Raw genomic sequence first — 72,089 nt, forward strand, 5'->3', positions numbered from 1 at the left:
GAAAACCAAAACCTATCTTTCCCCAATCAAATTGTACCTTCTAACAATGGGGGTTTCCTTATCTTCTAAGACTTCAAGCTTGAAATCTTCACCAAATTCCTCTACAACAAATCAACTAGAAAAAACCTCAGTAATTTCTTTACCATATTCGCCATAGAATAGTAGTGAAAAAACAAAGGGTAACATCATGCCTAGAGGTGTTCATAGGCCGGGTTCAGGCTGGGCTCAACTAAAAAATATACCCATTTATTGAGCTCGGGCAGGGCCAGGCCCAAAAAAATGGGCCTAAAGTTTTGCTCAAGCTCGACCCGGATAAAAATATTAAAACCCAGGCCCAGCCCGGCCCGTCCGTATTAATTTTTATATTATTTTTAAATATATATAATACATCACAAATACTAAAAACATCAAAATAAATATTTCCCAACAAATTGAAAATAAATTTTAAAAAATATGTAGACTTAAATAACACTAAGATAGATACAACTTAACAAGTAAATGCCTCTAAAATAATAACAAAATTAACAAGAAAATAAGTTTTATACAATATCCAAACAATAACAACAAAATAGTAGCAACATAATAGTAAAATGGTAGCAAAATAGGGAGAAAACAACAAGAAAATAACATTCAAAAATAAAAAAAATGTAGATTTTTTTTGTCATTTAGTGAATTCGGGTCGGGCCTGGGCTAAAAATACCTTAGTCGAGGCCCGGCCCATTTTTTAAACGGGCCTTATTTTTTTGTCCAAGCTCATTTTTCGGGCCTATATTTTTGTCCAAACCCTCCCATATTTCAGGCGGGCCTTCGGGCCGGGCCGGGTAGCTCGGCCCTTGAACACCTCTAATCATGCCCAAGCCTTGTATTACATGAAGAAATAAAATTTTATTCAATTTCTTTGGAATCATTACAATTAATGTCATTATGCCTTTTTTATAGTGGCTAAAAATAAGGTGAAAGAAATCAAATCATGTACAAATTTAACCAAAATCAAAAGGGAAACATTGAAAAAAGAACAATAAGAAGAAGATAATTTATCTCAAGTCAATGACAGTTTATGGGTTTTCGATTGTCACTTTGTAAATCCTAACTGTGAAGAAATAGCCACCATCAATAAGAGTAACATATCTTAAAATTGGGCCGATCTAACGACTAATGAAATAGATCTAGGTTTAAGAAGCTCAAAAGTCTCTTAGGATATTTGGAAATTTCCAATGATTTTTTAAGAAAATCATTTAAAGAAAGGAAGAGAAAGGGTTTTGGGCTTTTCTTTGGGTGGTTTTAGACGATGTTTCATCATTAGAGTGAAGCATTGATGACACAATAAGAAGCTAAGGCTAGGGCTAAGGCTAGGGCTAGGGTTAAAAGAAAAGGAGAAAAAAGTTCAATGTGACAAAATTGATTAGATTCTTATCGCTGGTAGAGAGAATCTTGGAAAAGGAGTTTTAGGATATTGAATAGAAAGGTAAATTTGTTGTTGCTAGTCCAATTGTGTTTGTCAAAGCTTCAAGTAGTAATGTTGGAAAGTAACGGAATATCACATCTTACATTCGAGTTCATTGACCAAGTTGGGTGTGGGATGCCACAGTGTTTTTGAGTGAGCACCACTAAACGTGATAGAATCTGTGGCATTTATAAGCAAAATGTCATTAAATTTGCGGCATTTATAAGTGAAAAGTTGCTAAAAGTGATAGAATTTACGACATTCAAAAACAAAATGCTGCTAAAATAAATGAATAATATTAAAAACATTTTGATTTTTTAATTATAATATTTATGGTGATTAAATTATAACCACCATCATATGTTTGGATCAATAGCGACATTTTTAGAATAAATGTCGTTATATATATGTTGTTAATGAATTTCACACAAATATTCATATTTCCACCTTCTAAAATCATTAATTAGCAATGTTTCTTTAAGGATTGCCACTAAATGTGGCACATCTGACGACACTTTTTGGGAAAAATGCCACTATAAATTTAATGGAACACCTTAAACTTGACTCGTCCACCGAATCCGGGGGAGCGTAAAAAATGGACCTATACTTAATAAATTTCAACTTAGCTATTAGTGAACAAACTAAATTAAAGTTTATCTAATAATATTAAAAAATATTCTTATAGCTAATGCCTTAAGCCGCTGAATGTTTAATCATTCAATTCATTTCTATCTTTAATCAATCTGTTGTTTACAATACAACTCTAAAAATCTAGCTAAGGACTATCTGTTAAAGTATGCCCAAAGACCAATTATGATATGATTGTACTCACATACTCATTTTGATGTGTTTGTTAATATAAGGCATTGCCATTGCTATTTCAGTTTCTTTTTCTGTGTGTGTAAATAAACTGATTAATAAATAAAGTATTGAGAATAATATGATTATTCTTAAAATTTCTTTAGTCAAGCATTATTGTGGGCTTAGAAAATAATAATGCATTAAGACTAATGTGTAGTCGATTGATGACAAAATGTTGTCATTGACATAGGGATGCAAAAATCAATACATGGGTATATGTTAGAAAGCAACATTCTGGGCTAACTCACTATGAACATGTTTCTTGGATTTTTATGTAATAGTCACAACATTACTCATAGTGATAACTATGTATACGATCCTTAAACTTGAGATCATCATTGTCCCAACATCGTGAGTCATATATTTTGGTATAGTCAAACGTCTACTATAACAGATTGTACTATAAAGACTGATGTTGGGTATGTCACAATCTATGTAGTGAGATATGATTAATCAATATAGGATTTGTCCCTCCTACATAATGGGAGCAAGGGTAAGACTAGAAATGCTTAACCATGCTCAAGTAAGTTGATATAAGATATCACACTTATTTGTTTATTGTAGTCTGCTCAGAATATCAAGAAATATGTGTCGAGACCATTTTTAAATCGAGTTTTAGGAAAATGGGAATCGACTTAAAAAAAACGAAAACGGGAGTCGCCACCAATCTTTTTAGGTGTGATTGGATCACCTTTAAAACATTTTTGTTTTAAAATCATTTGTTTTGGTCTACAAAATCAAAAGAAACGGGTTCGGGAGCCGATTACGTACGAGGAAGGATTAGCACCCTCGTAACGCCCAAAAATTGGTACCTAGTTGATTATCAAGTGTCTTTAATGTCGGGAATTTTAAAATTTTAAGATGTAATCCTCTTTAAAACATTTTGATTTTGAAAATTTGGGCTCACTCGTATCAAAGTATTGACACTAAGTTACCTTTTTGGAAATCTCTATCTCAAAACAACAAAACGCTATATCTAGTGAGTTAGGACATACTGCTTTGAAATTCCAAGACAGTTGCTCGCATTTTGAAAAATTTTAAAAAACTTAGAAGGGTACTTGATTATTCGAACTCAACGAGAAAAGTCGCAACCCAATAAGTTAGGGCACTACTTTTCTCGAAATTTCCGAACACTAAGCATTGCCTTTATATTTTTTGAAAACTTTGGAATTTTGTTTTTAATTAATGTGTGAGGAATCACATTATCATTATGGAATGGAATATTGCAATAATAAGTGAACAAAACATGCATTTAAACGATACAATGGCAAGAGTACAAAAATCATACACTAGATACATACATAAAATTACACAACATCATATATACAAAGATACACATAGCTTATATTGAAAATGGATAAGCAAAATATACATACAAAGTAATAATTAAAAAATAATGCATGGTATACAATTTAAAAGAAATATAATATCGATGTACATGTTCACAAAATATAACATCAAATAATAAATATAAAAATAACATTTAACACACATGGTACGTACAATATAAAGATACATAAAAGAATTAATATATATATAAATATAATATAAAGTGAATAATTGTTAGCAAAATATACATATAATACAAATAAAAATATGATATTTAATAATAATTCTAAAATAGTATTTAATATACAATATATATAAAAAAATATTTATAAAAGAATAATAATTATATATATAAATTATATTGGTTTAAAAGTATGTAAAAGAATTCATAATATAAAAATATCAGTTTAAAATGAAATAATACATAATAAATAATTAATTAATAATTAAATATGAGTTAAAAATATAATTTAATTTACAAAATTTAAAAATTATAAATAATATAATGAATAACATAAACATAAATAATATAATAGATAATATATGATATACATAACATATAAAAAAAAGAATAAAATAAAAATATAATAAATGTTATATAATAAAATATAATATAGATATATAGGAAAATAATATATGATAAAAATATAAGTAGTATTTTTAATAATAATATATGTATGGTTCTTTAAAATAAATTAATTATATATATAATAGAATAACAAAATTTTTAAAAAAAATAATATAAAACAAGGGTTAAAATTGAATTTTAATAGAATTATAAGGCTAATTTGCAAAATAATATAAGTTCTGGGCCTGATTTGCAAGAATTAAAACGACAAAGGACTCATTGGGCAATTTGCCCTAATCCTAAACGACGCCGTTTCTAGAATGTAATAATCGTTGGGACTAAATTGAAACAATTATAAAATATTAGGGCCAAATTAAAAATAAAAATAAATGAAACTACACGATTTAATAAACCGGAAGGATCAATTGGGCAATTTGCCCATTTATCAAAAACACGCGGATCCTTCCCGGGTAATCGGGTCAACGCGCGGATCCTGAGGCCTTTATACGACGTCGTTTTTAGGCTTATTGACTTAAGCCAAAACGGTGCCGTTCTATTAAGGCTATATAAGCCAATTTTAGTTTTTTGAATCATTTGAAACCTGTTCTGAAAAAAAAAGGAAAAAAAAACTCTCTGAAAGGTTCCCCGGCCCTCTGAGCTTCGGCCCTAGGCCGATCTGCTCTGTTCATCGGACCTCCGCGTTCAGAGTCACGCGCCGTCACCGACTCCGCCACACACGACGGTCGGAACCTGAAAAGCTTCGCTTTTCAGGGCGATTCTCAAGGTATTTTCTTCCTCTGTCTGTTAATATATTATATATCGAATGCTTGCGATAAAAATGAAATAAAAACAGAAAAAGGGTAATGAGTCACCTTCGTTTCTTGTGAAATCTTTCTGGTATATTATTCAAGATGTTTGATATATCGTTGAACGAATCTCTGTAAGTATCTTTCTATTCTGTAAAAAAAAAGGCCCCTTTACACTGTTTTGATTCGGGCTTTTATAGCCACTGTTGCTATTACAAAAACTGGGAAAGAAATCTTTTTATTTCTTTCCATCTTTGTTTTTTTTGCTTGCTGTTGTGGTTCTTTCCTTTCTTTGCAGGTGCTCGCAAAAAATCCGGTGATGGAAGGGTCGCTGGCGTTGATGGAGGCCTGAAGTCTGGTGGTGGTGTCGGTGAGGCGCTGATTACGGAGGCAGAGCCTTGAGTGATGGCCTCGATTGGGGAGCTGAACAGACGCTCCTCGAACCTTCCAGAACCTGTTGCGGCGCTAGGGGAAAGAGCTAGGGTTGGAAACCCTAGCTGGTAATTTTAGGTTTTGGGCCTCTGTTGTTTGGGTCTAGTTTAGGTCTGGGCTTCGAGTGTATTTGGGCTAAGGTTGTAAGTGGGTCCACTGGGTAGCTTTAGGTCTGCTGGGTAGTAACCGGGTTAATGGGTCTGAAATATTTGATTTTGGGCCCACTGTTTGGGCTTTGTAACATGGACTTGGACTGTTAAATAAACAATTGTTTATTTATTTATCCCTTTTTATTTGGTTTTTAGCCCGGTCAAATTTGGGCTCTTACAAAATGAGATTGGATTATACAAGTGTGACTATACCATGACTTGTGTACAATCTAGATATAAATGATAAAATGATATAATACATGAAAAATTTATCACAGAAAGGTTATATCGAATCATGACTTCTCTCACCACTCTGGCGAATCCATTCTCATTCCACTCCATTATTCGCAGTGTGAGATTAATTCCAATAATCTATCCCTCGCACCAGCCCTGACTTGAGGACTCTCTTATCTCATAAGCAAAGACCGCTCTATCTAGCTAAACTAGCAGGTCATCATCCTTATGACTATACGAGCTTGCCATCCCCTTCGCTCTTTTCCTCCCTACGAGTTATCATCACGGTGGTGTACTGGCATCAGATTTTCCTCAAAAAGGAATAGTCTTGACAAAATCCTATCTCTTTGGCAGAACCCTTTATCCTGGGAGTACATCCCTCAATCTTTCTATAAGATACGCTTCTCGCATACAACTTCATTAAGCTCTCCCTGGTGGCTCTTCATTTCAGATCATTGTTTGTGATGTTTGGATAATTTCTCCTCTTGCATTTCCATGATCAAGCTAGCTCAATGTCAAATAGAAGAAGAGTAGTTCTATATGGATTCTACTTATGAGGCATGGTCTATACACAAATCTCCTTGTTTTATCACTGTATTTTATTTTTTAACAAGAATTTGGGTCACACAACTTTAACAAAAAAAATGAAAGTGTTCTAAGAAATTAAGTAATTTGTAATAGATGAAAAAAAATACTTAAAACAATAAAATGGTTTCTTAGAAATTAGGTAATTTGTAATACTTGAAATAATCACTTAAAATATGTAAGAACTACATAAAACAAGAAAGGGTTTCTTAAAATTTTAGTGTTGGAACCTACGATAGAAACTTACAAAGAAAATAGCTAGTGATAACATAAGTGCTACTTGCAATGCCATTAAAGGTGAAATTGCGATAAGAACAGAAAAAGCAAGAGCGCAACAAGTTACTTACACAGTTCAGTTTTCCTAAGTTTGCAAAATCTAGCTTAGTGAGTAAATCCACTATCTTAAGTTTTCCCCTGAAAACTTAGGCTATAAATCTAATACTAAGTGATTTAAGCCTGATCACACGCCGATATACTAATCTCAGTTTTGCAGCTAACGATCTAGATCATTCACCTCTAAGTTTCCCCTTGAAAACTTAGATTATAATCCAAGTAATAAACTTGTTTACATTCTCAAAGCACTCTCAATTAGGAGCTCGTCAATGAATAGATCAGTGCTAATTCACTTGATACAAAATCTATACAAGTCTCTCAAAATATATAAGAGTTTGAGACTTGCTAACGTACTAGATCAATTACAATCAATTCCCCCTATAAAACAACAACTAAAATAAAATACACAATATTTTAATCCTCAGGATATGTTGCTTAAAATAGATCGTTCTTCGTAGATGGGTTGTCATACTACTACAATATCAACAAGATTTTCAGTCCAAGGATTTTTGTTCTAAAAGACTGTCAACTCCAAATATGGCAAGTTATGTTGTTTGTTACAGAGCTAACTGTAGTGACCACTATCGTTGGCACTACGTGAGCCACTGCTCACATACTTGCCTCAACAATAAAAACTCTATCAAGGTTGAAAAAGCACTCCATCCTTAAAGCACAAATTTAGATGCACCAAGCAAACTTCAATCCATCATGATCTGTTCGAATTTCATCAAATCAATTACCCTTTATATAAGGATACAAAGGATTGAGATAAATCTTCATAAAGCCAACCCATATAATCTTGGATTGCTTATCTTGGTAATATAAGGTAAGTAGATCACATAAGAATCCTTGAAAAATAATCTTGTTTGATTTAATCTCTTCTCTAATAATAAACACAAGATTATTTACACAACATTCTTGAAAAGATGCAAGCAAATAACCAAAACGTTTAGCTTAAACATGCCAACAAATAAGATAAGTTATAAAACTATGCCTTGCTAAGTGCAGTGGTCATTACTCAAGTAGCCTCAACATTAAATATTACTTAATAGAATTATTCAAAATATAAAAATGTTTTGAAAAGATTAAGTAATTTAACATGTAAGTGGAGAAAGAGGATTCACCTCACCAGAATAGCATATTAAGGTGCTGATGGTAAAACTCCGTAACTAAAAACAAGTGTGTAGTGAAATAATTATTATAATTTTAATAATAATTAATAGTGATAATAATATATTTGTGTCGGCAAGGAGCAGGAGATTTTAGTTTAATGGCAAACTGCATGACATGAATGATAGCAAAAAGGGTAAGAGTGTTGTGTGATTGCATAACAAGCTAGTAGAAACGTTTGCTGTAGTTTCAAGGATGGATTTTTTATTTTATTTTTCATTTTCTAACTACTGTACAATGATGGAGTTGGAGTAGGTCTGTATAATGTAAACCAGAAGAAACATGAAAAAAAGAAATTTAAACAGGAAAAGCATTTAATATAAATTGGTAACTCAATTTATTAAGAAAAAAGCAATGCTTTTTTGTTTTCTTTTATTTGCATGAATTTGTTCATCCAAAGGTAAAATCCAAACTTCATTAATATGTTTTAGTTAAAAGGGACCACTCTGCTATTAATGTTTGATTGTTTGGGAAGTACGTCATCGGTGATTCCCGTCAGAAGAATAAAGCAAGTATCTCGATAATTTGAGTCTGTTAAATTCCAGTTTATGAAAAAGGAAGGAAACTTTATTGTTGATTGGTAGACCAGAACATGTCCATCTACTGATGTTAATCTATGTATTCTTAATGTTCCTATATTTGATGTTTTAGAATATAAATTTGGTTCTCCTTATGTAAGAATAAATTGATATAAATCAATATGATGCATTCTATTATTTATCCAAAAAAAAAAAGAAAAGGAACCACTCTCCTTATTAACTTCTTTTAAACTAAAGTAAATAAAAAGTATAGGGAAAGTAATATAGAATAGATTTTATCACACCCACACCCATGATGTAGGTAAATAAAAATACTTTATATTAAAAAAATATTTACATAATTATTTCAATAAATTATTATTGGTAGGGTGGTAAAAGATTTTTATATAAATTTGTTGGTCTTGTGTTTAATTCTTGATAATGATTTTCAGTTGTTTTATTTGAATTTGATATAAAAGTATTACAAGACAAATATCATTATAAGAATATTAATTATCCTTTAAAGTAAGGGTATTGTTAATATTTTTACAATTAAATTGATATCGAGTTAATTCATAACACCAACTCAATCAGTCATTTTGTATATAGTATATATTTTTAATATATATGATGAACTTGACCCTTTTAGATGAATGAAGATGAAAGGTATTTTGGTCAAACTAAAAAAAAATGTATCGCTAAAATTACAAAGTGAATGGAGAGATGTAATATTAATTAACTAGTTTATATTTCTATGTGATACACAAATCAGTTGTGATGTAATATTAATTAACTAGTTTATATTTCTATGTGATACACAAATCAGTTGTGTATATTAAATTTATAATTTTTTTAAAAATTAGTTCTTGTTTAAATTTTTTAATGAAAATTTTCATAAAAATCATTAATAAACTGAAACAATAATGTAATTACAAAATACTTTTAAAAATGTTTAACTAATTTAGAATCACTTATATTAATTTTATTTAATATTAAAAATATTTAACATTAAAATAATATAAAAGTTCATCATGGTTTGTTTATTAATATTAATTTATTATAATTTAAATAATATTATTAATAAATTCTTACAAGTTAGTTATTTTATTTATTGTTAAATTAATTTATTTGAATGTTAAAATTATTAATATTCGATTTTTTTGTAGTTCTATACTTATCTTTGCTCCACTTTAATCAATGAACCTATTATTATTATATTTGTAAAAAAAATATAAATTTAATTTGATAAATGTTATATATGTATTTTTTTAAAATTATATTTTAAACTTAAAAATGTACTATTTATTAGTTCTAATATGATAACATTAAAACTTAATTAAATTAAATAAAATCTTAAAATAAAGAGATAATTTATTTAAAATTAAATTTATATTTAACATATAAAAATTTTTAAACAAAAGATATGAAATAATTAAAAAGCAACCATTAAAAAAATAATTTACTCAAATTATAAATAAATGCTTTAAATGAAAAATATATGTCAAAAAATTATAATTTGAACATGATTAATTCTTTCCTTTTATTTTATAACCTTTCCTTTTAAATTCTATATCTAAAATCGAAATGTAATTTATTAACATGTTACAAAAATTGGTTAATTTTGTCCCTATGATAATTATATACAGATTTCAGTTTTAAGGCAGAGATATGAACAATTATGATGATCTTACCAGAAAAGCACACAGATTGAGAAATTGCATAGGGACAGGTGTTCCCTCCCCCCACTCAACCAGCATATAAAAACCACCTACTATTGTCATCCATGGCAGCCAAGCCAAGCTCACATACCTGAAAACAAATATCCCGTCACTGAGAATTAGAAACTAAGAAACCAAGCCTACACCCTAATGGCAGAGATGAATAACATCGTTTCTGGTGCAAATATTCACATAAGCGACCAGAGGAAGATTGTGAGTATCAGCAATGATAGTAATTGTGAGACTCTGACTAGTGGAGGTGATGAAAACATGGTGGACAATATTAAAGAAGCTGGTGGATGGTTTGCTGAGCATTGTCCAATATGGCCAGGTGATGAATGCCCACTACTGCTATACATTTTCTTACTTTTATATCATATTTTCTCATCTTTATAAACCTAGCTAACTTGTTTTTTGCCTTCTTTATATAACATCAACTTCATCAAACTCACCCTACATATCATTTTCCTTTTGGTTATATCCTATACTATATATATATATGTATGCATAGTATTCTTCATTTCTTTTTGGTTCTAAGGTTTCTCCTTCGTTACACAAATCTAGGTTAAAGACCTATGGAGGGACTCTATGTTGATAAAAGAGTAAATTAGTCATTTTGTTAAAATTTACATTTATTTCTACTATTAAAAATTAATCTTTATACGTTAGCATGAGGCACACGTGGAATGACATGTGTCATTTTTTGATTATTTCATCAATCACGTCAATTTTTAATAGTACAAGTTGATTAAATTTTTAGTTAAAAAGATCAATTTACTCTTTGATCTAATGTTAAATTGATCTAATGTATAGAGACTAGTTTATTATTTTTTAAATAGAGAAGACAAAATGCAATCTCAGAAACTTTTATGATACTTTTACCCACAAATCTAACTCTAACTAGATACCATTTCATATCTTTGGATATTGTTTATATACGTTTAAAACCCTTTTCCCCACTTTAATCACAGATTCATTCTCTCAACCATTAATAAAATATGCATGGATAGAGGAATTCTATTCATTTGGCAAGTGAAACCCTTGTGGTTTTGTGATGTCAAATTTTCAAACTTTTTTCTAAACCAAAATATTATTAAATAATTTACAAAAGTAGCCCTAAAAGCAATCATATCTAAGCTGTAAAAGCAAGGACATTTTGATGTGGATTTAGATTTTAGATTTTGTAGTTCCACTGATGTTGCCGAATGTTGATAAGGTTTGTGGATGTTTGTTCATAATGTATCTTGAAGGACAAGCACACTACATAAAGGTCGAGAAAGTTTTATTCGAGGGGAAGTCAAAGTACCAAAGAATGATGGTGTTTCTGGTAATATTAATTTAATTTAATTTAATTATATTAGGGTAAACTACATTTAAGGTCATTAAATTATTAATAAATTTACGCTTTAGTCATTCAATTTTAAAAAATTACAAAATGACTACTGAACTATTCAAAAATTTTTATTTAAGTCACTGGGCTATTAATTTTTTTCTTTAAAAAGGTTTGGCTAACGAGCCCCAAGTGACAATCCGACAATTGGTATGGTTGATCAATACCTATCGACAAATAAAAGAACATACCTTAAATCCAAGTTGATCTGAAATTAATGTCAGTGATCAGAGAAGAAGTTGTTTGAATTTTGGTTCACAAATTCATGATGTTTAAAGATGTTTCATGAAAAAAAAACTAAATTGTAGAAGAGAAAAAGAAGGAAAGCTTTCGATTGAAGTAGGTGATGCGAACAAAGAAAGCCATAAAATATCTATTTTAACGGTCCAATTACTAAAATGAAAACTTTTGAATGGTTAAATGACCATTTCGTACCTTTTGAAAGTCAAATGACCAAAGTATAAACTTTCAAATAGTTTAATGACCTTGAACGTAGTTTACCCCGAATATATTCTTAAAATCCAACTTTCATAATTAAATTTATAAATGGTGGCCTGGCTGGCACATGTTAATTTGTAGTCATCAGGATATGGAAAGGTGTTTGTGTTAGACGGGGCACTCCAACTGACCGAGAAGGATGAATGTTCATATCAAGAAATGATGACCCACCTTCCTCTTTGCTCCATCCCAGCCCCCAACAAGGTTCTTATATATTTATTATTCTATACATCATCACTTGTCTATATATATATAGTCCAATGTCTACCATTTTTTGTGCAATAATAAGATTTCATGATGAACCCAGATTTGTTTAATCATTTTTATTTGGTAGCAGCAGCAAAATTTTGAGGTTCGGTAACTGTCATTTCCATCCATTTTAGGTGTTGCTGATTGGTGGAGGAGATGGTGGCATCCTCCGGGAAATATCTCGACACAATTCTGTCCACCACATTGATATATGCGAGATAGACACTGTGCTGATTGATGTGAGTAGAGCAACAACCCTACAACTAAATGTCCTTCACTTAATTGGGTTTAACTTTATGTTTTGATTTTTAAAGGTGTATAAGGAATTCTTCCCTGATATTGCCATTGGTTATGATGATCCTCGCGTAACACTTCATGTTCAAGATGGTATGCATGCATGCATGCTTTTCTTTCTTTTCTTTCTTTTTCAGGTAAATGATAAAAGTATCGTAAAAGTCTTTGTACTAAAAATTGAATTGCATTTTGCTTGTTCTATTTAAAATATGGGCAAATTAGCCCTTAAATAGCATATCAAAGAGTAAATAAATTATTTTGTTAAAAATTTCATCCATTTTTATGGTTAATAATTGATTCATCTAACTCAGTATGAGGTATACATGACATCCACGTATAATTATTTGGTTATTTCATTAAGTATGCCAATTTTTAAAAGTAGAATTAGATGAAATTTTTAACAAAAAAATCTAATTTACTCATCTTTTAAATAAAGATAACAAAACACAATCTAATTTATAGTAGAGAAGCTTCCATTATATTTTTAGCTCATCTATAATAATTTGAATGCTTCTCAACAATAATTTCGCCTGCAGGAACTGCATTCTTGAAATCTGTTCCAAATGGTACCTATGATGCAATAATAGTGGATGCATTTGACCCCATAAGTATATCCCTCCTCCATCTATGCATGTTAATAGTCATTTTAAGTTGTTGTTACATTACATTGACTATATATGTATATATGATGCAGGACCAGAACATGAACTTTTGGACAGTCCATTCTTTAAGTTGGCAGCAAAAGCTCTCCGTCCAGGAGGAGTGATGTGCATCCAGGCAGAAAGCTTATGGTATCAGCCATTCGACATTGAACAACTCATTTCAAGTTTTCGTCATATTTTCAAAGGATCTATCAGCTATGCCTGGACTATTGTTCCCACTTATCCAAGGCATGTCTCAACTCCCTTTTTGTGTGTTGTTTTTTGGGGAACAATAAGAAGCTATAATTGTGTCTAACATAAAAACAAATTTTATTATGACAGTGGAGTGATTGGTTTCTTGCTTTGTTCAACCGAAGGGCCATATGTTGACTTCAAAGTGCCTGTCAACCCCATCGATCCCGACCAGATTTCGGGTGTAGCCAAACAACCCTTGAAATTTTACAACTCAGAGGTAATAATTAATACACATTCTTTGGAATGTTACCAAGATTCCAGAATATTGGATAATGATCTTTTACAAAAAATTTTATCAAGTTAACCCTTATTCTTTTAACTAAATTTGGCTCTCAACCTTTTAAAAAGAATAAATTTGATCATTAACTTTTCAGAAAGAGTCAAATTGTTGTTTTCTTAATGGAAATCTTGGCTACAACTTTAAATTCTTAAACATGATAGTTTGCATGGCAATACAAGTATATTTTATGTTATTTTTTTTATTTTTAAATTATTAATTGGTATGGCATATATAACAAATAGTGTCATTTCACAATGAAGTACACATCAACTATTAAGTGGATTGTTACGCCAATATCATTCAGAATTTGATATTTTAGTCAGTATTTCTATTATATTAAAAGTTTTGTATTAAAAGAATGCATTAATTTTATTTTTTTTCCTTTAAGAAAAAAATAATACAAACCATTTCTGAATAAAGAAAGATATGGTGCATGTGTTAGTGACGAGAAGAAGAAAAGTGAGGATGTGTAATTATATTGAAAGTTGTGTAATTGGAATTTCAGGTACACTCAGCTGCGTTTTGTTTGCCAACTTTTGCGAAAAAGACAATGGACCTCAATGTTTGAGTAGATTGTTTAATGTTTCACAATGTGCGCAATGCAAGTTTCCAATAAAACTATATGCAAATACCAACACATGATTTTTTTCCCTTGTATCACATTTTCAAATGTCAGCTTTCTCATCAATCTAATACTAATATAGTTTATGGTTTCCATTTATAAAAGCTATACACTCTTTTCAATTTTTATTATAAAAAGGATGTAGAGTTGCTATTATCAAGAAAAATCGAGTTTGTAATGATATGATTTCATAATTATTCAAGTTTTAAAAATTTTAAGTCTAAAAAAATTTAAAACTTGAGAAAGTTTAAATCCAATAAAATTCAAAGGTGTAATGATTCTAGCTCGAGATAATAATAAAAAATGACAATTATTTAATTTATGAAAATATATTTATAAATATTATATAATTAGTTTTCATACACATAGATGTATAAATTTATTGTATTTATCTTTTAAAGCATGTTAAATTACTTTTTCAAAATATATTTAGAAAGGGTAAGGTCATTTGATATTAAAAAAATGGGTAGTTTTTTTTTGTTTTAAATGATGAAAACGTTAGTTTAATTAAGAATTTTCTTAATTTTGATTTTTTTATACTTTTAACATTTTTTTTATTTTACCTAGTTTATTACATGACGTGTGTTGCACATCTATTTAATTATTTTAATTATTTAATTATATATTTTAATTTATTTAATTTATATAAGTAATTATTTGATAAATTTGAAAACGAGTTAGGTTCGAGGAACAAGTCAAATGGGCAAGCTTCGATTTTAGTTACTAGAGGAAGACAACAGTCTAAAGATTTGGGTCAAAGAAGATCTAGGGTGAGATCAAAATCAAGAAGCCACTACAAACAATGTGGCTACTGCAAAAAAAAAAAGGTCACATCAAAACAAAATGCTATAAACTTCAAAAAAAAAAGAAGAGCTTTAGCGAAAACAATGAGAAAGGGAAGTAGAAAGCTAATGTAGGAGAGGACAGAGGTGATGATTTTCTAGTGTCAACAACCAAAAGGTCTAAGTTTACATCCGAGTGGATCTTGGACTCAGAGTGTTCCTACCATATGTGTCCCAACAAGGGTTGGTTCTCCACATACCGTTCGGTTAAAGGTGGAGTTGTGCTTATTGGAGATAACCCACTTGCAAAATCGGCATCGGTACCATTCAAATTAGGATGCATGACAGGATAATCAGAACATTATCAGATGTTAGGCATGTGTCTAATTTAAAGAAGAATTTCATCTCTTTGGGTATTCTAGACTCGAATGGTTGTAGGATCGTCATCGAGTTAAACGGTTTAAAAATATATTGTGGAGCTCTTGTTTTAATGAGAGGTCAGAAGATCAAAAGTCTATACATTCTATAGGGATCAACTATTACTAGTGCAACAACGATTTCGTCTGAAATCGAGCCAAAACAGTCGCCACATTGCAATGAGGAGACTCGGGACATCGCAACGACGCAACAAATGTCAATAGATCCAGAGTCAAATACAACAAGATCATGACATATGCGGCTAGGCCATATAAGCAAAAAAAGAATGACCATTTTGAACAAAAGAGGTTTTCTTCTGGAAACAATAGTTGGGAAATTAAATTTTTGCGAACATTACATTTATGGGAAACAAACTTGAGTTAATTTTAGTTTCGTAAAACACAGAATGAAGAACGCTCTCTACTACATTCACTCCGACTTATGGGGTCTAACTCCGATCATCTCAAAAGGAGACAGCAGAAACCTCCTAACCTTTATTGATGACAACTCCAAAAAGGTATGGTTCTAATTCCTAAAAAGTGATAATGAAGTTTTTGGGACTTTCAAGTAGTGGAAGACTTTACTAGAGAAACAAGCTAAGAAATCTGTAAAGAGCTTAAGGACGAACAATGGCCTCAAGTTCTATTCAGCCAAATTCAGCGACTACTGTAAGTAGAAAGGTATTGAGGGACACTACACAATTGCTACTACTCCACAACAGAGTGGGGTTAAAGAACGAAAGAATAGAACCCTACTTGAGAAAGCTCGATGCATACTTTTCAACACAGGCCTCGAAAAGGAGTTTTGTATTGAAGCCATAAATTTGGCAAGCTATTTGGTGAACCGGTCTTCACATCGATCTTTGGATGGAAAGGTTCTTAAAGAGATATGGTTAGGCAATACTCCAAACTATTTTAACCTTAAAGTATTCAGTTGTCCTGCTTATATAAGAGTAAGTCAAGGAAAGCTTGAACCAAGGGCCTAAGATGCATATTTCTGGGTTTTGCTACTTGGTTTTTAAGCGGTTAAATAAGATTAACCTCTCTTTCCTAGGTCCCTACCTGGTGCACGATTCACATTCATTTCTTTGATTTTTCCTTAAAAGAGAAACTATGGAAAATTAAAATTGTTTGTTTTATGATTGATTGATTCTTGTAAATAAATTAAAATAAATATTATAAAATTGCCATAGTATGTCATGCATATATTGGAAGCATGTCATATAGATTAGGTAAAAATGTCACTAGGACTATTGTATGATCATTCTTGAAATCCAGGATAAAAACCTTGTATGTTTTTAAAATATTGAGTGGAAGAAGGTCTTTGAACAAGATTTATGGCCTCTATTGATGGTCCTTAAGTGATAGCATGATAAAGTTTCGAGTTAGTTCCTAACCTAGCCACACCCCAAAGTAAACTTTATCATATGGGTTCACTGGATGAGATTTCCTTTTAAGGATAGCTAGTCATGCATGACTCTCAGTGAGGTTGTCCCAAAATGACTCACAAATGAAAACATGTTCATGACGGGTGTTAAGTCAATGGTTAGACACTCAAGATCGTGTTTTATTAAATTTTTTCCCAAGACATGATATTTAAGCTAGAGATGATGGTCAAATGTTAGACGATCGTTGGTTCATGTAGAGTTTTGATAATTAAGATTCACGAACTAATTGGATGTAATCTATGTTCTTGCTAGTTAATCATGGGACCCCAACACGACATGATTGATAGGTGTGAGAATGATCGTAGCAATAGAAAAATGTTTTCCAAGATTTTAATACAACGCATCATACTACATTCTTGATATGTTGTTGAAATGAAAATATTTGCTTAATAAAAATATAGTAATTAGTGAATCTTTATTGTTTTTCAGTTCAAATATGTCTCATACTCCTCTTGTTAGTATTCTTACTGAGAATAAATTGAATGTGGATAACTTTCGAGAGTGGAAAAATAACTTGCTGATAGTTCTTAACTGTGAGAAACACAAACTCAACCTAGATGAACCTTGCCCAGCTAAAGCTCAACCCAAAGCAAGAAATCACTAGAGACATTCTGGCTTGATTGCTCAATGTTATATGTTAGTGAGCATGAGTAGTGTGCTGCAAAAGCAACACGAGAATTTTCGTATTACCAAAGAGATCATGAAAAATTTGGAGGATTTGCTCGTAGGCCAAGTTGCATTGGCTCGACAATCTGCTATTACAAATTTTATGAACTCTCAACAAAAACCTAACACTCCGATCAAAGATCATATGCTGAAGCTTATGGGATTCTTTGCTTAAGTAGAGGACATCGAGGATAAACAAGACATGAATACTCAAATTGAAATAGTGTTCAAATCCTTGAACAATAAGTTCACTGGCTTTAGGTCCGTTTACAACTTGGGGAATAAGGCGCTTACCTTGACTCAAATCATGAAGGAATTACAATCCTATGAGTTGATACTAAATGGTGGTAAGCCAATTCAAGAGAAACTTGAGGAAAACTTAGTTGTGGACTTCTTACCCTTTAAGAAGAAGTAGAAAGCTAAGAGAAATAAGAAACCAACTAAATCTTCGATTCCATCTTGTGTGGATAGGAAGAAGACTAAGAAGTCAAAAGATCCTAAAAAGATCAAATGTTTCTTTTACAATAGGAAATAGCACTTCAAATCAAACTACAAGGAGTATAAGGATTACTTAGTTGAAAATGAAAAAGGTGTGGAACTCTTTGTGGTTGAATCTTGTTTAGTGGAAGAATCAATTGACAGCTGGATTATTTATTCTAGAGCCACTAACCATGTATGCGTTTTTTTATAGAGGTTCGGTGAAACAAGAAGTCTGCATGACAAGAGCCTCTCATTGCCAATCGGATATAAGAGCTATGTTTTAGTCGAAGTAGTGGGAGAATTTATTTTACATTTTGATAATTTTAGGAAGATTGTTTTAAAGGATGTGTTTTATGTACCTCATTTAAAAGGAACTTAATTTCTGTAGCATGTTTATTTAATGACAGTTATTCCGTAACATTCAATAAAGGGATTGCTATTCACAAAAATCGTTCTTTGATTTTTAATTGATGGATAGAAAACAATCTTTATTTTATCAAAACAAATAACTACTCGATGCTTCAAACTGAAATGGTGAATAAGAAGCTTAAAACTTCTTATTCTAATGAGGGGTACGTATGACATTTAAGACTTGGTCATATTAACCAAGAAAAAATCACTAAACTTATAGAAAATGGTCCCTTAAGTATGCTTAAGGAAGTTAGTCTTCCAAAATGTGAATATTACTTGGAAGGTAAAATGACTAAGAGGAATTTTAATGCAAAAGGTACAAATGCCAACCAACCTTTAGAACTTGTGCACACTGATGTGTTTGGTCTCATAAGCATCAGTGCCTGAAAAGGTTATGATTATTACGTGACTTTCATCGATGACTATTCTTGATATGGATATGTTTATCTAATGCACTGCAAAAGTGAAACATTTGATAAATTTTGAGAGTTTCGTGCAGAAATGGAAAAGAAATTAAGTATATCTCAACAACTGTTTTGATCTAACATTTGGTATTAGAGCCTACCACTTAATGTAGCTAGTGGAGGTCCTTAGTGTTTCTAGGTTCTAGCTATGGAAGGTTCCTCTCCTTCATGTAGCAATTATTTATATTGGAAAGTCCGTATGAAGACTTATATAAAATCCATTAATGAGAAGGCATAAAGAGCAATTCTTACATGATAGGAGTCACCTATGATTGATTCTAAGAATAGTAGAGTGGCAAAGCCTAAAGCTTAATGAACTACCAAGGAAGAAAAGCTCGCTAATGCCAACTTTAAAGCCTTGTATGCCATCTTCTGTGGAGTTGAGTTGTAGAAATTAAAAAGGATTGCCAAATGCACTATTGTTAAATTTGTCTAGTATATCTTAGAGACTGCTCATGAAGGAACATGTACTATCAAGCAATCAAAGATGCAAGTGCTGACCTAAAGGTTTAAAAGCATAAAGATGCAAGAATAAGAGACTATTTGAGAGTTTTATGCAAAGGTGTGTGATCTGTCAAACTAGACTTTTGCTCTAGGAGAGGAAAACACAAAATACCAAGTTGGTCTAGAAGGTGTTGAGATCTCTTCCTGATAGATTCTCTATTAAGGTTATTGCTATTGAAGAGGCTAAAGATCTCGAAAGGTTGGCTATTGATGAATTCACTGGTTCTTTACAAACCCTTGAGATGAATTTTGATGAGGCTAAACACAACAGAGCAAAGGGTGTGACACCTTGCATTTGACCCGATCATTGGATCCGAATATGTGACGTCACATTACATTGCCAGAATAACTCTGACTATCTCAACATATTCATAATGATTATACATGCATATTAGGATTAATTATATAATTGACATTATACTGTTGAACAAATATATAAATTCACTGCCAAATGGGCCCATACATCATTAAATATCATAGCCTGAGATTTGGTTCCCTAATTAAAAAAATAATTTATATTATTATTATAGTTAAAATATAAATATGATAATATTTGTTGAAAAATATGACAAGTATAAAGGATTTCTTGAGGGAGTGCCCACTCCCTGAATAATTGTGGTAGCTTATGCAGTTTTTATATTCATGTTGTTGGGAATTTATTTAATTAAAATTTTGAGCTATGTTGACTGTGTGGGTTATATCTAGCCCATCAATGAAGATCATATAGATTGGATCGGATTAGATCACCATTATCTAATCCATTGGATCGTGGATATTGGATTGTGATAGTAAAACCTATTGTGTTGTGGTTTTACTTGTTGAATTCGCAAGGGTGAATTTATTAGTGAGAGTATCAGTCTTCAAGGTGCAAAATCAAATAAATTGTCACGGGTGTGTGATAAATTTAGGTTCATTTGTTCTAAGTGTTGACAATAGTGAATATTTCTCACAGAGCTAGACTCTGTAAACGTAGGGAAACCGAATTGCGTAAACAATCTTTGTGTCATTTGTTTTGTTTCTGTTTATCCTACCCATTTCCTTAGTCACTCCTTTCAAGCACATAGTTAATATCTCAACAACTGTTTTGATATAACAATATTATCTTATCATCGATTAAAATATTCTTTCATCTCTCCTTAGTGCCATTGTTATTCAAATATTATTCAATATTTCCTCTTTCTTGAACCATTATTTTAATACTCTTCTTTTTTATATAGATATGTGTAACTTATCAATGTTAACAATCTCCTTTCAATCTACATTGATATAAATAATTATTAATTAATAGGCATAATATTTCAAGAAAACGATGAAAATATTCGCAATAATATTAAGTAAGCATTATTAATTACCACATAATAATATGGTCAAATATCAAATAATAGAAAAAGCTAAACATTTAAATAATAATGAGAATAGATTTTTTGTGAGGAAAGCAAAACCTATTTTTTAAAGATGATTTTCTTTAGATGCTATTTGAATAAAAATGTGTAAATATTTGATGCTAATGTATTTATTTACAGTGTTAAATCTTAATTTGATAATTAATCTAAAATAATTAATGTAAACTAAAATAAATACAAAATCTATTTCATTATATCTATGATTTAATTTAATTTAATTTAATTATTTGTAATTAAATATTATTTTTTATTATCCTATAATAATAATTAGTAATATATTAAAATATCATTTTCTATCATCAACTTAGTAACACAATTAATAATAACAATATTTTCATCAGTTAAAAACTTTCTTCTCAACTGATATATAAATATATATATATATATATTTAATATTTAATGACACATGCGTTGAATGTAATTTTAAGTATTTAGTTTTTAATTAATTTTAAAATAATTATTTTTAATTAATTTTTTAAAATTTTAATTCATTATTTGAATTATTAAATATAATAAAAATATATTAACTTATTTAACAATTCAAATATAATAAAAAAATTCAAATATCATATTAAAATATTGATATTTTATAGATCAATAATTTTTTTAATAATATTTTTAAAAAATAAAATAATAATTAAAAATTTTATACTATTTTCAACATACAATAAACGCTATTAAAATATATTAATTATTTTGATAATTCAAATATAGTAATAATAATAATAATCTTATTATTAAAGAATTTGTACAAACAATAAATATATTAAAGAATTTGTAAAATAAATTCTTCACGATTCAATTTTTATTTTTATTTTCTTAATAGTCAATAAATTGACTATAATAATTTGTAAATAATATATAATTAATATGTAGAAAAGATAATAGAGAATATAAAATAAGAAAAGAAAAGATAAATAGAAAGAAATAATGTAAAATAAAATAAAGATATTAAAAATTATTTTTAAAGTTTGTATGACGTGGCAATTTATTATTAGCTGGAAATTTTTTAACAGATATTACATTTTGGTGTAAAAGTGGTAACGAAAGAATAGTTTAAGTATCATTTGTGACAAAAAAAAAGTTTAGGTACCAACTTGAGAAAAAGAGTATTGTTTAGGTACTATTTATGGGTTAAGCTCTTTTATTAAAAAATAGATTTAATAGTTTGATTAACAAGGGTACTAAATTGAGAGAAAAAAAGTAGTTTAGGTATCACGTGAAAAAAATTTATGTACCAAGATGAAAAAAATAAAAGTGTAAGTACTAATTTGTGGGTTAAGCAAAATATAATTATCATAAATGTTAATTTACTCAAATTTTTTTATTTAATAATTTTAAATTAAATATTATAATTATTTTTAAATGTCAATTTACTAATATGATATAAAATAAATGATATTCTTGTCAGTTAAATTTTTTTTTCAAACACATGCTTTTATAATATATATATATATTATAAATAGATAAAAATATATGTTGATTGAATCTTAACTCGATTTGCATGAGTATTGTTGTCAATACAGGAGGATGTAAGTTGACGTGTGCTATCCTCTTATCTATAGGTTGATGAGAGATTATGAATAATTTTAGATATTGTGTAAAAAAAATGAGATATAATATGTATTTATATAATTATTTGGGAAAGGGGTGGGGCAAAGTATTTATAAAGATTAGAAGGGAATATTTGGGATGATGAAAAGGAATAAGAAAGTTACAAAGCCATATCAAATCTAAAACTCTCTCTCACTATGGAATTATGAAAGCAAACAAAGAAACCTTTAGACTAAAGGGGCTCTATCTCCCACATTTTCAGGTCAATGGGTCCATCTATTTAATCAACATCCCCCATTTATTATTTGCGAGAGATACTACCACAACCTACCCTTTCTTTTACTATTTCCATCACAACCAAGTTGTGGACACCAATGCCTCTTATTCATCTCTCTTTTATCTTTACATTATTTTTTTCTACTCAATTAAGCGTATTAAATTAAATATTAAAATCAATTTTGAGTATTTAAATGGAACAGAAAATTTTAAGTATTAAATTAAATATTAAAATTAAAATCAAATATTAAATTAAAAAAAATTAGCTACCAATTATAACATTGAAACTAAACTTAGAGATCAAATAATATATTTAATATATTTCTAAACTTAGTCATTCTTATGTGAATTTGACTTTTCTGGGCCTTAGCTTAGAGGAGGCTCATAATTTTGCTGTACACTTCTAGTTTAGCTCTTCTAATCATATGTTAATCGTTCAGTGCAGTAAAGTGGCTCGTAGATTCGGCCGCTTGGGCCTCATAAATTCTTTTGATTTTTCTTTTGGACTGGATTACAACAAGGATATTCATGAGGTTGTATTGGCATAAAATAAAATAAAATAAAAAATCAAATCTATATGAACCTAGAGCTTACGTTCTAATTTACCTAACTGTAAGTTACAACTAAAAGAAAGAAGCATGTGATTGTAGGAAAGATGAAAAGAGATTTTGCCAAGGAGAAATTCACAAATTTTGGGAAGAGAAGAGCAATATGCATGTAAAAATATCATGGAGGTCTTTGTACTAAAAGTCGGATTGTATTTTATTTTTTCTACTAAAAAAGTAGACAAATTAGTCCCTATATGTTAGATCAAATAGCAAATTGATCCTTCTATTAAAAAGTTTATCCATTTCTGCTGTTAAAATTTGGTTCCTATATGTCAGTATGGGGTATACATGACATGTCATGTGTAACTGTTTGGTTATTCTATTAGCCACGTCAGTTTTGAACAATAGAAATGAAAAGAATTTTTAACAGAAATGACAAATTTGCTCTTTGATTTAATGTACAAAAACCAACGTGCCTATTTTTTTAGCAAAGGAGACAAAATGCAATATGATTTATAGTATAAGTGCCTCCATGGAAGCCGCTATACTAGAAATCAGATTGCATTTTGCCCCTTCTACTAAAAAAATTGGAAAATTAGTTCATGTACGTTAGATCAAAAAGCAGATTAGTCCTTTTGTTAAAAATTTCATCCTTTTTTTTCTGTTGAAAATTGGTCTCTGTATGTCAATATAAAATACACATGGCATGTCACATCTCACTGTTTGGTTTTTCATCTAGTTTTTAATAGTACAAATGAATAAAATTTTTAACAAAAATACAAATTTACTCTTTAATATGATGTATAGTGATTAATTAGCTTATTTTTAATAAAGAGAATAAAATACAATTTAACTCTTAATATAATGACCTCCATGGTATTTCTACCATACAGCAATTGTAGTTTCTCCGTCTCTTATGTAAAATTTAACCCAACCCCTCGTGTTTGTAGGAGAAAATAAGCGAGGAATTTGTTTGTTAAGTGGGTACAAAAATGATGCTGCGTTTACATTGTGTTGCGTTTCAGTGTATTGACTATTGAGAAAAGGAGAGAAAAGAGAGGGCTTTGTTGAAGTGTCATTTTCCTATATATATTCTCGAGGTAGCAGCAGAAGCAACAAAATAAAAGAAAAACGCAGTCTCTCCCAACACCCCCCCCCCCAATCTATCTTTTTCTTCTCCCTTCCTCATCTGTTTCTCATATATATTTATAATAATAATAATACCAATAATTCCATTATCATTTGCAAAAAGAAAAAAAGTCTTCTTTTGCTTTTCCACTGCTTTTTCCTTAGCTAGTACTTAAATATGTCTGATAAAGGAGATTTCACTTCTTTGAATCGGATTCCTGATCTTTCCCTGCACATTAGCCCTCCCAACAGTGCTCCTTCCTCTATTTGTGCTGCTGGGGATTCTTCCTTTGATATTTGGCGCAAGGACGATGGTGTAAACCCCAAATCACACAGTGATAGTTCCATAAAACCTGCCTCCCAAGCTGACACCCAGCTTTCCTTAGCAAACCCAACCACCAGTGCCTTAGAAGCTGAAAGTGAAAGCCCTTGGGAGAAGAAAAGCTTTGCCCCACTTGCAAGAACCGATGATGATAATATATACCATGGGATTTCATTACTTGATGTTTCAGGACTGAAGCCCATCAAAGGGATTCCAGTATATAGTAACTATGCCTGGTCTTATTCATCGTATAATTGTTCATCTTCCTCGGCTTTGCACTCACCACTTAGGTTTAATGGGATTTCAATGGAGACATTGAGACCCCATTTTTATCCTCATCAGTTGGGAGGTTCAGACTTTTGTAACAGCATGGTTAGATCGAGATTTATCCCTAAATTACAAAGCAAAAGAAACATGAGAGCACCCAGAATGCGTTGGACCAGTTCTCTTCATGCTCGTTTTGTTCATGCCGTGGAGCTTCTCGGCGGTCATGAAAGTAATTCAATCTTTTTCTTTGAAAATTCTTTTTGGGATTTGATTTTGTTTTTTTGTTTTTTTTTGGGGGGGGGGGGGGGGCAAGGACTAACTTGATGTTGTGTACTTGAACACAGGAGCGACTCCTAAATCAGTTTTAGAGCTAATGGATGTCAAAGATCTAACCCTCGCCCATGTCAAAAGCCATTTACAGGTACTTGAAAACCCTAATTATATAACCTTTTTTTTTTTCCATTTCATCTCTCTCACCAGTGTGACAGTGGGTGGCACAGGAGCCTATGAATGAACAGTTTAGTCTGATTTGTGATACAGAACAAATTCAACTTTTAGAGAAAAAGGTTAAAAAAGAAGCCATCATTTCTCAATAATGCAAAGCAATTACTGACCTTACCAAACATCAATCTCGTGGTTATTAAACAAACCAACAAAAAACCCACAAAGAGAAGCATCTGATTTGATTTATCTTTTTGACTCTCATATATAATATAGCTTTGGTTTTTAAATTTATTATCATCTTTGTGTCCTTTTTTCATTGCAGATGTACAGAACGATTAAGAGCACTGACAAACCTGCATCTTCCTCAGGCAATTCATATTCTTCACTACACTTTTTATATTAAGAATTTTGTTAATCATTATAAACAACATGATGCAATGTAGTGATTATTTATTTCGTTCCCTACTTATAAAAATAGAACATAGATAAATTATTTATCTTTTTAGAAAATAACCACAATCAAAAGATTAAACACTCATGGTAGTGTAATTTCATTATTTAGTGAATTAAGTAAAAAAAAATGGGTTAATTAATTGTGGCAGATGGATCTAAATCAGAAGAAGATTATTGGGCAGCTGCTGCTCCCCGGCAGAGATCAGGAAGTCCAGATTCCTCCTTAAATCATGATAATAATAATAATGCTGCTAATAGTAATCTTTGGAGTAACTCTTCTAGGTATGTCTCTCTCTCTCTACCTCATTTTATTTTTCAAAAAATATTTTATCCATTTAAATTTTAAAACACAGAATGACAGAATTTTTTTTTTAAATTCTGTAATTAATTAAAGTTGGATTGGATTAAGGAATATATAGTATGCTGGCAGGGTTGGTTTAGATTTATAGATGTGTGTTGTTAATGCATAAGTAGTACGGAAGATTATATATAACTCCAAAAAGTTAATGGTAAAAGATACTAAAAATGCCTTTGTTTTAAAAAATCATAAGATGCTTACATTAACATAAACCTCATTTTTCAACAAATGCCAATTTCTTTAATGTAGAAAGTAGAGGCACTGAAACTCGTATATATATATATAGCTTTAGCAGCCCTAGCACTAGCAGGTGTAGAAAGTAGTGTATATTTAACTTTTTAATTTTTTTTTTCTTCCATATACTAAATTTGGATTGTATTTTATTTTCTCTATTTAAAAATTAGATATATTAATATATATACATTATATTAAAGAGAAAATTAATCATTCTGTTAAAAATTTTATCTATTTTTTTTGTTAAAAATTGGTTCATATACGTTAACATAATGTACACATACTTGTCTGGTTTATTTCGTTAGCTAAACTAGTTTTTAATAGTGAAATGGGTGAAATTTTTAATTAAAAGAATCAATTTATTTTTTTATCTAACATATAATACTTTTACCCAAGGTATTCAGTACATACTAGTGGACATACTGCTTTTCTACTCGTAACTTTGGTTGAAATGGTAAAGAAAATATTTTAAAAGAGTTGGTGGCATGTTCAAATCTCACCCATATAAATTTTAAGATAAAAAAAAAAGAATATTGATTGATTATATAAAATAATTTTCAATAGTCTTCCTAAATACAATCCATCATTAAACAAACTCAAGATAAACAACAACAAAAAAAAAATCCACAAATTAAACAATAAGATTATTCTGCATATAACAATTCATAATTCACCAAATCCAAAATAAATAATAAAAAATTAAAATATATTTTAAACTTATTTTTCTATATAAGTAAAAAATAAAAATTTAAATTTTTTCTACTGGTTGGTACACCATAGTTGTATTGGTATGAGCAAAATCAATCTATATTAATCAAAATTTGTACCAAAATTATATCTAAAGTTAGTTGTTCCGGTTCACTACCAAATAAAACGTTGCAACCAACATGTACAATACCGGAAAGATACGGACCACCATGCTTTTACTTCTTAAGGACTTGAGTGAGTCATCCAATTAAATAAACCTTTTCTTTTTCAAGTTTTTTTTTTAAAGAAAAAGAAAGAGTTTTATAAATTTGTATAAGCATTTAGCTTTATAGATGGAAGCAGGAAGGCTATTTTTCCATTTATAATATAATAAGCGAGTTCTCGACGTTCAAATTTTGTCAGCAGTCTGTTTGTCTCTCTGTGTGTATGTCAGTTGCTGTTTCGTTCAGTCTCTTTTTCTTCGTTTCTGGATGGGTAAATTGCAATAACAATCCTTACAATTTCAATAGCAAACTAACAAGTAATGCAATTAGGAGTGAGTAAAACTCAATTCGATTCGAAAATGTTTTAAAAAAATTAATTTTTGATTTATTCGAATCAACTCGAATAAGTAATTCGAGTTTTGAGTTCAAATCGAGTTGAACTTTACAATTCGTATAATAAATTGGTGTAAATACCTTTTTGGTGCCTATCAATTTTGAAAATGAGCAAATTGGTCTCTCCCAATAAAAATTACAAAATAATTCAAAATAATTTTTAAAATTTAAAATATTTATAAAAATTCTAAAAATTATATTTTTTTAGAAATTTCTAAAAAAAAATTCTAAAGATATATATAAAAAAAGTAAAAAAAATTAAAAATTTTCTAGAATAATAATTGCAGGGACCTAAAATATTTTTTTTTATTTTGCTTTGGAAAATTTTCCAAATATATATGATTTCAAATTTATGTGCTCTAATATGGAATTAGTTATACTGTAACAAGATTTTAATTTGACATATTTAATTTTTTAATTTAACTTGAATAATTTTACTCGATTTGACTTAACTCAAATTTCATTTTACTCGACTTGATTTAAAAAAATTTCAGACTAAATTAAAATGATAAAATATGACTCAACTCATCAACTCGATTAACTAAAAAAAATTTCACTCAATTCTACTCAATTTGATCAACCTTTAACGACGCTACTTTATTGCAATGGTTTTTGTTATTAGGATTTAATAAGCTACATTTTTTTTTATATATTTGTTTCTGGTTGGGTGTTAATGAACTTTGAACCACTCGGAAAGAAATTACAATGCCATTAATAGTGGAGTTTGGATCCACTTTTTTTAATTTTTATGCATTTTTCATAAATTGATAATTATCCAAAAAAGAAACTTAAAGTTAGAGTGATGTTAATTAGTTGAATCGATTTTTAAAATTTTTGAATCGTTGATCATTTTATTTTGGTTCGGTTAATTCGGTTTTAAATTTTGGTTTTAAATTATTAGATTTATTTTGATAAAATAATTTTTTTTATGATTTTTGTATATTATTTGATAAAATCTCAAAGTACTTTCACAAATATTTTTTAAAAATAATAACTTTTCAATAACTTCTAAATTATTATAACTATTTTACATAAAACACAAATTTTTTTATTCACCAAAATATTTTTTTTTTGAATGTGTGAAACACCAAATTGCCATTTCAAATGGGATTTCAGGATTATATATTTTAGTTAACATCAAATAAAAACTTAGTGAGTATATCAAAACGGAAATTATTATTTTCTTTTTTTAAAAATTTTGGTAAATATTTAATAAACAGTCAAACATATTGATGATACATATCAATAAAAAATTTGGTAAATATTAATGTGTGTGAAATATGTTTACTTTTTATCAAAAAATTTATTTACCAAAATTTATAATAATAAAAAAAGTGATAATTTTCATGTATTTGATTTTGATATTCACTAATCTTTTTTATTGGTATAATGATTTATTTGTCCCTTTAATTTTCCAAAAAAAAAATTTAGCTCTCTATATTTTTGCCTATTTTAATTATTGAACTTCCGTTGTTTGTCAAATCTTCCCAAAATGGATGAAAAAGTTATTGTCTGCTAACTTTGCTGATGTGGTATACAATTGGATTTCATTTCAGCAATTAATTATTTTTAATAAATTTTAAAATTAGAAAATTATAAAAACATAAAAATATAAAAGAATATATTTTAATTTTTTAAAAATTAAGTAATTGAGGACTTGACATATACGTAAACTGCCATGTAGATGCCACATCGGCGACGTTAGCAATTGTTAACTTTTTCACTCATTTTGAAGTGATTTTACAAATAACAAAAATTTAATAACCAAAAGAGACAAAAAAATTAAATGAAAGCAAAAAAATCATTTATTTTAAAATGAGTTCCAACCTGATACATGCTTTGTCCAATTAATATATTAATCGGTATAAACTTGGACTAGATTTTAGTACACATATGATGTGGGTTACAAGGTCTGTGTCGCTGACCCGTGTGACCCTAATACACAAACAGTGACTTACACGGTCTGTCACACGGTTGACACACGGCCGTGTGGCATCGACAACTATATTTTTCGACGTTCACAAATTGTAGAAAAATAAGTTTTCATTACACATCTAATGTAGTTTCAATGTCGGAACAACGTAGAAAAATCCATAACCTAAAAACCACCATCCAATATCCATCTTAACAAATTAATCTAACTAAAACGCTAAACTAGCAGTCGAATTGAACTATGTCAAAAACTTCGACGCAAAATCCCGAAACAAAGTTTTATTCACTTACCAACGATCGTACAGCTACTAATCGGAACTAACTCGCTGGAGGAACACTCCTCTCAAGATCTTCACCTAAACGAAAGCGATTCGAATAGTTAACAACGAGTTTGGAACCACTAATAGTAGCATTTAATCTCACAAAGTAAAGATGAAATCAAACGAAACCTAAGAAAACCAACGTTGAAACTTACGTAGAAACCTTTCAATTGAAGCAATGAATAATGCATTACCCTCGATTTAATCCGGTAGCAAAGTTGCAAAAGCAATCGAACGAAAGAGGAAAAAAATAAAAGAACGGAAAAAAAAAGAAAAGGAGAGAAGGGAAGAAACCAAAAAAAAATTATTTAACTAGACTAAAATATTTGACCAGATAGCATAAAAAAAACTTCCTTACTGCATGCACAGAGATTTGAATACAGAATCATAAGGTATACCGAAACTTAATCATCAAAACAGCAGGCTCACTCTTGACCCAAATTAACACAAAAATAAACTTAAGTCAAACATTTATAAGAGTTGAACCAAAAGGGTAATAAAATCTCTAAAAGTGAGCCTTGAACCCTTAACCTTAGCCACACAACAAAATGTTTAATCACTGAAGCAAATTCATAATTATAAATAAAAACTAACAACAATAGTTCAAAATTCGGGGCATTATAAAATGATTTTTTTGGTAATTCCCTAACTAAATTGGGACCCGATTGATGGACACCAACTCAATAAAATGTTTAATAAATAAGTATAGATATAGATCAAACTCATCATTTAATTTTAGGTTATGACAGACTCAAAATGAGAATGAGAATATTTATTTAATAAATTTATTTAAAAATTTGACAAAACAATTAAATGTGATTTTAGTTGAAATGATAAAATTAAGATGGTAAAGACTAAGATGTTTTGATTTCAAATCTCATCATACTCATTATGTGGTTGCTTATTTTTATTTATCAAAATATTAAAAAATACCCTCGAAATAATGATAATAATAATTTATTTGTAAAAGAAATGACTTTTTGAAAATCTCATATTGAGTTGAGACCCTATTAATGGGTGGCATTAACTCAAGTGGAATGTAAATAAAATAGGATTAATTCCAATTAATAAATCTTAAAACACAACATGGAAACACAACAAACAAACGAAACTAGACAATCTAATCAAACTGAATTGTTGTTTTGACTAAACAAACATTTGCGAATGACTTGACAATGAATTCTAGGTCGAAGCGACTAAACCAATCTATTTTTCACATTCATAGGAGTTCGTCTATGTTTTTGCTTTACAAATATGATATTTTTTGGGCATTTCTAATAATATCAATTGCTATTCCTGTTTTGGCATTTCTAATTTCTGGAGTTTTAGCCTCGATTAGAAAGGGTCCAGAAAAAAATTCTAGTTATGAATCGGGTATAGAACCAATGGGCTATGCTTGGTTACAATTTTGAATCCGTTATTATATGTTTGCTCTAGTTTTTGTTATTTTTTATGTCAGACAAAATCTTATATATAATATAGATAACATTTTAAATCTATATTAGTCTTAAATTTAAAATTGAATTAAGTTGATATTACAAGTTAATTGGACACCAACTTAATTATAATAAAAAAAAATTCAGTTTTTTCCTATGTTTAATAAAAAAACTATATAAAACTAATATACAAGTTATCATGTTTTACATTATTTTGCATAATTTTATCATGCATGTGTGCCATACTTTTTAGTGTATATATATATATTAATTTGGCTTTTATGTAATATCTTTTACTGAATTGATATCTCTTAACTTATGAATCTTAAATTTTATTTAAACTCGTTTACATTTAAAATCATTAATTCAAGCTTGCTTTATACTGTCATATGCTTATTTTCTAAAAAAACATCTTTTTAAAATTATATTTTTTTATTTTAATATAATAGCTACTTGCTTTTGTAAGGGATATTAAAGTCTCTTATTTAAAAGCTAATAACCATTGATGAGAAATAGAAGTACCTCCATTTGAGGTTGAAATCCCAAACTTCTACCTTACCTCATTCTCCATATTATCTTTTTTATTAGGCTTGACCTCTCGCAAAATATTAACCACCCTTATAGAAGTAGCCCTGGCTTTTCTTAGTGAGGGTTGAAAGTTTACAACATTAAAAATCTCCTCCTTTTTTGACCAAGAAGCACTAACAATAGCAAGTTCCAATTCCTTAAAGTTATTCAAGGCAATTGTAACACCTCATACCTAGTTCAGTTGTCGGACCCAAAATACAGGATGTCACAACAGTAAACAGAAATTTTTTTATACAAATTACTCAATAATATTCTATAATTCAATATAAATAAGTTAAGTCTACATTAAACATGCATTGCAAACAAAATCGAGTCTCAATCGGGCTTACGAAAGCCCTTAAACAAGCTCAGAACTAAATTAGGACCATTTTGAAACATTTAAAAAAAGATAGGTAAAATAGTAAAATAGGGACCACATGGCCGTACAGTCAAACCGTGTGGTGCTATCACACAACCATGTTCCCAACCCATGTAACAAACTGATGCCGTGTAATTTAGGGTCACACGGCCATGTTGCTAACCTGTGTAACTCACTGTGGCCGTGTGGACTAAAAACCATCCTGAACGTATTGAGCACACGATTGTGTCATCCAACCATGTGTGACACACGACCATGTAGCAGCCCGTGTGCATAAAAAATGACCTATTTTGAACCATTTGTAATCCAACCATTCAAGTGACCTATAATGCTATTTTTGTGCCAATCAAACCAACACCAAAACTTACATATTTCAAAGTTAAAACACTAAATCACCTAATCATATAATCATACAACCAATATGCCCTCATTGGCACCAACAACTCAATAAATTCAATTCATGTCTCAACCATTTCATATCATAACACAATCATACCAAACATAAGCATTTGCTTAACACAACCAAAGTCTATAGCCATTTCATACCACCATCATAAACATATGTATAATACCATTCATCTAACCATTCTTAATATCAAGCCTTGTAACAATTCATCTATAACATGACAAGTTACTATATGCATATATTCATATATTTTTATACATCCAAACTCAACCATGCCAAACACAAACACAAACACAAACTTTACATTTCAATATTTAACCCTCCTAAGTACATGCCACAAACAACCAAGCTCGAAACATCAAAAGGCTACCGAATCGAGAGATGAAATGTGTATGCTTCTCACTAATCTGATCGATACGTTCCAGACGTCCAAAATCTATAGAAAAGTAGTAACATGATTAATTATATAAAATATTTAGTAAGCTCATACAATAGAAACATTTAACTTACCTTAACCACTTATGAAAAACATGATTCAATGTGAAACAATCTCACCTATCATGGTATTCAAAACAATATCAAATACATAAGGCATAAAGCAAAATCCATACATGTATATATATATCTCCAAATGGTAAATTTCCAAACTCAACCCAATATCTAGATCATGAATTCATTTTCTAATTTATCACTTTGCTCAAATGCACCACTCAATTTGTATCATATACTCTTATCATAAACATCTATTATGTAATTCAAATATACATATCAAAATTCCAACAACAACATCAACTTATAAGATTTTAAGCTCAATCACATACCTAACCTCAAATATTCTTATTTTCATTTCAAACCAACTTATACCTCATATTCAACTCATATGCATATAACTTAGCCAATAATTAATGGCGTAAAATCACCTTTTTTATTCATAACATTACTTGATGGAACTTCGTAAAAGAACTCCGTATACATGTTAAAGTAATAGTGTATGGTTACCCATTAGGGTTGAACCTGCACGATAAATAGCTTGGTCAGGGTTTAATATTCATGTATTCTCGAGCCCGCAACATATGTAGGAGCTCAAAACCTAAACATGTATTCTCGAGTCTGCAACATATGCAGAAGCTTGGAACCTGGGCAAATTAATAACCTCGTATATGATACTTCTACTATTTTCATTGAGATTTAACCTCACATTATACCATTTCACAACAATCCATTTCAATTTGATTTAATTCTCAATTTAGGTACTAATTCTTAGCCAATTCAAATTTCGAATAAAACATTAATGAAAATTTTGATAAAACTCAACAGAAAATTAAACATATTTATACAGTATGAACTTACCTAATAAACCGTAGCAGTTTAGTTAACAGGGACTATTCGACAGTTTTCTCTTTTTCGTCTAAGTCAACAACTTGATCTATATAATAGCTAAGATTCAAAATATCAATATCAATCTCATAGTAACACTCAAATTCATGCTTATAATATTTTAATTTCATTTTACTCAAATTCCCTAAACTTTTACATTTTATTCAATTTAGCCTCTAAAACCGAAACAAGTATAACTTTCACAATGAAGCTTCATTTTTCATTCCAAATTTCAATTATGTCCTTCTACAGCCCTCAAAAATCCAAATTTATAGAAATTAAAAGTCACTTTTAACATATTCACAATTTAGTCCTTAAATGCAAAATTAATAAAATTACTTTATCAAATAATCCTTAAACATTTCATAGCTTCCAAATCTACCATTTTCTATCAAAAACATCTAAAATCATCAATGGAAAGTTTTAAAACCTTTAACAGTTTTGAAAATAGAGATACGGATTAACTGGATCTAGTTGCAACAATCTCAAAAATATAAAAATTAAAAGAAACAAAATTGATTTACTTACCATGGAAGAGGGCCGAAATTTGATAGCTTGAAGCTTTCATTCCCTTTAACTACGGTGAAATTTCGGTGGAAAAAGAAAATGTTAAAGATGTTGATTTATTTTTAATGTTTTATCATATATTAATTATTAATTTCTAATATAATTTAAGTTTTTTTTATAAACAAAAGGGCCACCAACCGCCCTTCATAATGAAAAAGGGGTATATTTGCCACCTAGACCCTTGCACCTTCATTAACAAAGTCATTTCACTAATAAAATTTAACCAATTAACTTTTACGGTTTTTACGATTTAATTTTTTTTTCCTTAATTAACTACTAAATCACCAAAATTACCAAACCAAACTTCAATCCACTTATACTACAACTTCGTAAATATTTAATAAAATATTTACAAGCTCAGTTTATGAAAACGAAATCATGTTACCTCATTTTTCAAAACCACTTACTTTCGTTACACACCACTTTTACTTGACTAACTAACAAATTAATAAAATCTATCCAATCAAAATTCACCATAATATTGTATTTAACTCATAAATATTAATTACTAATGTTTACAAACTCACTCATTAGAAGCGTGATCTCAAAATCACTATTTTCGTTACTACTAAAAAATGAGTTGTTACAACGACAAACTTATAGAGGAACTCGAGATCACTTCTTTTTTTCTTACTCAAAGTATTAATTATTGGAGAACAGTAGAATGTTCCACTTGTTGGAAAATTAAAAAATTTTCTAAAATGGGGTGTATTAATTATTGGAGAACAGTAGAATGTTCCACTTGTTGGAAAATTAAAAGATTTTCTAAAATGGGGTGGTTTTGACATTTATAACAATAAATCCTAACTAAATTAGTATTGTGCTTTGAGTTAGACATTTTAAAATGTTTCCCTACTTTTGAATAAACAATCTTTTCTATTAATTTTAAACTCTAGTCTGTTTAGAATGTGAGCTTTAAATTCACGAATCAGTCACACACAATGGAAAGTTTTATTAATATTTAGTGGAATATTATTAATTGTCTCAAAGATTAGAAAGTGAAAGATGAACTCTCTCAAAATATAGTATTTATTTGGAAAAATAAATCACACTAGATTTTGACAAAGTATTGACACTTAGGAGGTGTGTATTTGACCAAGCCGATGGTCTCTATATATAGAGAAAGATACAAGAGTACCAAGAGTCTCAGTCGAACAATGAATAAATAAATAATATTCTTTTAATAGGAAAACAACATGTGTTCCCATTTAGGGATACACAAGGGCAACGACTACTCCCCATGAACATTAGGGTTGCTACCCCTTGCAATATAGATGGGTCTCCGGGCTTATCTAATGTATTGGATATTAATTATATGGGTCTCCGGGCTTATCTAATGTATTGGGTATTAATTATTTGTGTTATCTGATCTTTAAACTAACTCATATAATTTTACAAATCCAATAACTATTTTTCTATTTCAAAAAATATTATTTATTTAATTAATTTCCTAGTTAAATTATTTTCTCAGCCCAATTTTAATTTCGTTAAAGTCATGACATCTTTACTATACTAGAAACTATGAGCAAATTAATTAAACTAACTTGTTCACTAAAACTGTGATGACTAATTAATTCAATTTTCACTCCAAACTTCAATGAATTAATTACAAATAATTAAATAATAATTCGAAAAAATTAATTTAATCTCTAAGTTATCTCTCGCATATAGCGAGAAAAAACATTCATTACGGATAATGATACATGTGATCTATTTCTCTAATTCATCGCTTTCATTCATTCATGTCGATTCTATTGCAAATCATTTAGAGTTGAATCAAGCTAGCAGAGGGATCGATTAGACATAAATAATTAGGTCTCAAATAATTTGTAATTAACTTATGACTTTTCATGTATTAATAATTACCATATTATTTAATCATGGAGTCATTTTGCTATAGTATTATGATTAAGCTCTCCCTATTATATACCATTGCAAAAACTATTTATCAAGTGTTTGTCCAATAACCTTGTCCTATGTGTGTTGCCCTCATAAAACATTATTAATCTTTTTTGGATTAAATCTGTTCACCAATGTAATCTTATTTTATCTCATGTTAACAATTACATATTCTTTCATGAAAAAATCATTTACTAACAAATAATAAGTAAATTATTCATCTTACACAAATGACCTATGGCCACATTACTTTTCCATCTACCCTGTAAAGTGGGTGAGATGATACCATTTACCCTTTATTAGCCTATGAATTCTACTATTGTAATAAAGCTATGTCATGCAAAAGTCGCATACATAACATATTAGCTTTCAACTCTATTACTAATTGAACTCTTGCTTTTAATACATCAAAATATACAAGTTATACACACATAGTCTATCACTTATTCATGATTGAGGTAAGTCACACAATGAACGTCAAATGAATAAATCCATGAACGAATCTAAGATTTATTTTACTTGGATCATGTCCGATATATTGTCAGTCCAGACAATCATATTTATGTCTCTATCCTCTAGGAGTCATTCACTCCAATACCCAAAATAAGGTATTTTCTCATTTGTACTTGTTAGACTACATAATAGTCTTTTAATCGACTTGCTCTATTTGGATTAGACTATGAACCATTAAATTGTCTACTAATATAAGTTGTATTCTACCATTATGATCTAACCACATAATGCAACTTAATATTAGTTAAACATTAAGTACTCAGTAAGCTAATATTTCCTTGGATTTTAATTCGTGTGCAAAAATTATTGAAGGCATTATACAAAAGATATTAATGAAATCGTGAGAATTTGATTTAAACAATTTGTTCGAAAAATTACAAATACATTTGAAAATATCACTATACTAATGACATTAATCCCAACACCACCTTTGCCACAAATCCTACATCACTAATCCCCATCTCATTATTTGCAGGACGAACAAAATTCTCACTCATCAAATGAAGCTGACTTTCCATTACAGTTGGAGAAACTTTATAGATCCTTTACCAACTTTATTAGGCTTCCAAACCTTCTCTTGTATTACCACTTTCGTAAGACAATTTTTAATAGAGTGGCCAAAGAAACAACAACTAAAACACATAAGAGGAAGCCAGGGTACTTTAACTACAATAAAAGCTAAAGATCCATCACTAAGCTCCACATTAGTAAACCTAGGTATCACTAGATTAGCTCCAACTTCTATATAAACTTTAGCATCTTAGATGTAGAAATATTATTCATGTACAATGTAGTGCCTAAGGCACTTGCAATGCAACTCATACCTCTTTTAGTGAAAAGCTCTTAAGGTACTTGCCTCAACTGAACCCAAACAGGCTATCAAAATCTATACATTTCTTATTAGGCTCCCACTTTCTCAAAATCACAGGATTATTTTGAATATGCTAGGGACCATTCTCAAGTACCCGGTCCCTTGCATCTGAATTTGAAAACCGAAAAAGGCAAAGATTCTTACCAGCGAGCCTTACTTCCACATCGCCCTTTTTTTCCCATAGCAAATTCATAACCCTCTAAAGCAAACTAAAATTAGGAGGCTGTCCCAAGAACTGAGCAACTAGAGAATGTTGACAAACCCTAATACTGTTGCCAAACCCTAATACCCTCTTCGATGGCTTAACAATGATGATACCATCTTGAACTTGCGGAGGAAAGAATTCCAATGACTGATCTAAAGCAGTAGCAAACAATTTACTCCCATCAGTAGGTTCTTTCTGCAAATTCATTACACACTTTAAACCCTCGTATCAAAAAAATCAAGAGAAGTATGAAAAATCAACAAAGAATCGAAGAGAAATCAATAATTTAACTTTGAACAATTTGAAAATTATAGTTTATTTCTTTGATTTTCCGTTAAACTTAATCACAACTTGAAGTTGAAAATTGATTCAACTTAATCTTATGTTTGAATTGCATACAGAAATAGAGAGGAAAGGAAAAGAATAATCTTTCTCTTATTTGAATAGCTTTTTTTCTTAATAAAAAAAAGGATAAATCTAAAATTATACATGAATTATAGTTTAATGTGCAATTGTATACATAAACTTTGATTTTGTGCAATTTTATACATGAAATTTTTATTTGATCCAATTCTTTTAAATTATTAACACAATTATTAATATAACATCATTTTATATTTATATATTGCATACATAGATAATTATATTTATTCAATATAAAAATAAATTGATATATTTATTTCTTTAAATGTGTACAATTAAATCAAAATTAAAATTTATATATATAATTGCACATTAAATTAAAGTTCACGTATAATTTTAAAATTTATTCCTAAAAAAAAAAGTTAAGAAAGGGAAATGGTACATTCATTATTTACTATTAAAAACCTCAATTTTCATTTCCTTCAATTTGAGGGAAAGTAATTTCTTTTCTTCTCTTTATTCGGTATATAAAATGTTTTATAAAAACATTGAAATTGTAATTCTTTTTTTCTCCTTTGTAATTAAAGAAAAATGTTAAAATTACTTTTCAATTATTAGTTTTAACTATAAAAAAATGGAACTTACATTCTAAAATTTACTCTCTTTTTTTTATTTTAAAAAATAAATATTTGAATTAATTTAAAATATAATTAATTCATTTTTTATAAATAAAGTAAATTAATCTATTACATCAAACCTATATTGTTCTAATTATCATCTACTAAATCATCATGAATAAGAAACAAAACTTGATCAAATGATGATAGTAAACTATAGTAACGGCCTATCTCCCAACCAAGAACTTGCAAAAAAAAAAAAAAGAATACATAAAAACTATTACATTCATCTTTAAATAAATGTGGTGACATGTTTTTTTTAAAATTTTAAAATTAGTGTAAATTATATATTTATAAATTGTTTTATACTTAATTTTTTAATCGACTATTAAGAAATGTATATGATCTGTTCGAGAAATCTTTATATTTGTAAATATATAATATAAAGTAGTTTTAAAATCAAAAGTTGAAATTACCAGCTTTAAATAAGAGTAATTTTTTAAAAAGGAATTGTAATTACTTTAAAATAATCTCTAAGAGAGATGGTTTCTTTTATGTTTTCAGGTATCGTAGAAAATATATATATACATATATATATATATAAAAGACTCAAATCTCTTATTAATTTATAAAAAATAATTTTAATAATTTTTAACTGGATTCATCTCATTTGATTTATTAGTATCAAATTTTATGTATGTATTAGTCCCGTGCACACTCATAAGTTTATTTGTATACATGACGTCTTTGTGCATTATAGAATGTTGCTTGTTTTTAAGTTGATCGAACATTAATTTTTTTAAAAAAAATTAAATACTATTTTTAAAAAAAACAAATATTAATATATATATTTTTTATGTTTCTATAATTTACCTATAATATATAAAAACAATCTAAACCTAAAACAAATATAATCATTGAACTTAGAATTTCAAATTGTAAGGATAATTTATTTCTCTATTTTATAAAGTCAATGATTGAATTAGTATAACATAGCAAGTTGAATGAAGCATTTTATAGATAGAAAAGTGGTGAGTGGTGTTATATTGTATCTCTATAATCTTGTTTTGCTGGTGCTTATTGTTTCATTATTTTAGCTCCTTTTCTTTCTAAAATGAGATTTCATTTTTCTAAGAGCTATTAGAGAGATGGCTTTCAAAAGAGACAAGTATTACATTAGTGGATACATGGTCTGGGACACCTCACTGCATTATGAATTGTACCAGCGGCTGGATTTTGTTCATTAAAATGAATCCCAACGTTGTAAAAGCATTATAGAGATATCTGCATTAATAGTTAAATTATACTTTATCTTTTTTACTTAAAAAATAGATAAATTAATTCTTATATATTGATCAAAGAACAAATTGATTCTTTGTATTAAAAAATTTATCTATTTATATAGTTAAAATTTGACGTAATTGATGGAATAACCAAACAATGACAAGTGGTGCGACACATATATCTCATGATAACATATGGTAACTAATTTTTAATTATAGAAATTGATGAAATTTTTAATTAGAGAATTAATTTACTCTTTTATTTAATGTACAACAACTATTTTTTTTTGAGTAAATGAGACAAAATACAATCTAACTTTTAGTATAGGTCCTGCATGTTACTTTTACTATCTCAGCATATATATATATATATATATATTTGGTTGATAATAATAGATCAGTAGAGGGGTTGCAATAGTGCCTGTACTGCACTGCACACGATCTTTCTGATTGATTCAAATTGAACCTCATTTAAGGCTACTGCAATTGTTCCTCATAACATTATATAAGGGGTGACCTCAAGTTCTGAGTCATCTGTCAATAAGATTTTTTTTTTCTTTTACCATTATGGTTGTTCACTTACAAAAATGACAACATCTAGAACTTGTAGATGTTGTCTTTTGTTCTTCATGTTATCTAATATGGAAGTTGTGATTGAATGTTGAGGATGAGCAATACTAGCAACATCATCACTAATTCATTAACTCGTTACTTTGCCTTCTGCACAATCTGTCAAACTCGATGTTAAGGGAGCACTTGATTGAAAAACAGCTAATTAAATTATGATTTTTTGTGCAGTAGAAGAGTTTGGTTACCGAATTCGAGGAATCCGGACCGGCTTAGACCTGAACCTCCGTCTTCTCAGGCCGGAAACCACTTTGAGGTAAGTGGTCAGACCATCTTATCAGCTCCATATGTGTGCATGTAATGCAAACGATCTGTAACAAAGCATCTAGGTTAGCTACAGAGGAGATAAAAAGATAAAAACACTATTCCAGTTGGTGACGCTTTTTTTTTTTGTTAAATTCAAGTTAATTACATTATTTTCTATTTAATTACATGGTTAATAATTGAGTTTTTTTTTCTATTTCAAAATGTCATGCCAATAAATTTAACAAAAATTTTAATAGTGTTAATAGCTTAACCTGAATTTGATATCTGAAAAGTAGAAGGGCTAGATTCCTAGAAATAAAAGTACAATGATTAAATTTCAAAAGTTTGAAAATTACGGGGACTTATAGCATATTTGAACCTAAGAGAAAAATTGAACGTAGAATTGGGGTTTGAAAGTTACGAATGGATTATGTGTGTGTGTATATAAAGTGTTACATGATTGGATTACAGGGAAGCAGTTTGAGTGAAGAAAAAATGAAAAGGGGGCCAAACGTAGAACACCATAATCCAAGCTTGGAGTTCAGCTTGGGAAGAGCAGACTGGCAGTGCAAGGACCTCACTGACTGACTCACTCACTCAATGCTTTAAACTTAATGGATGGATTCCTTCCATCAAAGTTTGACAATAGGTATACAGACTCATCATATCAAAGTTTCATGCACGTCGCTCTGCCTGTATATTCTTTCTTTTGGTGTTGCTGGGTTCATGAATTGAAAGCAAAAGGAAAGGAATGAGTTTCAATGGTGCATTACTTCATATTATTAGATTGCTATTCACCCTCTTCCACTATGCACTGTTGAATGGGATCGATTGCAGTGATTAGTGTGTGATTGCTTCACTTCAATATTTACTTTATCTCATTGTTTGATATTCCATATTGGGTAATTATACTATTAAGATTGCATTTTACTTCCTTTTTTTTTTAAATTTAAAAAATGAGCAAATTAGTTTCTATATATTAAATTAAAGAGCGAATTGTTTTTTCTGTTAAAAATTTCATCAATTTTTACCGTTAAAAACTAGTGCTTGTACATTAGAATGAGGTACACGCAGCATGCCATATGCAAATGTCTAATTATTTTGTTAGTCACGTCTATTTTTAACAGTAGAAATGGACGATATTTTTAACAAAAAAAAGGGACCAATTTGATCATATTGATCTAATATATAGGGATTAATTTATTTATTTTTTAAGTAAATAAAAACAAAATACAATCTAACTCTAGTACAAAAACCTTTATAATACTTTTACTGCCTAAAGGAATGTAGAGAATATTGGATATATAGTGTAGTGTTGATCATAGTTCACAAGCAATGTACAAATGCGTTCATGCAAAAAAAAGAAAAGAGCGGCTTTCTAGTGATTAGTAGCAAAGTCAGAAAAAAAAATTTAGAGGAATTAAGTTGTATATTTTGGTGAGGGTTAAAATGTAGTTTCATAATTTTAATAATTTATATTTTTAAAATTTTTAAAGGATTAAATAAAAAAATTTATTTTTAAGAGGACTAAAATACAATTTTACCATTTATTAAATTAAAATTTTGTAAAATCTAAAACATCAAATTTGAAATCTTACAATTTTGTAAAATTTTATTTAAACTAGTCACTTTCATCAATTAAATTTCATATTTTAATGGTTTTAGTTTTAAAATGTATTTAATCACCAAATAGAATATTAATATGATCAGGTATGATAATAAATTTAGGTTTTAATATTTATCTAATTTGTTAATTTAATCTTAATTTTAAAAATTCAACATAATTCTAAATTTTAAAAAAAATGTATAAAAAAAAGATTAAAATATAGATAATGCATTGGAATATGCAATTAAAGAAGATTAGCTTTATTCCCGATAAGTAATTGGGAACGATCCTTTTCAGCTTTATTGAGATATGTTGTAAAAAGTGATAATTAAGAGAGAGTAAAAGAGTGCAGGAATGTAGTTGATTGTGAGGAACATATTTTATGTATTAAATTATTTTATTAGTTGGATGGTTTGGAGAGAAAAGACTTAATCTGGGAACGAGGTGAGCTTAATTCATAACTTGTATTAAAAGTGATAGTAGATTTCTCATTAGATAAAGTCTTGGCGTGCAAAATATGATATATAATTTAAAACTCAAAATACTTACCACTCAACTACTCCCAAGTATATAACATCATTGTCAAGTAATAAATTACAAACAACTAATTTCATTGAAGGAACCATTCTGATGATTGAAGATTTGAAACCCAATAAATGAATAACACAACCTTGTAATTTTTTTTTTGTAATGTTGAGGGTTAATTTTAAAGGAATGAAAAAAGATGAAAATTATTATCTTAGATTTTTTGGTGTTTCTATCTACTCATATTTGACTCAATAAACCTTAACAAAGTTAGATCTATTTTAATTTAAACTAACATTTTATAATAGTAAATAATAAGATGGCCTTAATTAGTTGGGATTCAGTGTGTCAGCCTAAGGCTCATGGGAGGCTCGGCCTTAGACAGTTAGAAGATCATAATATTGCCTTCATGATTAAAATAGGTTTTAACATCGTTTCTAATGCCAATGCCCTTTGGATTCAGGTTCTTCAATCAAAATATAAAGTTCTTAGTGGTCTGCCTAAGGAATTATCTAGAAGACGGTGTTCCTTTCTTTGGAGGTCCATTTCTAAGGTGTGGCCACTCATTTGAGAAAATCTGGTTTGGTCGGTTGGTGATGGGAAGAGTATCAAAGGCTGGCAGGACTCTTGGATATCCCAAACTGTGGTCCTTTACTGAACTTTATTCCCTCCCCTGCTAACCTTAATTTGGATTGTTCTCTTAGTGATTTGACTGCAGGTAATGACTCGTGAAACTTAGATCTTTTTAGACTGTGGGTGCCAGAAGAAATCATTGATCGGATTGTGAGTGTTCCTCCACCACATCCTTCATCAGGTTTGGACTGTATCATATGGGGAGCCACCTCGACCGGCACCTTCTCTCTTAAGGGTGCATATGGGAAGGTTCATGAAGGCACTTTGAATTCCAAAAATTGGTTTTGGAGGATACCTTGAAAATTTAAAGGTCCTCATCAGATCCACTTCTTTATTTGGCTTGGCTTAAAGCAAAAGCTACTTACAAATGCTGAAAGAGTAAGATGAGGTTGTGGGAGTAACGGCGTTTACGGTATTTGTGGGCATGTTTTAAAGGATTTGATGCATATACTCAGAGATTGTCTTGCAACCAGAGGCGTTTGGGATAAAATCATTCCTCAGCAAACTCTTTTTGGTTTTTACTCTGGATCTCTACTTGAATGGACGGCGAATAATTTGCAGAATCAGATGACTTCTTCGATGGGGGAATTGATTGGCCCTGTCTCTTTGGGATTATTGCGTGGTGTATTTGGAAGAATCGTAACATGTTTGTTTTCCAAGGAATTTCGTGGAGTGTTGAGGAAATTATTAAAATCTTCTATAGTTGGGCTAAGCAATATTCCTCAGTTTCCTCGATTTCAAAGTTTGAAGTTTGACGCACTCTACCTAATTGGCCTATACCCAACAGTTGGGTTTGTTTGAACACTAATGGTTCGGTTAAGATTGAAGAGGGCTTTGTAGCTGCGGGAGGCTGCGTAAGAGATCATAAAGGTGAGTAGATTATAAGGTTCGCGAGATATTTGGATAATTGTTCAGTTTTGGAGACAAAGCTCTGGGGGCTTTGAATGGGTTGAATCTAATGGCGGATAGGTGTTTTCAAAATTACTTATTTAAATTAATAGTATTGAAGCCATTAAAGTTATCATAGAAGATGATTCGGGAATCTTTAATTTTATCATTATTAGAAGAATTCATCTTACGCTTAAAAAAATGGAGCAGTGAAAAATTCATCTTGTTCCCAAGGGAAGTAATCTAATTGCAGAAAGCCTAGCCAGTATTGTTTATACTAGGAGTCTAGACTGCTTGTGAACCCTCCTTTGAGGATTTAGTTTGTATTGTTCTCTTTTCTTTCACCAAAAATAATAATAATAATAATAACATATAATTATTCTTATCATCTATAGATAATAACAGCTGTGTATAGATAATAACAGCAGTCTAGTGGAAGGCCTATACGGCAACTGTTTTTTTTATCATTCAATCCATTAATATTCAATACAATTTCACACTTCATAAGAATGAAATATACATTTCATGGGTAGATCCTACACCGATGGTGATTAGAGTTATCAGAAGAATAATACACAAAATCTCAACCCTACATGGTGAGACTGACATCGCTACACAAAAACAACAATCACTTGCCATTTCACAAATATTAGACAAATACAATCAAACTAAATGAAAAGAACTGGATCCACTCAAACATTTTCACTTAAGCTTTACTTGCATTACACGTGTATATCCTACCCATTATTCACAACCTTGACACTAATGGCTTGGTCCCAAAAGAGAAAGAAGAAAAGTCTGGTAGTGGCCCGATGTTTCCGAGTGAACTGCATCGTTTAAGGACTTTTTGTATTTCCTCATATACTCGGCTTTTATGTAGTGCATATCGATCTCAGTTCTCGTCACGATTACTCTTATGACTGTAGTGTCATTGGTTCCCAGACCTTTCATTGCCTGATGTAGTACCTGCATAATTGAAAAAAGTGATAAGATCAACAACGATGCAATTATGATGAGTGTTATCGAACATAAATGGTAGCATTACAGTTCCCCAGAAGAAACATCTTGCAAGGTTTTACCTATTCAACTAAAGCAAATTGATAATATTCCAACACTATAACCAAATTGCAACATAGGAAACAAAAATTATAAGCTTAAGACTTTGCTTGGTAGGGTGGAAAGAAAATTGAAAGGGTAGAAAGAAAATGTAATTTTTTTTTTCATTCCATAGGTATACTTGATAGAAAAGATGGAAAAATTGAAAGAAAAAGTAATTTTCTTTCCATCTATTGCTTAGTAGAGTTAAAAAATGAAAGGAAAGAATATGATTTTTTTTTTTAAAATGCATAATTTTAAACCAGCATTTATCCCTCTCTCATTTTCTCTCCTCTTATCATTCCAATTTGAAAAGCTTGTTGTTTATGCATTAGAATGGAAAATGATCATCTCTCCCTTTTTTTTTTCTTCTCACTTTTCTTTCCTGCCAACCACGCTTAAAATTTATTTCTTCCCACTTTTCCACTCAACCAAACACACCCTAAGGATAAAAAATTAAATACCTTGGCGAAATATTTTGCAGGATTCTGTGAGCATTTTAAAATTGTCAAAAGACCATGCTCAAACTCCCCAGATGTTTCACTCTTTACTGCCTGAAAAGAGAAAAAAAATGAAAATCAAATCATTGCAACAAAACTTCAAATAAAAGAGAAGAACAGACAGAGGAAAACTTACCTTTTTCAAGGAGCCTCCATATATGTCATGATAAGCGGAGCTAATAGCAGCTAGCTGTGCCCTACTTCTTTCACTAAATATGCGGATAAATTTCTTCTCATCAGTTCCCAATTTCTTCTCTCCTGCTTTAAAAAGAGTCTTTGCATCCTTCAAAGCCATCTCTCTATCAACTTCAGGGCCCTCATGACGGTGGGTGCTTAAATATGCAAGCAAGAGCTATACAAAGTATTAAATAACAATATCAACGGCAGTATCATGACAGGGTGATTGCTTGTGACATGCTTTCTACGTAACTTACCTAAACCCTCCACTAAAACTCAGACTCTAGTATAGAAAATCAAGGGCCAAACTCTTACTCTGAAAAGATTTTATCTAATCTTTACTTTTTATGACAACATACCCTGCAAGTGACTTTTGTCCTCAAACCTTGACACACTAAAGATGGTAACTATTAACAAGAGACTAACTGCGTGTGTTTGGTGAGACCTCTAGCATATTTAAACCAAAAAAAGTGAAATGCTTATCAGTGTTATCAAAACTAGGGAACTAGGATGCCAAGTTCTTAGAGGAAACATAGGAACCAAATTTAGAAAGGTGTAATCTGGAAAACACACCTCTTTATGATCACCATAGGTGAGTACTGCAATATCTTGCTCAAGCAAAACCCCAAACTTTGAATGGTAATTTTGTTTAATTAATTGAATCTGGGATGGGGTGCGAGAACATATAACTTCAGTTGCAGCATAAGGATTTGTTACACCCGATGAAAAAGCTTGCTTAATGACTGTTGCATCACGTTCTGCAGGGTCAAGCATCCATAGCAGGACAGCAGTCTGAACATATTAAAGATGAGATATAAGGTGAAAATTCTGTTGTTCCAATAGGGTCGGAAGCGTGTAAATTATTGTACTAAAAAATCACACAAAGTTCAATTCCCAGGGAAGAGAGGTGGATCACATGGATCTCTTAAATACCAAGTCTTTCCTTAGACAGAATATCCCTTCTATAGTAATTTAATAGCACAATTAAATACTACTATTATACCCTCAAATATTGAAAGAAAAATAGGACAAGAAAGAACACAAGAGATTTAACGAGGTTCGGTAAATTATACCTACGTCCTCGGGCACTAACACCAGATGATAACTTTACTATCTCCAAAATATTACAAACAAATAAATTCCTTAAGAATTCTCAAATGGGAGAAGAGAGAAAACTAAGAGAGAAAGATTGGTTGGGATGGTTGAAATGAGAAATGGTTAGGCCTATTTATAGTTGAAGTTCAGGGACTAACTTGCAAATGGCCTAAAAAATTAGGGACCAAAATTGCAATTATCCCTTTCAACTTTAAACAACTTGCCAACTATTTTTTTTCTTTCGGTGCCAATTGCACCTCCCACCATTTTTGACTTTTCAACCCCTTTTTAATTTAACTTATCAACAATCTCCACCTTGAAGATTTGATTAGGATAATCACATCTTCACACACTTCCTTCAACTCCCCAAATTTGATAAAGCTATCTTTTGTAGTGCCTCCAAATGCGCTCTCGAGCGCCATACACCTAAAGGTGCTCAAATTCTCAGGATGTTAATCAAGTTCAAACAATGATTAAACTTGATTGTTGTTACCACCTTGGTCATCATATCTGCGGGATTATCTGTTGTCGGAATCTTCTCAAGTAGAATTTTTCCTTTTTCAAAGACTTCCCGCACAAAGTGATATCTTACGTCGATATGCTTGGTTCTTGAATGATAGACTTGATTTTTCGCTAAATGAATAGCGCTCTGACTGTCACAATATAGACTAATGTGACTTTGAACAACTCCCAAGTCTTTCAATAATCCATTAAGCCAAATAGCCTCCTTAACAGCTTCTGTAACTGCCATATATTCTGCCTCTGTAGTAGACACAGCTACTGTAGACTGTAAGGTAGACTTCCAACTCACTGGGGCTTTTGCAAGAGTAAACAGATACCCCGTAGTTGAACGACGTTTATCTAAATCACCAGCAAAGTCGGAATCAACATATCCAACTACAAATTGACCAAGTGCTTCATCCTGTTCAAAAATTAAACCAACATCTACGGTTTTTCGAAGATACCGTAGAATCCATTTCACAGCTTGCCAATGTCCTTTTCCAGGATCATGCATATACCTGCTCACAACTCCAACAGCTTGTGAAATGTCAGGCCTCGTACACACCATCGCATACATCAAACTCCCAACTGCATTAGCATATGGGACTTTCGCCATATATTCTCTTTCATCTTCAGTCTTCGGAGATAATTGAGCACTAAGTTTCAAATGAGAAGCAAGTGGGGTACTTACATGTTTTATGTTTTCATTTACACCAAAACATTGTAATACCTTTTTCAGATATTGCTTCTGATTTAAACAGAGCTTGCCTCTCGGTCTATCTCTACTTATCTCCATGCCGAGAATCTTCTTGGCCTCACCTAGATCTTTCATCTCGAACTCTTGATTCAACTGAGCCTTCAGCTTATCTATCTCATTTTGGCTCTTCGAAGCGATTAACATATCATCAACATACAAGAGTAGATAAATGAAAGATCCGTCATGCAGCTTCTGCAAATACACACAATTGTCATATTTGCTTCTTGTGTACTTCTGCCTTCTCATAAAGCTATCAAATCGCTTGTACCACTGCCTCGGGGATTGCTTCAATCCATATAGCGATTTGTTAAGCTTACAAACCCAATTTCTACCACCAGCATCTGTGTATCCTTCTGGCTGAGTCATATAGATCTCCTCTTCTAACTCACCATGCAAGAAAGCCGTCTTAACATCAAGTTGAGCTAGCTCTAAATTCAACTGTGCTACCAAGGCCAACAAAATTCTAATGGAGGAATGCTTCACAACAGGGGAAAATACATCATTGTAGTCAATTCCCTCCTTCTGAGCGTAGCCTTTAGCTACCAATCTTGCCTTGTAGCGAATATCCTTCTTGCTAGGAGATCCATCTTTCTTTGCGAATACCCACTTGCATCCGATTGCCCTTTTACCTTTCGGTAATTGCGCCAACTCCCAAGTATTGTTCTTCCGGAGAGACTGCATTTCTTCATCCATGGCGCTTTTCCATTTATCACTTTCTAAGCTTTGCATTGCTTCTTGATAAGTGATAGGAATATCATCAACAACGGGAAGGGCGTAGGCCACCATATCAGTAAATCGAGCAGGTTTACGAATTTCTCTCCGTGGCCTTGCAACTGCAACTGGTTCTGGTGTACTTAGTGGTTCTTGGGTCAGAACCTCTTCAACCTCTAATTCCTCCATTGTGGCTGGAGAATTAGACTTATTAACTGGGCAAATCCCCATCTGCTCAAACTCCACCTGTTTTGGAGTACACTCCACCTGCTGTGGAGTATTGCTCGTCTGAATATCTTTATCTGCTACCTTTTTCAATGTGGCAGATTCATCAAAGGTAACATCTCTGCTACAGATCATTTTCTTTGTGCTTAAGCACCAAAGACGAAATCCCTTCACTCCAGAAGTGATTCCCATAAAGAGAGCTTTCTTTGCCCTCGGATCTAACTTTGACTCCTTCACATGGTAATATGCAGTGGATCCAAACACATGTAAGGAATCATAATCTGTAGCCGGTTTTCCAGACCATACCTCCATAGGAGTTTTTCTTTCTAATGCAGATGATGGCAAACGATTAACAAGATGGCCAGCGTATGTCACAGCCTCAGCCCAAAATTGCTTGCCCAACCCAGCATTGGACAACATACATCGAACTTTCTCCAGCAATGTTCGATTCATACGCTCTGCCACTCCATTCTGTTGTGGTGTATCCCTAACTGTGAAGTGTCGAACAATACCATACTCTTGGCACACATCGAAGAACGGATCACTTTTATATTCCCCTCCATTGTCCGTCCTAAGCCGCTTGATTTTCTTGCCAGTCTGGTTTTCGATCATAGTTTTCCATTTAAGAAAAACTCCAAGCACTTCATCTTTAGTTTTCATGGTATACACCCAAACTCTTCTGGAAAAGTCATCAACAAAAGTAACAAAGTAGTGTTTTCCTCCCAACGAAGGTGTTTTGGAAGGCCCCCACACATCTGAGTGAATATATTCCAAAATACCTTTTGTATTATGGATAGCAGTGCCGAATTTCACTCTCTTCTGCTTTCCCAGAACACAATGCTCACAAAATTTTAATTTGCAAGCCTTTGCACCTTTCAACAATCCTTGCTTTGCCAGAATTTGCAAGGATTTTTCGCTGGCATGTCCCAACTTCATATGCCACAACTGCATTGAGTCCAAGTCTTTGTTACCGGAAGCTGCAGCGACTGCTCCAATAACTGTACTACCTTGGTAGTAATACAAGTTATTTTTCCTGATGCCCTTCAATATCACAAGTGCGCCAGATGTCACTTTCAAAATCCCATCTCTCATAGTAACAACTGAACCATTGGATTCCAAGGCTCCCAATGAGATGAGATTTTTCTTCAAACTGGGCACGTACCGAACATCAGTCAGAACTCTGGTTGATCCATCTTGATTCTTTAATTGGATTGAACCTATCCCAACAGTTTTACAGGCATTGTCATTGCCCATATAAACAACTCCTCCATTTAGTTCTACTAAATCAGAGAACCACTCCCGGTTAGGGGACATATGATAGGTACAACCCGAATCCAATATCCACTCATCTGAATGGAGCGACGATGATGATGCAACCAGTGATAGTTCAGAGTCACTAGTATCATGCTTAGCAACACAAGCATCTACAGCAGCTTTTCCCTTATTCTTCAGCTTTGGACAATTTTTCTTCCAGTGGCCTTTCTCATGACAAAAAGCACATTCATCTTTCCCGAGTCTGGACTTTGACTTTGATCTCCCCTTTTGAGTTTTCTTCCGAGTGTATGAACGACCTCGGACTACTAAAGCTTCTGTATCTCTGATTGAGTTTTTCTGTTTGTCCTTCTTTCTCTGTTCATAACTGTATAAGGCCGCACAGACTTCGCTCAGAGATATATCACTCCTGCCATGAAGTAGAGTAGTTTCTAGGAACTCAAACTCCTCAGGAAGTGACCCCAACAGCATCAAAGCCAAATCTTCATCTTTAAATGTCTCATCCATATTCAGCAAATCAGTGACTAACTGATTAAATTTGGTGATGTGATCATTCATTGTGGTACTTGGGACATATGTGAAGCGAAACAGTCTTTTCTTCAAGTGGAGCTTATTTTGACTGTTTTTCTTCAAAAATTTTTCTTCAAGTGCCACCCACAACTTATTTGCAGAAGTCTCCTTTGAAAAAGCATACCTCTGCTCTCGAGAAAGGCATGATCGAATTGTGCCACATGCCAACCGATTGATTGCCTTCCAATCTTTCTCCTGTACATCATCTGGTTTCTCTTCATCAATGGCAATGTCTAGACCCTGCTGAAAAAGGGCATCTAGAACTTCACTTTGCCACATACCAAAATGGCCCGTGCCATCAAAGATCTCCACGGCCAATCTTGCATTTGCAATTGTCGGTCTTGTCCACATGGACGATGTTGAAGCTCCTACACCGACCGTTTTCTCCATAATCTTTCAATATATACCTAAGGAAATCTTTTCTGATGTGGAAGATCAGTTTAAACTGCAACCACAGAGCATACTACGATTAACCTTCGGCTCTGATACCACTTGTTGTTCCAATAGGGTCGGAAGCGTGTAAATTATTGTACTAAAAAATCACACAAAGTTCAATTCCCAGGGAAGAGAGGTGGATCACATGGATCTCTTAAATACCAAGTCTTTCCTTAGACAGAATATCCCTTCTATAGTAATTTAATAGCACAATTAAATACTACTATTATACCCTCAAATATTGAAAGAAAAATAGGACAAGAAAGAACACAAGAGATTTAACGAGGTTCGGTAAATTATACCTACGTCCTCGGGCACTAACACCAGATGATAACTTTACTATCTCCAAAATATTACAAACAAATAGAATTCCTTAAGAATTCTCAAATGGGAGAAGAGAGAAAACTAAGAGAGAAAGATTGGTTGGGATGGTTGAAATGAGAAATGGTTAGGCCTATTTATAGTTGAAGTTCAGGGACTAACTTGCAAATGGCCTAAAAAATTAGGGACCAAAATTGCAATTATCCCTTTCAACTTTAAACAACTTGCCAACTATTTTTTTTCTTTCGGTGCCAATTGCACCTCCCACCATTTTTGACTTTTCAACCCCTTTTTAATTTAACTTATCAACAAATTCAACATGCGTACATGCACACCGCAGATTAATATATAGAAAGACACATAACTGAATAAACAAAACACTGTAAAACCAAAATATTAGAGTAATAGTAAAAAGACTGATACCTCTAGTTTTCCACGAAGCTCCGACTTCAGTCGTTTGAGTAGGTCTTCAGAATACATTGTTTTATACTCATGTTGGATGAAAGAACGCTGTGTCACATCACGATGGGAAAGAATATTGACCACCGCTGCAGTATCACATCCCAGCCCTAGAGGAAAAATAAGAGGAAAAAAAATTAGAAGAAATCTTCTTTTAACCTGTTATTCTTGGAATCAGTTATTTTTGGCATATTTCAAATTAATATAAAATCATGACCCTATAGGCACAGCCGATGCTTTCCACAAAGAAAATGAGTAGAAAAGTAATGCCACAACTTGGAAGTTCTCCAATAAAAACTATATCCATTGGTAGCATCAGTTAAGAAACTTAAAGCATTATCATAATAAAATTTTCTGCATGAAGACACGTCCATAAAAGATGAAAGAGCTCTTAAATTAAGATATACCAAATGATTTTAACCTTCTAAATGGATTTACTAGATCATACAGCTTTATGCTGAAAATTAGTATATTTATAACCTTTTTCATTAACTCAGAAGTGAAAAGTGAAGCAACTACTTTAAAGATAAAGAAACCTGTACAAGTGTAATACAAATTTGTTAGAGTACGAAGTCAACTAGATGCAATGATCTCTAAAGCTGAAATTCATGGGTCTACGAAGGAACAGTAACAGAATAATGAAAAGTTGCCAGTGCAAGAAACTTTGCAGAGCACTATCAGAACTTCCATGTGATGAAAACACTAATTCTGGTGTTTAACACTAAAAGATAGAATGTTTGATTCCAGAAATGAAGAGCATGTGAAATGCAACATTTTCCAAATAGATATAAGTAGAATTGAATGCTTTGATGGAATGATATGCTATCAAAGTAATCAAATGATTTAAAAATAACCACAAATAAATGTTGCCTAAAGTTTTTATTTTAAATCTGCCGCATCAATATACTGCTAATACGGTATGCTACGTGAGCCTGTGCTAAATGCCATATAAAAACAAACGCATCATGAGTTTCCTATTTTGTCTTGCCAAATCCAATTTGGCAAAGAAAAATGATTACCAAGATTTTGATAAGGAATTGTAGTGGTTTTCAAGCAAAGTAAGGATATAGATCAACAAAATAATACTTTTAACAGTTCAATTAAAAGCTTATTTGAGAACTTTGAGAGAGTACAAGAGCATTAGAAATGAAAGTATAAATTTTTGTTTGAAGTAGAAAGAACTACTCCACGAGGTTTCTACATAGATTATTCAATAAGAAAATATTAATTTTTTATATTACTAATAACATTAAAGCCCTTATTAAAATAAAATTCCGCTTTTTTATTAACTTAAATGTTGACTCATTTTTATTAACTTTTATATATAAATGTTTATCAATTGATTCTTAAAGATGCTAAGACTGCATGTGTTACTGATTTTCTTCTTGCTCTTGTTCAATGATTTTTCTATATACCATAAGCAAAAAAAGAAGAAAAGAAAATTAAGATTCTGTTAAAAACATGAAAATATATAAAATATAACACGATTTGTTTCCACAATCACCTCCAAAACGTTAAATACTTAGTTTTTTATTCTTCAAAAAAGAAGATCATTCGCTTTTTCATCTTAAAATAACATTTACTCCTCATCCCAACCACAAATTAACATGTTAAATTTACAAATATATATATGTATATAAAGACAAAGAAAGAGGCCTAAAAAAAGTCAAACAGTTGACTTTGTTGACCATAGCAAGAACCACATAGCAAACATTTCTCCAAAACAGTCCTAAGGCCATAGTGATCCATAGGAAATATTTGATCCGCAAGAGAAAATTGAACTTGGTATAACAAAGCTTCAATCCCATTTGAGTTCAAAATGAAATTGACTCAAAGTTAGGGTTCAGAATGGATGATTAAATTGACCACCACTCAACAATAGACAGTGCAAATAGTAAAGGCGAAAGAACGAAAGGGAAAAAACAAGTACCCTTAAAAGCACGGTAAAGCTGAATAGCATCGTCTCTAGGAGAGGTAAGAACAGGCGGAACGCTCAAAGTCGACATTGCTTTGCTTTGCTTTGCTTTGATGCTCTCTCAATTCTCAATAAAACTGTTTCAATAAATTGGTGTTTGAATTTTGGAAACTGAAACTCCTCTTTCCCCAATTTATAGTCAGCCAACCCCGCACGGCACGACTTCAACAACACAACTCAACTCAAATCAATTCTAGACTATTATTATTATATTTGAAAAAGCTGATAACATATTTACATTCATTCACATCCATCTAAAAGGAATGCATCTTAAAAGTTATACAGCAGAAGATTGAAATGAGAGATAACAAGTGGTTAAAACATGCTATTAGTCCCTGTACATTTGTTTGTATATTTTTTTATTTAAAAATCTCAATCTAGCCACTAAAATTATAAGTATTTTGTTTGTCAAAATTTGTTAACTCGAAATTTTGATTAGATTATCATATGATTAATAAGAAATAAATATATTAACTATTTATCACTATAATGATTGGACTAAAATTTTATTTTTAAAAAATACTAAGTAAACAATGTATTTTAACTTTTTTAATAAAAAAGAAAAGGGTAAATTACACCTTAACTTTTAGTAAGTTTACATTTTGATCATTATAAAATAGTCACTGAATTATTTAAAAGTTTTCATTTAAGTCACTAAGGTGTTAAAATCATTGCTATATGACATTCTCAGTTCGTACTGCCTACTCCAATCGAAAAGTCTCCTACTTCTCTTCTATAATTTAATTTATTTTTCATGAAACAACTCTGAACGTTACAAATTTGTAAATCAAAATCCAAAAGATTTATTCTTCAATCTCTAACGCTGATAATCAGATCAACTTGGATCAGAGATATGTTTTTCTACCCATTGATGGGCATCGATCCACAATACCAATAATTAGATCATTGCTTGAAGCTTGTTAGTTGAAATTTAAAGAAAAAATAACTTAAATAAAAAAATTTGAATAGTTCAGTGACTTAAGTGAAAACTTTTGAATAGTTTAATGATCATATTATAACTTTTTAAAGTTAAATAACCAAAATATAAATTTATTAATAGTTTAGTGAGTTTGGTTGTAATTTACCCGAAACAAAAAACGAGTGGGAGTAGTTCGCGCTCGCCGGCGGAATAGTCAACGTGGTGTAGATGACATTAAAGGTACAAGTTTAGCCAATCGATTCTGACCCTTTTCTTTTGTATTTGTTTATTTGTTCAACTTTTTTTGTCTAGGTCTTGGTCTTCGTTAGAGTTTAGGTTTTAATTATTTTAGTTTTGGGATAAACGTCAAATTTATACATAAATTTTAGTTTAATGTGTAATTTAATACATAAACTTTAATTTGGTGTAATTATACACATGAAACTTGAGTTGTTTTTCTTATATGTATGAAATTTTGATTTTAATTCAATTGTGCACATTTAAAGAATTGAATACATATATTTATTTTTATATCAGATTAATTTAATTGTTTGTGTATGCAATATATTAACATAAAATTGTACTAATTCGATAATGTTATTAGTGTTTTATAAAAATTAAATCAAATCAAAATTTCATGTATAAAACCACACAAAATCAAAGTTCATATATGACTTTGCACATTGGATTAAAATTCATGTATAGTTTTGATATTTATCCCTTTAGTTTTTTACCTTTCAAAAGAATTAGAGTATTTTAATCCTAATCAAATTCGAAAATGAGTAACTAAGTACAATTAGTCACAATATTAATGCTTTTCATTAATTGTATATTATTCTGGTTGGTATAATAACAAACTTAGCCTTCAAAATTAGAGTAATTTAATAAATTTATCTCATAATATTTGAGTAAATGTTGAGGTTGAATTTGTTGAACGTTTTTGAATTAAAGCTAAAATGACAAAAATATGCAAACATTAATTTTATTATTATATTAATCAAAAAGAACGATATTAATGTCATGATTAATTACCTTTAATTACTCATTTTTGAAATTGACAGAGATTAAATTACTCTCTTCTTTTAAAGAAGCCAATTTACTTAGTTTTGAAATTGAGAGGAATTGAAGAGATTCTTCTATCACATTAGATGTAATTAAAATTATATAATTTAATCATTTCAATTTTACACTTGATTTTTTTATATTTTTTTATAAATTTGTTAAATAAACTTTTTTCACTTACTTTAGTACAACTTAATTATTTAGATTTTTAAATTTTTAAATTTTAAATAAACTTTTGTTGTAATATGAAATTTTTAATTATGTCTATTATTAACACTAATAGGATATAACAGTAATTTGTTATATAAAACCAATTGTTTTAAATAATTTATTATAAAATTATGATATATTATAAATTAATCATATTGATATCTAAAATTATATCATGATAGTTTCAAAAAAAATTATATACTGATTTTTTATATAACCTTAATATAATATTATTTATTTATTTGATAAAATTATTTTTCATCATATATAATATTAATTTTAAGTGTCAATTAATTTATATAAAGATTAGATATAGTTTTTTTATAAAAGCCCTTTAATTACCATTTAATTTTTATTTCTTGTGGGATTAGTCTCGAATTCGTGGTTTTTCATGTTTAGAAAATTTTTTTTCTAGTTTTGCATATTTTGAAATTTAAGACATTTTGAGTTCCAATATTTTTCTATGGTCAAAGTTTTAACTTTTTCATCAAATTAAGTTTGAATGAGTTTAAGCTCATGTTTTTTTAACCAAATTTTGGAATTTCAATTCATTTTTCCATTTGTGATTGTATCATTTACAATCTGAATTTTTGTTTAATCGTATACAGTTTATCATTAAAATTATAAACGAAGTAAAAAAAAATTAAATTAAAAGGGAATCGTACTAATTCTAAGCCAATAGGCTTGCTCCATACATCTAATCTTAAATATGTCTTTCAACTATAAAATTATTTATATGTTTTGAAATTTAAAATATCAGAAAGACAAAGAGAAAACAAATATATATACGATTTACGTAGGATAAAGTCACCCTAATTAAATAGTGAGCTGCCTTATTAACAATTCGACATTTCCAATAAAAAAGCTTTCGGTTATAAACAATTACACAAAACTAAACAATATTTAGATATTCCTTATGATTGACCATTTAGTGAAGTAATAGTAACTTTGCAATCTGACTCAACTTAGATATTATCCCACCTTTTTGACTTAATCCAAGAGAGAGTTTCTCATATGGACAACGTTTCAGCAGTAAGTGGATTATACAATATCGGAAAAAATTTTGTCAAATCAGCTACAAACCCCCCATCGACATCGCAAAGGACCACACCAAAAGTAGTCACCCGTCCTCCACCGTACATGTAGCGCTGACATTACATTTCAAGCGGCCTGGCGTTGGTTTAGTTCAGCAATCCGCACCTCCTCCATCACTCAACAACCTAATTGGACTCGTTGGAAAATGGCCCTGGCAGTGTCCCACAGAAGCAGAAAATCATCAACAAAATGCCCAACACTACTCGCTGGAAGAGTTTTATTTTGCCATACCTGAAAATTTGGGAAATGCCATATACACCATAAGATTGTAAACCATCTGCTCTGCTCACTGTCAGATACCATGGTGTCAATAGCAGCTTCGACAGTAGAAAAATCACTGATTTTAGATTCAATTGAAACGCTGGTTCAAACTGTGGGACACTATTTCATGCATATATCATCTTACTCAACCCTTCCATCCTTATTTATGATTGCCTTAACTGAGATCTTGAAAAACAAAGAGTATTTATTACTGCCTTTTCACCCCAAATGTTTGCAAGTGTCCCTATCAAAATTAGATTCACATCAATGATGATATTATTATGCAAATGTCTGCAAGAATCCATCCCAACTTGTAATTGTAAACCAAATACCATAAGCGAGGATCGGTGATGAAACAAAGTTAGTAGTAGTGGTAGCAACAAATGAAGATTGAAACAAGAAAATGATCCATTACTTAAATAAATATAATTAATAAATTAAAATTTTTCAAGTTTTGTACAATAACGAAATTCCAGAGACTTTTTCAGCTTGTGCATAGCAGAATATACAAATTAATTTTTTTATTTTTTTTACAAATATTATTGTATCAAAACTCAACTAATTTATTTATTGCATACATTTTATTGTTAGGCTTTGGGCCATTTTGGTATTACGGTTGAGGTTTAAAAGTGTTTCTGAAAAACTGTTGTTGGGAAAATTGTTGTGAAAAAAACGTGATTTATTAATTTTAGATATTTGGTATTATTATCAAAAATTGTAATTGAAAGTTGAAATATTCATTTTAAACATGACATTAGAAAGTAAAAAAAAATTCATATAATAATTAATATTAATTCCATCTATCTATGCAATTTAAAATTTTCAAAAGTTATATAATTACTTTTAAATTTATAAATTTAAATGATATTTAAGTAATTTAATTTAAGAATATAAATAATATATTAGAAATTAGTAATATTATTACTTTTACTTCAAAATAAAAATTACTATTAATTTCATACATCTATTTAATTTAAATATTATAAAAATAATACATCGTAATATATCCATATTCAAGTGGACTCGTTAAACTATAAGTAATGGCATCCCTTGTAGCTTCAATTTCGCAACCATATGAATTGTTGAATTCACTCTCATCATCACTTTCTTCATCTCATTAGTTTCATATTCCATAAAATCCACATCATATAAACCTCCATGTTTCCAAATGAAATTGTGTACCACCATTGTTGTAGCAACAACCAACCTTTGTTTTCTAAAACTATAACTTGACATATTCCTTAAAATGTCCATTTTTTAAGTATACCAAAAGTTTGCTCAATCACACTACGTGATGATGAATATGCATGATTGAATACTTTTTCTTTATCATATATAGGCTTATCTCTACGAAACTCAGGTAAATAATATTGTTCTCCTTTATATGGTCTAAGAAAACCTTTCAATTGTGGATATCCAAAATCAACAACATAATATTTTTCATATATGTCATAAGATAACAATCAACCAATTAAAGAATTTATATTTTTTTTATAAATAAATAAATTATCAATTGGTGGATGTGAAAATTTTAGTCTTGGATCTCGATTTGCATCAAGGAATATTCTAGTGGCATGCGTTGATCTTTTTCATCCAACCACTATAAATGTGAAACGTATATTAAAATCATATACAACAATAACATTCTGAGTTGAGACACTTTTTTTTTTCGATGTAAGAAATTTGTTCATTTGATGAAAGAATTCGCTACAATATGTGTACCATCAATTACAACTATGAAATCCCAAATAAATAATCTTACATGCAGATTTAATAAAAAATATATTAAAACATAATATTGTACACTGAAATGTAACCTTAAAATGTGGCATGTATGTGTAATCATTGTATATTTGTTCAGCTATTAAACTAAAAGTGGGATCATCTAGTGCAATTATATCCATAGCCAACTTTGAAACTTCCTCAAGTACAATTGCAAAATATTGACTTATTATCGATTTAGACCTTTGAAACCTCTCTCAACATTGAGAAAATTTTGCACCAACACCCAACATGTAACACCCAAAAATTTTCATTTTGACACGTAACGCTACACTGATGTCGAATATGTAAAATTTTGAGAAAATTTGGAAAATGGGCCAAGTAAATTATTCTTATGAAAATAAGTGTATCTTTAAGATGGAATTTTATGAAAATAATTCTAGAATGGAAAACGAGACTGTAATGCCTCGGATTTTGGGGTTAAAATTTTTGAGATTTGTGATTAGGGTCTGCGCGTAGCTCGGCTAATTATGTGTGTTTTCGCATTTTCGTTTTAGAATAGGCTTGCTGGTTTGGTGGTTGGCTGTGTATTAGTTTGTCTCTGGGTTCTTGGTTCTTGGTTCAAGTTCTTTTGTGTGCATTCTAAGGAAACAATTTTGCTTTAGAACCCCAAATTGTTTTACACGTTCCCATATTTCTCTGTTTCTTCATTTGAAGTCTCCAAACATTTTTATTAGAGGAATTATTTGCTCAGTCATCAGGTGCGAATCGGAATTGGCGGGTTTGCGGCGTCAGTCATTTTGGGCATTTTGATCGCGAATTAAAATATGGGTTCTAAACTTTCCTTTTTGTTATTGAAATACTAAATTGATTCTGAGTAATTTGACATAATGAATGTGTTCTAAACAGTATAACTTGGTATCGTATTGCTTTGAAATTCAGCAACCCTTTTTGTGTGATTTGGTAGTTGAGCAATTGAGGTTTGTATTGGCTTTAAATAGCATGAATTCGATTTATTATGGTGTTTTTTGAAATACTTTGATTATGGGTCATTTTAGTGATCGGAAAACGAGACTTTCAGTCAATTTCGGTGTGGTTTTGTGACCACACGAGTGGCCACACGAGTGTGTACCCCCACACGGGTGGTTGACACGATCGTATGAAATTAAGATTTAAGGTTTTCGGGCTACTTTGGGTGCCACATAGCCTTCCACATAGCCGTCTGGCTGATTTGGGAAAAATAGTCGATTTTCACACAGCTGTGTTACCTGGGCACACGGGCATGTATGTTTAGGAATTGGGGATTTAGTGATTTGGTGCCACATGGCCGTCTGGCTAATTTGGGGATTTAAAGATCTTACACGGGCAAATATTTTGGACACACAGTCGTGTCTGGTGAGCACACGAGCATGTGAGACCCTCGCACGGTTGTGTCTGCTATGTACTCTATTTTAGCACAAATGGACAGAGAGTTACATGGTCGGATCACACGGCCATGTCCTTAGGTCACACAGGCATGTGCCTCCTTCCACACAGGCATGTGCCCATCATATGGGCGTGCTGACCTCCCCACACAGCCTAAGCATTTCCACACGGCAATGTGGCCCTTTCTCGCTGATTTTTTATCTGTGTCAGTTTCAGGCTTCATTGGGTTCTGTAGGTTCCAACTCTTAGCTAAGTCTCAGTAATGGTGGTCAGGACTTTGTTTCGGCTTTGACTTGTGTGTTTTTTTTGTTACAGCTTTATGTAAGTAACTCGTTGAGGGTTATTCGATGTTATTATGAAATTGATTCTGAATCTGGGATAGTGTGTGTATGCATTTCTAAATCTATTTGATTGGTGTGTAGGAGTCTATATGTGATGTGCATTCTGTAACTGCACAAGAATTCTATGATCGGTGTCTAGATATGAGTTTTTGTGTCCAAATAACTATCTGGAAATTTTGTATTTTGATTCTATACGCCTGTCTGCATACATACTTTTGCATGAAATCATTTAGGGTTTGGTTGTGAAGAGAAGGAAGGTTGATTCTGATCTGATCTGGTAGTTTAACTGTAACTTATCGGTACAGCGGTTTACCGTACTGTACCGCATGTATGTCAGCTTTGTTGTGTACTATTATCTGATCTGGTAGTTTAAACTGCAACATGTCTATACAGTGGTTTACCGTAATGCACTGTACTGTAGATACGTCAGCTTTGCTGCATATTATTATCTGAGTGGCTTAGTCCAAATACATGGTGTGTAAGGTTGGATGGGGCTTTCGAGGTCCTATGTAGTGTGTTTGGTTAGATGAGCTTAAACAACTCTATTAGGGTGTGATCGGGGGACAGAGAGGTGTTTTGTCTGAACGGGTAAGTTTTCACTACTTGGCTGCATTCATAAGCATTTGTTTAAGCAATTGGGTGTAAGTTTGTTTGTCTGCATTCTATCTGTTTGACTTATCATTTGTGATTGTTCTTGTGTGTAATGACATTTGGTAACACTGTGTGTGATGATAAGTGCTTTGCTTAAGTACGTTTCACTGTTATACTATTATCTAGAATTCCGGTCTGTAATTCTGTTATTGGTCATGTCTCGAACTCACACTGAACTCGTGTAGCTCACCACCTTAGTGTTTCCCCTTTCAACTACGTTCCCGATTTCTGTTGCTAGACTCGGCACGCCGGAGGTCTCGGAGTTACGCGTTTTAAATAATTAGTTTAAGTACTGTTTTAAAAACTGTGGTATGAACTTTTGTATTAAATACAAGTAAGCATTATTGGGACTGAGTTTCTTTGTAATACTGAAATTTTATATCTGAGAGTTTTTACAAAACTTAAATATTGTAATGTTTTCGGTTTGTTAAACTAAAATTTTCCCATGATCGCTTCGGTGATTAATGTAACCTCCGAAATTCAGTCTAAACTTCTAGGCCGGGTATTGGGGTGTTACAGAGATAGAAAGACTAAATTATAAAAATTAAAAAGTTTAAGGACTAAAGTGTAAATTTAAATAAAAATGAGAAAATGAAATATTATTGATTATTTTTTATGGAAACCTATTAGATTATATATTAGTGTGATAAAAAACACTTTGGAGCTAAATTGGAATAAATTCAAATATATACGAATTAAATTGTAAATTTTTCAAGGAATGATTAAAAGTGTGATTAAATTAGCATTTAATAAATAAATTTAAATCCAAAATTTAAATTAGGTTAGTGAAAATTAGCATAAACAAATATATTGGCCACTAATTTTCCATTAAAAACAATAATTAAAAAAAAAAAACAAGTAAATTGGACGTCCGGACAAGTAACAACTCCCCAGTCTTGAAGTCTTAGCTAAAGCAAAGACAAAAAAATTCCATAGTTCGAACACCTAACAAAATCAAAACCTTTTATCCCCACTCTCATTTCTGAATTGCGAATTTTTGCAGAAGCATACAGCAAAGCAGAAACGATTATGGCTTTCCAAGGGAAGAAACTCATCAACAACCCCAATGGTTTGATTTATTCCTTCTATTTATTTCTCAGCAAATCAAACTAAGGAGGAAGCAAGGATTTTGCTAAAATAGAACCAAAAAAGGAAGGCTTTTAGGCAAAATGGTTACTATTTCTTTTCTCATTTAACTTCTTTTGTTTCTCGATTGCATTACTTTACTATCGTCCTTCTACCAATCTATAATATATGAACAATGGAAAAAAAAATTGGGTTACTTATTTTTAAAAAGAATTTTAACATTTTAATAGTCTGGTTTATGAATTGTTTTGACGTTCTTTTGTTTTGGTGGTGGCAGATGTGGTTACTGAATTTATTGAGGGTCTTGTTGAAACCTATCAAGGATTGCAATACTTGGATGGCTTCCCCGAGGTTATTTGGTTTCCTTTTTGCTCTTGTTCATTTCTGCAATTACAATTATCCAACATTATAACTTCTCCGTTTGCAGGTGAAGGTTGTATTACGTGCTGAAGTTTCAGGTGCAACATATGACAAGGTCGCTGTGATATCAGGTTTGGACCCTAAAAAGCCCCTAACACTTAATATCTTTTTTTTGGGTAAAAGTACCATGGAGACTCCTGTACTAGGAGTCAGATTGTATTTTCCCCCTCTACCTAAAAAATGAGCAAATTAGACATTGTATATTAGATCAAAGAGCAAACTGATATTCTGTTAAAAATTTCATTCATTTTTGCTGTTAAAAATTGGTCTCTATATATCAACATAAGGTACACGTAGTCACGCTAGTTTTTAACAGTACAAATGGATAAATTTTTTAACAGAAAGGACTAATGTACTCTTTGATTTAATATATAGGGAATAATTTGCCCTTTTTTAAGTAGAAGAGGCAAAATGCAATCTGACTCTTAGTACAATGGCCTCCATAGTACTTTTATCCTTTTTACGTGATATGGAAAATGCAATTTAAATACTATATACTTTGTCGCTTTTAGTATCTTCATAAGCTATGATGATTTTCAAACAAGTTTTAAAGCTACAGTAACTTTGTTCAACATCATCTTTGTTAGGCAACTATGTGGTCCAATAATATTCCTTGAATGTATGCCAAAAAGAGTCCTATCTCATCTAGAAAAAATATTGTAGTACTATTCTAATTGTCCAGAATTCACTATGGATTAGTTGGCATGCATGGTTGGCTATAAAATTTGGATCACACATGATTCTGTCCGAATAGTTCTCTGATCTTTTGCATTGAGAGTTTAATTTCGTCAATGTAGCCACTTATATTTTAACTGTATGGGCTAATTTATATCCGTCAATGTTCCTGATTGCACATGTTACATTACTCTTCTTACACTGTGTTTAAAAAGAAAATATATGAAAGAAGAAAGGGGAAAAAAAAAGTCTATTAAATCTCTGTCTGCAGGAAATGGTTATCATGCCATGTGATATTTGTCTCTCTTAGGAACCCTTTTTGAAAAATAAAATACTGAGAACAGTAGGCAGGAGTTTTTTTTGATAAAATTTGTGATGCAGGAGGAGGCAGTGGGCATGAACCTGCACAAGCTGGATACGTGGGAGAAGGGTTGCTAACAGCTTCAATTTGTGGAGATGTTTTTGCTTCTCCCACAGTTGATTCAATTTTAGCTGTATGCTTCCCTTTTTTATGGTTTAAGAGGATATCTATCTTCCTGCTAAAATTATGTTAACATTTTCCCTTTTGTGAATAATTATTTCATCAGGGCATTCGAGCTGTGACTGGTCCCATGGGGTGTCTTCTAGTAGTCACGGTATTTCTCTATCCTGAATCAGGTTATAGGTTTGTTTTTATTGGGGTATGCGGTGCTTTCAAGATGTGTGCTCTAATATTATTATTATTATTATTATTATTATTAGAAGATACCTCTCTTTAGTTCTCCCCGACCCTTATGAAAATACATTGTTAGACTTGTTAAGCTAAAGGTTAGAAGCATCTCCAGGTTTGAAGCAAGGAGCATGTTTTGAGGGTTTTATTTCTTGTTCTAATTCATGGTATAACCTGGATGTTGACAGAATTATACTGGTGACCGCTTGAATTTCGGTTTAGCAGCTGAGCAAGCAAGATCTGAAGGCTATAAAATAGAAGTATGTTTCCCTGCTAAACATGATCTTTTTAAAAGTAACATTTTATTTCTTTGACTGCCCGAATCATTGTAAGGGAGAATAAAATCAAAATGTGGATAAAAATCCTTTTTTTTTGCAGACTGTAATTGTTGGAGATGATTGTGCATTACCTAAATCTCAAGGCATTGCTGGACGAAGAGGTTTGGCAGGAACAATCCTTGTAAATAAGGTTCTCTCTCTATCTCTCTCTCTCTAATTTTTAACAAGATTTTCCATTGTTTGTGTACCCTTCAATTTTCGAGATGCAGGTTGCTGGAGCTGTGGCTGCTGCTGGCCTTTCTCTTGCTGATGTTGCTTCAGAGGCAAGACGTGCATCTGAGGTGGTTGGAACTATGGGTGTTGCGTTATCAGTTTGCACATTGCCTGGTCAGGTCACATCTGATCGCTTGGGTCCAGGGAAGATGGAACTTGGTCTAGGCATTGTGAGTTACTTTATAATTATTTCTACAGAACCGAGAGAAGTTGGTTTTCTTTTTCTTTTTATTGTGTTGAGTTGCTCACTTTTAGACGAAAGTACTACATGCTTAGCCTTTGAGTGTTATCTGGCACTTTGCTTTCATTACTTTTCATGTTTACCTAACTAGTGTTATTCTCCTAGCATGGGGAACCTGGTGCTGCTGTGGCAGACCTTCAGCCTGTGGATGTGGTGGTTACTCATGTTCTTAAGCAAATATTGGTATGTCCCTGTAGTGGAGCACCAGCTTATCTTTTTCAACACTCTGCCTTCTTTCATTACCTCTAAGGAAAACTTTATGCTATAGGCATTTCATACCACTAACTATTATGATGTCTACTATTGCTTTTGTGAAGAAAATGCCTTGAGTTGTTTTCTTTGGTAAAGTAGGGCACTATTATATCTTGTTTTGGTTGTCTTCTTTTTATTATTCTACTTTGAAGGTACCAAAAAAATGCATATAATTTCACCAGAAACTAGTTAAGTTGCACTTTGGATTCAATTGATATTTTTCTATTTGAGCCTTCCCCTTTCTAGTTTGCTTTAGTTAAGTCCAATTATTAGTGATGCTGAAGGCTTTCTAGTTTGCCATTAATTTTAATTATATAATATTTTCAGGAAAGTAATTATATTCCAATTACTCGAGGCAATAGAGTGGTGCTCATGATTAATGGGTAAGTATGAATATTAATTTTCTTTTTTTGCTGAAAAAATTTTGCCTACTTCCTTCTTGGGGTTCTAGGGGATGTTTTGTGGTTAGTATGGTTTTGGGGCTTTGGAATTTGAATCTATTGTGGTTCTAGGAAGTATGGTTGCAATTCATGGTTTTGTGGTTAGTTTGTTCATGCTCTATGTTGTTTAGACTTGCATTATCATTGGTATTTATATGGATACAAGATTATGGGACTAGTTGTCGCTATCAAAAGAAGAGGTAAGGGAAAAGGACGTGGATTGAGGGCTGAGAATGACCTTAAACCTATGTTGCTTGGACTCATTTATGGGTATGTGCCTAGGTGTCTAACTTGTCAATTCAGTTAAACTCAAGATTTGGAGATACAACATAAAAGGATTTGGGTGCGGGGGCTCATTTTATATATTTTTTATTAGGCTATTTTCTTTTTAACCATTATTGATTGTAAACAATTTTGAAAAATAATATATAAATTAAAATATTAAATGGATTATACATTCAATGAAAAATAATTTTGGGCCTTCAAACCCAAGTTAATAAAGACCCAAAGACTAATGTACATAGGGTTTTTTTTTTTACATTTCACTTTTTCTTTTAACTTTACTTTTTTTTAAAAGTGAGTACTTGATACACTGGCAGTGCATCATTTTCAACCATTTATTTAATATTACTTAATCTTTCATTTAGTTTTTAATTAATTACGCTTACATGTTTCTTTTCGTAATTTTTTTTCCAATATTTTCAATAGATTTATATATTCGAAACGATTTTAGTTATTTCTTAATTATTTAAATTTCAATTAAAAAATTAGAGTTTCGCATAAGATGAAGATCAAAATTAAAGGTATAGTAAATGAAAATATGAGAAAGAAGCATTAAATTTAGTTGTACATAATATTAAGTATTAAAAAATTTTAAAAATATAATATAATTTACAATAGCATAATTTTGCATAATAATGGCTTAGTTAGGTGTATGTTAATGATTAAAGGTTCATTTGGGTATTAGTTAAAGTTTAACGGCTTATTTGGATGTAATAAAAGAATAAGAACTTATTTAAATAAAATGAGAAGTTTATTTGGATGTAGTAAAACTATAAGAGCTTAGTTAAATGAAGTGACAAAATTTAAGTTCTTATTTAAGTACCAATTAAAGTTTAAAGGCTTATTTGGATGTAACAAAAGTATTAGGGCCTATTTAAATAAGTAAGAAAGTTCAAGGGCTTATTTGATATATTAGCCATAAAAATACTTTTATCAATAGGCTCATTCACCATTTTAAGCTCAATAAAAGCTTTTTCTTGATGAATGCTTAAATTATCTTCCTAATTGAGCTTGGTTTGGCTCATGTATTGATCCATTTGCATTTATGTTGTGGTTTTTGTCCAAAGTATCTTCAATACTTTTATATTGTTCTTGTTTTTATTCTCATTATTTTAAAGATCTTATGACATGCAGATTAGGTGCCACTCCTGTGATGGAACTAATGATTGCAGCTGGAAAGACTGTCCCTAAATTGCAGCTAGAATTTGGACTACTTGTTGAAAGAGTGTATACAGGATCATTTATGACCTCTCTCGATATGAAAGGTTTGTTGCTAATAAAAAAACTTCATTATTTATTAGAAATATTTCATTGTTAGTACAATGTTTCTTTCAGGATTTTCAATCTCTATAATGAAGGTAGATCAAACTCTGTTGCAACACCTGGATGCTTCCACTAAGGCTCCACATTGGCCTGTTGGTTCTGCTGGTTTGTGAATGTGTTAGAATTTTGATACTTTGTGTTTATGTTTCCATTTTTATTTTTGACTTGTCTATAAGATGCTTGAAGAAATTTGGTTTAATGAACACCATCTATAACATGATCTAGATTTCATTGTTAAAAATGTAATCTTGACCTTTTTCACTTTTCTTGAAATACCTGTATTTGCATCTATGTTTAATACATTTGATTATGGGTCTAGCGGTATAACCCTTCAAATACAAAGAAATTCCTAGAAAAAGTTAAATATTCCTTTGCTGGACACTTACTTGAATTTGATACTCATACCCTAGTCTAAGGCTAAGCTACATATGTTACAACAGTTAACCTTACTAGGTTGAAATTTTAAATTAAAGTTCAGAGGCAAACTGCGGTTAATTTTGCCCAAGTGCTTGTTTTCTTGTAGGTAATCGTCCACCGGCCAAGATTCCAGTTCCATTGCCATCATCTCGTTCAATGAAGAGTGATGAGGTAGGTCCAGGAATAATTGGCTTTATAAAAGGGTATATTAGGAATGGACATGTCATTTATTGATGAAATTTCCAATTAATGGTTTATGGTTAATTAGCATCCCTTTCATACAGAATATGGATATTGGGCTTTTAGGTGCTTTACCAAAAAGTAAAGAGTGTAGGGAAATTGAAACATCCTTACATGTAACAAAGGGTCAAAAAAGTGCACGAGTTATTCAATCTGGAGCTTGTGGACAAGCTCTTTTTCCAGGAGGGGAGTGATGTTAGACATCAATTAATTATTAAATCAGTTTATTATTTTATTAGGAGCAGTATTAGAAGATTTTATTCATGAGATGTTTTTTTAATTAAAATATTTTAGAGAGATATTGAAAGTCTTTCTTTATTTAGAGTCCTTGTTTTAATTTACTTAGCTTATAGGTTTTTTTTCAAATTAGTAAACCTATGTAAAAGTCAGAATTTATTGCAATATTTAGAGGTTTAAGACTCTCTCTTAACGAGTCTAAGGTCTGAAATTCCCTTAGATGAGTTCCACACTCTCATCATAGGTTATTTGTGTGGAAGAAACAAAAACAAGGGGGAAAGCCCCACTGAGTCAAACGATTTTTCTACAAATCGTCCGGAAACTCAAGTCTCAATCTGTAACTTGGGACTGTAACGCCTTCATTCACGCTGACCTTTCTTGTCTGTTTTTGGTAGTTATTAAGTCGGCCACTGCAGCTTACTGAACAGGGCCATATTCTTGAAGTGGCTATTGAGGCAGCTGCAAATGCCATAATCAATATGAGAGATATTTTGAATGATTGGGATAGCACAGTTGGTGACGGTGACTGTGGGTCAACAGTAAGTTGTGCACTCAAACGGTCTTAGTTTATTGTTTAGCTTTTGGTTCACAAGTTATTGCATGATATGCAGGATTAATTTGCTTTTGCAGATGTATAAAGGGGCAACAGCAATCCTTGATGATATGAAAAAATAGTATGCCCTTTCTCCGTTTTTTCCCTTTTGTTTCTTGAATAGGGGAACCATGATAATTGTGACAATCCTCGACCAGAATGCTGGGACATATATGTAGTTGTGGAAGTTGTCTGCCCACTATAATGATTGGTTTTTAGGTGCTGAACATGTTTAACTTTTTGATGAAGTGTCGGAGGTTTCTACAAGTCATTATTCTAGACGTGGTGGAAGGGATATATTAACTGAGGTTAAAATGATTTTCTAGTCCCTGTACTCTTTGTACATTTGAAATTTAGTTCATTTTATTTTCAAGAATTTAGTCCTGCTTTTTGGATTTAATAATTCAGATCCAATTGTTAACACGATTAAATTTATTTTGTGAAATTTACTAGTGTGGTATTTTGAAATAAACAAATACTCACTCGGTAACCATATAAAAAATTAAATGCAATGGATGCAATGGACTTAAATTTAACAAAAAAAATTTAGCAGTATTAACAATGACTTGCTTTTTTAAATCCAAAAAGTAGAGGGACCAAATTCCAAATATACGAAGAGTGTAGGGATTTGGAGTCATAACCAACTTTGATCTATAAGGCTTGCCAAATGTAAGGTGTTAAATATATTTTTAAGATTTCCTCCAATGTTAGGAGACGCAGCTTTCACATATTATTGGTTGTAAAACTACTTGGACCTTACAATGGTGAAATATTTGTGAACATTTTGTATTTCACTTATTATGCAGTTGTATTAGTGTCATGGCAATGCCAAGAGTCTAGGAAAAATAGTTGGTTGTAATGCTTCAGAAACTTGGATGCCCATGATTCAATAAGAGAAATCTCTCCTAGTAGAAATATCAATGTATAAAACTATTATAGTCAAACAGGTTGCTGGAGTTTGTGTTGCTCGGACTCCTCATTTTTCTTGAAATACCTGTGTCTAACACTCGCCTCTAACACATGGATTTGATGATATAACCTCCAAGGATGAAGAAAAAACTTAGAAGAATCTAACCATACTTATGGCCATTACATACCTGTTTCTGGTCCTCACACCCGAATTGGTATGACTTATTGGGTAATTGCTTTAATTGCTGCCATTATTGTTGAACGATAGTTCAATTTGGAAGTGTTATGCATTGGTTGATAGCTGTCTTTGCATGTGAAAGAATGTTTTTACACCTTAGTGATTATCATGCTTTTCATTCATTTCTTGATGAATAATCTTCATCTGGTTCCAGCTATCCTTTGAATAATGCCGCAGAAACAGTGAATGAAATTGGATCATCTGTGAGAAGAGCTATGGGAGGAACTAGTGGGGTCTTGTAATTTACTTGCCTGTTCTCTGTGCTTGATATATATGGACAGATCATTAGAAATATAAACTCAAAAACTTCACTTTGAACAGATACACTATCTTTTGCAAGGCAGCATATGCACAGTTGAAAGCAAACTCAGATTCAACTGTCACAGCAAAGCAATGTGAGATGATGCTCTTCATCTGAAAGATTTTTTGAACTAAAACCTTGACTAAAGAACTCTTGATATCAGGGGCTGAAGCACTTGAAGCTGCCATCGCTGCAGTCAGTAAATATGGTGGGGCTAGTACTGGATATCGCACGTTATTGGATGCTCTTATGCCTGCATTAGCAGTTCTTAAGGAGGTTATACAGAACAGCAGCCTTTC

General features: G+C 31.0%; 4 protein-coding genes across 7 annotated transcripts in view; 3 read left to right on the plus strand and 1 right to left on the minus strand.

Annotated features, from left to right (window-relative positions):
- The first annotated feature begins 10,001 nt into the window (after positions 1 to 10,001).
- LOC107926644 (spermidine synthase 2) lies at positions 10,002 to 14,562 on the plus strand. The gene is made up of 9 exons (XM_041117469.1): positions 10,002 to 10,478; positions 11,398 to 11,474; positions 12,117 to 12,239; positions 12,419 to 12,523; positions 12,599 to 12,671; positions 13,115 to 13,186; positions 13,273 to 13,468; positions 13,562 to 13,691; positions 14,260 to 14,562. The coding sequence occupies exons 1-9, from the start codon at positions 10,298 to 10,300 to the stop codon at positions 14,320 to 14,322; spliced, it is 1,020 nt and encodes a 339-aa protein (XP_040973403.1). The 5' UTR covers positions 10,002 to 10,297; the 3' UTR covers positions 14,323 to 14,562.
- A 9,787-nt stretch (positions 14,563 to 24,349) lies between these two features.
- Positions 24,350 to 42,313, plus strand: LOC107926606 (transcription repressor KAN1). Of its 2 annotated transcripts, none has more exons than XM_041117470.1 (6): positions 24,350 to 25,274; positions 25,390 to 25,466; positions 25,812 to 25,857; positions 26,092 to 26,224; positions 41,372 to 41,456; positions 41,918 to 42,313. In XM_041117470.1, exons 1-6 carry the CDS (start codon positions 24,635 to 24,637, stop codon positions 42,032 to 42,034), a joined length of 1,098 nt encoding a protein of 365 aa, XP_040973404.1. In that variant the 5' UTR covers positions 24,350 to 24,634; the 3' UTR covers positions 42,035 to 42,313. The 2 variants fall into 2 exon arrangements, with proteins under 2 accessions (XP_040973404.1, XP_040973405.1); XM_041117471.1 differs by having other exon boundaries at positions 24,468 to 25,274; positions 41,375 to 41,456.
- Positions 42,314 to 45,528: 3,215 nt separating this feature from the next.
- Positions 45,529 to 55,527, minus strand: LOC107926603 (annexin D5). Its single transcript, XM_016857497.2, has 6 exons — positions 55,147 to 55,527; positions 53,181 to 53,326; positions 47,444 to 47,662; positions 46,830 to 47,045; positions 46,658 to 46,747; positions 45,529 to 46,064 (listed from the first exon to the last, which is right to left on the minus strand). The coding sequence occupies exons 1-6, from the start codon at positions 55,220 to 55,222 to the stop codon at positions 45,861 to 45,863; spliced, it is 951 nt and encodes a 316-aa protein (XP_016712986.1). The 5' UTR covers positions 55,223 to 55,527; the 3' UTR covers positions 45,529 to 45,860.
- An 8,189-nt stretch (positions 55,528 to 63,716) lies between these two features.
- The window catches only part of LOC107926721 (putative 3,4-dihydroxy-2-butanone kinase), a 9,157-nt gene continuing 784 nt past the window's right edge, over positions 63,717 to 72,089 (plus strand). Inside the window, exons 1-18 of one of the 3 annotated variants that reach the window (XM_016857631.2) lie at positions 63,717 to 63,946; positions 64,241 to 64,314; positions 64,391 to 64,454; positions 65,440 to 65,552; positions 65,646 to 65,693; positions 65,956 to 66,027; positions 66,146 to 66,235; positions 66,315 to 66,488; positions 66,665 to 66,742; positions 67,139 to 67,194; positions 68,668 to 68,798; positions 68,869 to 68,961; positions 69,380 to 69,444; positions 70,146 to 70,289; positions 70,381 to 70,424; positions 71,644 to 71,727; positions 71,811 to 71,884; positions 71,954 to 72,066. In XM_016857631.2, the coding sequence (XP_016713120.1) occupies positions 63,907 to 63,946; positions 64,241 to 64,314; positions 64,391 to 64,454; positions 65,440 to 65,552; positions 65,646 to 65,693; positions 65,956 to 66,027; positions 66,146 to 66,235; positions 66,315 to 66,488; positions 66,665 to 66,742; positions 67,139 to 67,194; positions 68,668 to 68,798; positions 68,869 to 68,961; positions 69,380 to 69,444; positions 70,146 to 70,289; positions 70,381 to 70,424; positions 71,644 to 71,727; positions 71,811 to 71,884; positions 71,954 to 72,066 (1,557 nt within the window). In that variant the 5' untranslated portion in view covers positions 63,717 to 63,906. Of the gene's footprint in view, positions 64,050 to 64,240; positions 64,315 to 64,390; positions 64,455 to 65,439; positions 65,553 to 65,645; positions 65,694 to 65,955; positions 66,028 to 66,145; positions 66,236 to 66,314; positions 66,489 to 66,664; positions 66,743 to 67,138; positions 67,195 to 68,667; positions 68,799 to 68,868; positions 68,962 to 69,379; positions 69,445 to 70,145; positions 70,290 to 70,380; positions 70,425 to 71,643; positions 71,728 to 71,810; positions 71,885 to 71,953; positions 72,067 to 72,089 lie in introns of all 3 variants that reach the window. The other 2 variants (XM_016857633.2, XM_016857632.2) reach the window with 2 other exon arrangements.

Source organism: Gossypium hirsutum, chromosome A07, assembly GCF_007990345.1.
Source record: "Gossypium hirsutum isolate 1008001.06 chromosome A07, Gossypium_hirsutum_v2.1, whole genome shotgun sequence".
Taxonomy (NCBI): domain Eukaryota; kingdom Viridiplantae; phylum Streptophyta; class Magnoliopsida; order Malvales; family Malvaceae; genus Gossypium; species Gossypium hirsutum.

What these genes read in the sequence shown, in the direction of transcription:
- LOC107926644 (XM_041117469.1), top strand. Translation starts at nt 10,298, where the DNA reads ATGGCAGAGATGAATAACATCGTTTCTGGTGCAAATATTCACATAAGC. An exon ending in GCATTGTCCAATATGGCCAG is followed by an intron (nt 10,479 to 11,397) that starts GTGATGAATGCC and finishes TGTATCTTGAAG; the next exon opens with GACAAGCACACTACATAAAG. An exon ending in TAGACACTGTGCTGATTGAT is followed by an intron (nt 12,524 to 12,598) that starts GTGAGTAGAGCA and finishes TGATTTTTAAAG; the next exon opens with GTGTATAAGGAATTCTTCCC.
- LOC107926606 (XM_041117470.1), top strand. Translation starts at nt 24,635, where the DNA reads ATGTCTGATAAAGGAGATTTCACTTCTTTGAATCGGATTCCTGATCTT. An exon ending in ATGTCAAAAGCCATTTACAG is followed by an intron (nt 25,467 to 25,811) that starts GTACTTGAAAAC and finishes TTTTCATTGCAG; the next exon opens with ATGTACAGAACGATTAAGAG. An exon ending in CTTTGGAGTAACTCTTCTAG is followed by an intron (nt 26,225 to 41,371) that starts GTATGTCTCTCT and finishes TTTTTTGTGCAG; the next exon opens with TAGAAGAGTTTGGTTACCGA.
- LOC107926603 (XM_016857497.2), bottom strand. Translation starts at nt 55,222, where the DNA reads ATGTCGACTTTGAGCGTTCCGCCTGTTCTTACCTCTCCTAGAGACGAT. An exon ending in ATGGAGGCTCCTTGAAAAAG is followed by an intron (nt 46,748 to 46,829) that starts GTAAGTTTTCCT and finishes TTCTCTTTTCAG; the next exon opens with GCAGTAAAGAGTGAAACATC. An exon ending in CTGCAAAATATTTCGCCAAG is followed by an intron (nt 46,065 to 46,657) that starts GTATTTAATTTT and finishes TCAATTATGCAG; the next exon opens with GTACTACATCAGGCAATGAA.